This window comes from Pipistrellus kuhlii, unplaced genomic scaffold (assembly GCF_014108245.1).
Source record: "Pipistrellus kuhlii isolate mPipKuh1 unplaced genomic scaffold, mPipKuh1.p scaffold_m20_p_17, whole genome shotgun sequence".
NCBI lineage: Eukaryota > Metazoa > Chordata > Mammalia > Chiroptera > Vespertilionidae > Pipistrellus > Pipistrellus kuhlii.
The window spans coordinates 30,084,194-30,151,633 of NW_023425482.1; the positions used below are offsets into that span (position 1 = coordinate 30,084,194).

General features: G+C 65.9%; 3 protein-coding genes across 5 annotated transcripts in view; 2 read left to right on the top strand and 1 right to left on the bottom strand.

Moving 5' to 3' along the window:
* Nucleotides 1-3,040, top strand: part of ZNF423 (zinc finger protein 423) — a 174,596-nt gene extending 171,556 nt beyond the window's left edge. For all 3 annotated transcript variants that reach the window (XM_036440749.2, XM_045582886.1, XM_036440750.2), the window contains one exon: nucleotides 2,450-3,040. In XM_036440749.2, the coding sequence (XP_036296642.1) occupies nucleotides 2,450-2,479 (30 nt within the window). In that variant the 3' untranslated portion in view covers nucleotides 2,480-3,040. The remainder of the gene's footprint in view (nucleotides 1-2,449) is intronic.
* Nucleotides 3,041-35,108: 32,068 nt separating this feature from the next.
* CUNH16orf78 (chromosome unknown C16orf78 homolog) lies at nucleotides 35,109-40,743 on the bottom strand. The gene is made up of 5 exons (XM_036440997.1): nucleotides 40,511-40,743; nucleotides 39,965-40,100; nucleotides 39,424-39,544; nucleotides 35,837-36,095; nucleotides 35,109-35,277 (listed from the first exon to the last, which is right to left on the bottom strand). The coding sequence occupies exons 1-5, from the start codon at nucleotides 40,741-40,743 to the stop codon at nucleotides 35,130-35,132; spliced, it is 897 nt and encodes a 298-aa protein (XP_036296890.1). The 3' UTR covers nucleotides 35,109-35,129.
* Nucleotides 40,744-62,074: 21,331 nt separating this feature from the next.
* Nucleotides 62,075-64,624, top strand: CBLN1 (cerebellin 1 precursor). Its single transcript, XM_036441013.2, has 3 exons — nucleotides 62,075-62,677; nucleotides 62,820-62,939; nucleotides 64,192-64,624. The coding sequence occupies exons 1-3, from the start codon at nucleotides 62,408-62,410 to the stop codon at nucleotides 64,387-64,389; spliced, it is 588 nt and encodes a 195-aa protein (XP_036296906.1). The 5' UTR covers nucleotides 62,075-62,407; the 3' UTR covers nucleotides 64,390-64,624.
* The last annotated feature ends 2,816 nt before the right edge of the window (nucleotides 64,625-67,440 follow it).

The following is a 67,440-nucleotide window of genomic DNA, read 5'->3' on the forward strand; positions in this document are numbered from 1 at the left end:
CTCTGTGCCGCCAGCCACCAGGGTGGCTTGTGGGGGCAGTGGGAGCACGGGGTCAGCCACAGTGTCTCCCCCAACCCAGCGCCCGCAGGAGGCGACGTGGGTCCCCGTGCAGCCGGGGGCTCCGGGGGGGACCGGGCGTGGGAGGCTCTGGGTGTGGGGGCTGCGTCCCTGTCCGGCCGCCTTACTCTGCCAGGGGGCCTGGGGCCAGGGCCAGGGGCCAGGGCACCCCTCACCATGGAAACATGGAGTTCTCGGGGGAGGGGGCCCTGGCTGGCAGTCATTTTGCTGCCGAATGCCCAGCAGTGAGCAGGTGGCTGTGACCTGGCAGGTGTGTGCAGTGAATGAATGAGTGAATGAATGAGTGAGCCCCTCCCAGCCCCCGCAAACAGAGAAGAGCCCGGCCACTTGGCCCTGGGAGTGGACGGCCGTTGGCAGTGGTTCCTGGGCCGTGGTGCCGGGCGTAGCGTGCCAGGCACTGGACCGAGGGTGGTGGGGCCGGAAAGGAAGCGAGGTCCCTGCCCACTGCCGGGCGGAGGCCTCCCGCTTGCCGCGATGGGTGCTGGGTGTGTGGGGGGTGGGCCCCCAGTGCCTGACCTCCGGGGCTGGGGGTGGGGCCTGCCCTGTGGTAAGGCAGTGACCTCCACAGCGGCTGACCCGGAGGGAGGAGAGAGGAGGTGGAACAGGCTGGGCGAATGCTGGAAGCTCAGAGGGGGGTTGGGTGGAGGGTGGCTGGGTGAAGGGTGGGTAGGCTTCTGAGGGACCTGCTGGGTGTCCCTGCTCAGGTGGGAGGAGAGGTGCCGGTTTTGGGGGAGAGGGGGGCGTTCCCATGGAGACCGCTGCAGCCCATCTGTGGTCTCAGACACCCCGCTGGAGCCCCGGGGTTCCCACCGCCCCCGCCGAGGCGCCCGGCCACGCTGGCAGAGTGTGTGCGTGCGTGGGGCGGGGTGCCCGGGGGCGTGGGAAGTCCGCCTGCCTGTCCCAGCCCCTCGCGCTCCGGGGTCCCGTTGCCAGGGTGACCTTGAAGCCGGTGTCGGAGCCTCTTTGTTCTCCTCGCACCTCGTCCCACCGTGTGAGGCTGCAGGAGGATGGGAGGGACGTACCTGTGACAGCGCTGGGCATGGGCGCCTGTGCTGTCATGTGGCCTGTGCCAGGAGCCCGCGGAAGGAGGCCAGCAGAGGCTGGCACCTGAGCCCTGCGCCAGCCGCATCTCCTGCCTGAGCGCGGACGCTGCCCCTGCCTGGCTGGGAGCTCGCCGAGGCGGTGGTGACAGCACCACGGAGGCCGAGGCCAGGGGCAGCGGTGCCTGCAGTGGGGGGCGGCTGCTCCAGGGCCCGGGCCCATGTAGGGGTGTCCTCAGGCCTCCCAGCAAAGCCTCAGGCACCGGGCATTGTCCTGGGGCCCTCCCTGCCCAGACCCAGAGCCCTCCCTGCCCAGACCCGGAGCCCAGGAGCGACGCAGGGTCACGTCTGCCCCCTGGTGATCGTCGGCAGAACCGCAGGCCGGGAGCTCCTGGGTCTGGGGAGGCAGGAGCATCCCTGCCTGAGACGTGGCCTGGATTGGGGTGTCTGTGCTGCCCCCACACAGGCCCCTCAGCCGCAGGGAGATTTGCTTCCTTTCTCTGGGCGTCACGAGGCTCTGGTGCAATGGGTCTAGATTTGGAGCATAGACCCCGGGGAAGGAACAAACAAAAAAAAAACCTGTAGGCCCTTAGAGGCCAAACCCCAGCGCCTGCCCCGACCACTGGCTCCTGTGAAGACCGGCCGCACTGCTGGCCGGCTCAGCTGGGCTGCGGGCTGGGCTGTGGCAAGAGGGTCACCTGGGCCCCGGGTGCCAGCAGATTTGGCCACGCTACACACTGTTCTTCAGACCGGAGTCAGCACATGTGACCGAGCGGCAGGCACCCTCCCTCCTCGCCCTCTCTGCTGGGCGACTCTCGCTGCCGGGGCTGCAGGCACCGGGCGGCCGGAGAGCTGCTTGGCACATGTGCCTGTCCCTGCGCTGGGCTCAGAGCCGCTCCTGGGCTGGACGGAGAGAGAGAGGACCTGGGGGCAGCTTGCCGGGATCAGACAGGACTTCCTCCTCCTCCTCCTCCTCGTTAGAGCCGACGGGACGCCGGTCCTTCCTGCTCCCTCCCCGGCACGCCCCGTTCCCCTCCTAGAGCCATCCCCACGGTGAGACCGAACGGCAAAAACAAAATCCATTCATCGGAGCCCAGGGTGGCAGCGCCGGGCACCGATCCCCAGGCCGCCCCACGTCCCCACGATGGCGTCCTGGCAGCTGCGTCCCCGGTGCCCTCTCCCCCCCCCCCCCCCCCCCCCCCGCTGCATTCTGTTCCGGAGTCATCGCTCGGCCTGCGCGCGGAGTGGGGAGGCGGGGGCGGGGGCGGGGGCGGCGGAGGCCGGCGGCTCCTTCCTCTGCCCTCATGCGTGTCTCCTCTCTCTGCCCCCAGAACCACACGATGAGCCAGCACGCGCAGTGAGGGCGCGCCGCGGGACGCCGCCCGGCGGAGGGCCCGCCGCGGACGCCTGGCGGAGGGCCGCCGGAACATTACATCCAATCAAAGTGTCATTTGCAACCCAGATGTAAAACTCTAATGATTTGGCCACGAGGCGCTGCTATTATAAGCAGCTGGAAATGAATATTAATGGCGGAGATTAAAAGTATTCCATGCTCAGTATTTTTTACTGCCCGGCTCCAGCTAGCGCGCTTTTTAGACTCCGTGTCTAGAGTTAGGGGACCCCGCTTTTTTGAGCCCATTGTCCTTTGTTCCCCCATGTATTATACGGATAGTTTTTAAAGAGGAAGAATTAGTGCGGTCCTTTTTTTTTTTTTTTTTCCCCCCCCTCCTCTCTCTCTCTCTCTCTCCTCGGCTTCTTTTTCTTTCTTTCTGTTTTTCTACACCTTCCCTCTCCCCTCCCCCCTTCGGTTAACGCCTTTTAATTGCAGTTCTAGATAATTGTGCATTGTGACGTGATTGCTTGGCGATTGTCGGAATACCTCCCTTCCCTTTTTTTAATTAAAGACGAATGCCTTGATTGGATCTGCCAGTTTGCCGGACAGTGATTGCGGCTGTGTGACCGGCGGCGCCGGGCCCCAGAGGGCCTGCTCCGGAACGGGCCGCCCGGCGGTTTAATAAAAGGGAAACCCGCTGCCTGGTTCTCGCCTCCCAGCCTGGGGCCCTTGCTGGGGGAGGAGGGGGTCGCCCGTGGGGCGCGTCCTCCAGTTCCTGTGGGACCCCACGTGCCAGGAGCAGCACACAAGAGGCCCAGCTTCCCCCGGACGAGGAGGGCCATCGCCTGGTGCCCACTCACAGGAACTCGAGGACCAGCACACAAGAGGCCCAGCTTCCCTCGGACGAGGAGGGCCATCGCCTGGTGCCCACTCACAGTCGGAAGAGCTGGCGGGAGCTGCAGAGTGGGAAGCCCCCCCAAAATGAGCTCTGCTCCCCGCTTTGAGGGCTGGGGAGACGGAGGCCCCGGGGGGGACTGGGCGGTTCTCCACAGCAGCCGCCTGGTGCCACGTGGTTCCCGGTGGGATGGCTGTCCCGGGGGCGGGTGCAGTCATCCACGTGGTTAACCCTTCCCTGGCCAGGCAGGGGCGGTGGCAGGAGCCGGGTTCCAGGTCGGGGCCGCAGGCTCCCTCCCTCACAGAGACCCACCGGTGGGATGTGCTGGTGCAGAGACGCGTGGCGGGTCCAGGACGCCAGTGGGGCAGGTGGGGGCGCTGAGGGTAACAGGCTCAGGGGTCCCTGCTCCCCGGGGGCCACCCGCCTTTGCCAGCCCCCAGAATGGGTGTCTCCTGCCACTCTGCACGCTCCCCGCCGGGCCTGCCTCCCCTTGCCCTGGCCGTGCCTGCGCCCCGGGACCCGCCCGGCACCTGGGCCTCTCCCCGGCCCCCCCCACACCTGCCCGTCATGCGGGGCTCGGCGGAGCCGCCGATCAGGGCCGGGGTTCGGAGCCAGCCCGGGGGGGGGGGGAAGCCCTTCCTCGTTAACTTCGCACAGGAGGCAGGAAGGCTGGTTATTGCCCTCCGCAGAGCCCGAACGGAGCAGGCAGGCAGATTGCGCCTAATTATAATGCAATCCGGAGCCACGGGCGTGGAATCGGGAGCAGTCACCCCGGATCCGGGGCTGCCGGGAGGGGGGAGAGAGGGCCCCTCTGCCTCCTGGGGCCTTGCCTTGGCTCAGGTGGGGCACCCCGCTCCCCCAGAGGCATCCACACCTGCCAGTCACAGGGCAGACTCCTCAACCGAGCTGCTGCCCTTGCAACTCAGAGCTCCCGCCTCCTGGAAGCCCGAGGCCGTGAAACCCCCCTTTTAGACCCCGGAGACGTGGCCGGGTTAGGGAAGGGCCTCAGGACGGGCATCGGTGTCCCCCCACATGTGGCCGGGGGCTGGGCCAGCTGTCCTGCATCCACAGCCAGGCCTGGCGGCCCCCGGAGCCCCCAGAGCCGAGACGGGGGGCAGGGCCTGGGCATCCCAGGCTCCCCATCCCCGGCTCTGGGCCCCCCACCGCCCGGATCTCATCCCCAGCCCCACGGAGCCCAGGTGAGACCCAGCCAGCGCCCACGGGAAGATGCGATTTGCCGGTCGGCGGCGGAGGGCTAAATTAGTCACTGCCCCCATTAAAAGTGCAGCGGGGGGCCTAAGAGCTTTTCTCGCCATGTGGGAGCCGGCAGCCGAGCGGCGGAGGCCGTGGGTGAGGAGGGAGGCAGCCTGGGGGACCGCGAGGTAATGAGGTTTATGGTGATGGCGAGGCAGCCCGGAACCCCACCGGCTCCCCTCGCCCGGCCCATTGTTCTCCGGCTGGCTCTGCCCCGCACCCCCTCCACTGGCTCTGCCCCGCACCCCCTCTGCGGAGAGCCTGCTTGCAGGGAGGGGCCTGGGAGGGGGACCCCGAGGCCCTTCCCGGGCTGGACCTGCCCCCGTGGGGCGGGGCGGGTGCAGGAGAACGATAGACCTGTGATAAACCTGTGCTCTGGGGCCGGCCCACCTCCAGCCGGACGGTTTGGAGCTGGGAGGAGGCAGCTCCCCGCTCAGTCCCGGGGCCTGGGACAGGCATGGGGGGCTCACAGGTCTGAGGGCCTGGTAGCACGTTGGCCGTTAAAGGGACAGCACGCACCCAGGCCCCCACCCTCCTTCCAGCCGGGGGAGGGGGCGGTGATGGAGCCAGGCCCTCGTGTCTGGATGCAGGAGCAGGATGCAGCCGTGGAGGGTGGGCGAGGTGACGGGCAGCCAAGGGTTCAAGGTCACTGGCTTTGGCGTGTGTGAATTGTCAGCATCCAGGGGCTCTGCGAGGGGAGTTGCTGCCCAGGCTGACCCCGAGGCCTCAGGCCCCTGCCACTGGGCACCTGCCTAGGGCTCCAGAAGCAGGTGGCTAAGGGTTTTCTAAAAATAACTGGCCAAAACCGGTGTGACTCAGTGGATAGAGCGTCGGCCTGCGGACTGAGGGGTCCCAGGTTCGATTCCGGTCAAGGGTATGTACCTTGGTTGCAGGCACATCCCTGGTGGGAGGTGTGCAGGAGGCAGCTGATCCATGTTTCACTCTCATTGATGTTTCTACCTCTCTATCCCTCTCCCTTCCTCTCTGTAAAAAAAAATCAATAAAATATATCTTAAAAAAATAACTTTGTATTGATTTCAGAGAGGCAGGGAGAGGGAGGGAGAGAGAGAAACATCAAGGAGGAGAGAGACTCGTAGACCGCTGCCTCCTGCACGCCCCACCCTGGGGATGGAGCCCGCATTGCAACCCCGGGCCTGGGCCCTGACCGGGAATTGACCTTGACCTCCTGGCTCATAGGTCAAAGCTCCAGCCCTGAGCCGCGCAGGCAAGCCGGGCAGGCCGGGCCGGGTGGGAGTTCTGGCCGCCATGGAGAGCCACCCTCTTCCCTGGGGTTGGCTCGAGGTGTGAGCCCCCCGGGGTGTGCCTCTGCCTGGGGAGACCTCCTGGCCACGCTGAGCTGGGCCCAGCAGGTCCATCTGGGACCCCAGTTTGCAGAGGCCACCATCTAACCCTCCCCCGTGCTCTGATTGGCCCGGCTCTGCACCGGCCCCGCCCAGGCGCCCCGCCCCCCGGTGCCAGCTGTGCCGAGCGGCCGGGATAACATATTTGTGGTTATTAATTACTGGAAGGGCCCTCGCAAACCGTGCTTCCTGTGCATAAAAATATGTTTGAGCAGTTTCTACTTAAACTTTAAGGAGAACGTTAATCAATTTTATTTCAACAAAATGACCTTAAGCAGGAAGAAAAAAAAGGAAAGTGTGGGGGGGTGTTATTTGCCCAAACAGGCAAATTAATTTCTCTCTCTGGAGAAATCTGAGAAGTTTCCGGAAATAGCTTTTGCATAATTTACACCTGCCCCGGCCGCTCCGGTTTAGCGCCAAGCCCCCGCACCTACCGGCCCTGGCCCTGCCCGCCCCCAACTCAGGAAGAACTGGAAACAGGTCCCTGCAAAGGCCCTGCCTGACAGCCACGCCCGCCCGCCCTCCCTCTGACCTTGGGAGAGGGTGCTGAGGGAGGCCAGCCCAGCCTGGGTCAAGGTCACAGGGAGGAGAGGGCTGGCTCCCAGGACGAGGGCCTGGGACTTCTGGGGAGCCCCAGAGAGGGGTCTCCAGCAGGTAGCCCCCCCCTGCCCTGGGGCGCCCTTCAGAGGCACGGGACCTGTGGGTGCCTGCCTGTCACTCCACTCCTACCTCCCCACCCTGCGGGTTCCCGGGAGGCGGGCTCCAGGTCCCAGAACATCCTGCTCCCCGCCCAGAGACCTGGGGCTCTTCCCCTTTGGGTGGGCGGGTGGATTGGGGTGGGGTGGGGTGGGGTTGGTAGGCCCATGTGGTCCGCCTGGAGTGGGGGGCTCAGAGGCAGAGCATGGGGGCTGCCGGACTGTGGTAAGTCTCCCGTCCAGCCGCCCAGCCCTGGGTGGAGTCCTGGCCTGCTCCGGGGATGGCGTGGGAGCCCTGGAGAGGGCTGCTGCCAGCGGGCAAAGCTTCCTCTCCGCCATCTCCCCAGCACCCAGGGCAGTGCCAGGGCATGGCAGAGGCCCCGGAGGTGTTTGTGGACTGAGTGGGTGAAAGCGCTGAGCACACAGCTGTTCCGTTATTATTACGACTAGTTCTGCAGTTGGGTTATTTTATTTTTCAAACATAAGCTTAGGCCCTAACCGGGGTGGCTCAGTGGATGGAGCGTCAGCCTGCAGACTGAAGGGTCCCAGGTTCGATTTCGGTCAAGGGCATGGACCTTGGTTGCGGGCACATCCCCAATGGGGGGGTGTGCAGGAGGCAACTGATTGGTGTTTCTCTCTCATCAATGTTTCTGACTCTCTATCCCTCTCCCTTCCTCTCTGTAAAAAAGTCAATAAATATTAAAAACAAAAACCAAAAAATACATAAACTCAGGCCATCATACAGACAACAGAGCTATACATGTACACACAGACAGACAGACAGACAATTGAGCTATACATGGCCGAAACCGGTGTGGCTCAGTGGATAGAGCGTCGGCCTGCAGACTGAAGGGTCCCAGGTTCTATTCCTGTCAAGGGCATGTACCTTGGTTGAAGGCACATCCCCAGTAGGAGGTGCAGGAGACAGCTGGTCAATGATTCTCTCTCATCGATGTGTCTAACTCTCTATCCCTCTCTCTTCTTCTCTGTAAAAAAAAGTCAATAATATATATATTTTTTTCTAAAATAGAGCTATACGTGTACACACACAGACAACAGAGCTATACATGCGCACACACACACACAGCATGCACCAGGCAGCTGCACACAGACGGCCCCTCAGACACGCGCACACGGAGACAGGCCCAGACCCCGCACATGCACACGCACCGCACCCGGCAGCGGCATATGGAGCCGCCCGCCTCCCGTGGCTTCCAGGAGGCTCGGCGGGGTGCGGCGCACATCTGACGTTCCTGGTGTTCGCCGCGCGGGCTGTAATTAAACGTTACATTGAATAAGCCAGGCTCCGTGCCGAGCGGCTGTGCGGCCGGGCGGGGGCTGCAGGCCCGGCCCGGCCCCCTCCCCCCGCCCACGGCTCCCCCGGCCGCCACCCGGGGCTCTGGGCCGGAGGGACCTTGGCCACAGGGTCACCGGTCCGGCCTGGAGGCGGGATGGGGTGGACGGTGGTCTGGGGGCCCCCTGGGCGGTCCTAGGGCTGGAGGGTTCCCGTCTCCTGTTCCTGTTGGGGCGAAGTTCCCCCGGGGCCTCCCGAGCGGCGGAGGGACAGCTGGGTGCTGGGGCGCCCACACCCAGAGGGCCCTGCTTCCCTCCGCCGGGCAGAGCTGGTGCTCCCTCCCCCCTCGGCACTTTGGGGTGCTCTGGTCTCCCTGGGAGGCAGCTGGGGGTGGCGGCCACAGGCCACCCCACGGGGGCCACTCACTAACCATGTGACCTGGAACAAATGACCCGAGGTCTGTGCTCAGCGTCCTCGTGGGTGAGATGGGGTCCCAGGGGCACACCCCCCTGGGGCTGCTGGGGGACTGAGCCAGCCCCGAAAGCAGGGCCTCAGACCCACAGCAGTCACCTGGCTGGGCTGTGAGCCCACCCTGCCCACGGCTCTCCCAGGAGCCCCTGGGCCCTGCCTGCCCGCCTGCCGAGGGGAGGCCACCGCGCAGCCTCCATCCCTTCGTTGGCAGATGGGCTGACGGTCCCTCCGGCCGGGCGGGCGGGCAGGCCGGGCAGGCGGGCAGGCCGGGCTGGCAGGTGGGCAGGCTGGGCGGGCAGGTGGGCAGGCTGGGCGGGCGGGTGGGCAGGCTGGGCGGGTGGGTAGGCAGGCTGGGCGGGTGGGCAGGCGGGCGGGCGGGAAGGCTGGGCCGGGCAGTGGCACTGGGAAACAGGCTGAACTGTGGGTGCTGGGCCCAGGGCAGCCGGCCCCTCTTCATTCTTCCCAGACCAAACGTGGGCTCCTGAGCCATCGCCCCTCCCCTCGGCAGCATGCTCCCCGAGCACAGAGCTGGGACGCCCCTCACTCGGAGCCCTGCCGGGCCCCGTCCGGTGAGGGCCTGGAGCAGAGACGGAGCCCGGCCTAGGCCCGGGGGCTGTTGGGGTGCAGAGGGATTTCAGCACCAGGGCCAGCCGCCCGCGGGACCCTGGGTGATGAGCTGGGCTGAGCCACCAGGGGGTGCGGCGGCCTCCACCAGCCCCAGCACGCCGCCCGGAGCGAGGGCGCCTGGACAGGTGTCTCGGGGCGTCCTCCCTGGGCCGTCCGCCATCATCACCTGTCCGAGCCGGTGAGCCCGGGGGGGCCGCTCCCTGCGCACACACTGCCCGCTCGGACCTCCGAACGGACCCCCGGGCACACAGGTGGGCAGGAGCCGAGTCCCGCCCAGAGCCCCCTGTGCACACCCGGTGGCCCTCCTGGAGGCGGTGGCCTGTGTGCCAGCCACAGACAGACCCACGCTCACCCGAGAGCACCCAGGGGCCACCGCTGCCGGAGGAGTCCTGGCTCCCCTCTCTCCTCTCCTCTCCGACCGGCACAGCCACCCGCACCTGCTTCACGGGGTCTCAGAGCCAAAGTGGTGCGGCTCAGTGGACAGAGCGTCGGCCTGCAGGCAGAAGGGTCCCGGGCTGGATTCCGGTCAAGGGCACACGTCTGGGTTGTGGGCTCGATTGCCAGTGTGGGGCGTGCAGGAGGCAGCCGGTCCGTGACTCTCTCTCATCCTGGATGTTTCTCTCTCCCTCTCCCTTCTCTGAAAGGTTCCAGGTTCGATTCCGGTCATTGGTTGCGGGCACATCCCCAGTAGGGGGTGTGCAAGAGGCGGCTGGTCGATGTTTCTCTCGTCGATGTTTCTAGCTTTCTATCCCTCTCCTTTCCTCTCTGTGAAAAATAAATAATATATGTATTAAAAATTCAATAAAAATATTTTTTTAAATAAATAAAAATATATTTTAAAAAGGGGGTGGTCTCAGCACGGCTCGGCGAGTGGCCTCAGGGGACGCCGGAGCGGGGGTGCGCCCACGAGGAAGGATGTTTCCAAGATGGAGGCCCTCCTCGCCTCCCGGCCGGACTAGGCGCCCCACCGCCTGCACCGCGGCTCGTGAATATTCAGGACCCACCGCTCCCAGCTCCCCCGCTCCTCTTCCTCCTCTTCGGTGCTGAGCCTTAAGTGGAATTGATCTTTTTTTTTTTAAAGGGAAGAGAAATCTGTCTTTTGTTCTCCGGCTCCCCCAGGGGCGCCTCCGAAGAGGAGGCCCCCCGCCCGGCTTCGGGGGCGCTCCTCGGAGCCAATCGCCGCCTGGCACGCTTCCCCGGGCTCCGGGCTCGGCCCGGTGCCATGCGAGCAGATGGCCGTGATTGCTGGCAACCCGGAGACCCTGCAGGAGAGGCGAGGATGGGTGTTTACAGCATCCCGGTCCTGCCGAGAGCATCAGAACGGCAGACCGAGTGGCGCCTGCCCCCCCCCACCAGCCCCCCAGGCTCCCCGGGGCGGGGGAGGGGCGGCCCACATTCCTGAAAGAGGAGAAGGGGCCCCCTTCTCCCCGCAAGGGGAGCCCCGCCCGGAACCCAGCCCCCAGAATCATGTCCCACGTAGGCAGCAGCAAACCCTTGATGCCAGGGTCCCTCCCGCCCTGCCCCTCCACCTCTCTCCTCCGCCTCCTTCAGGCACCCTTCCGGAGGGCCCTGAGCCTCCTGCCATCACTCAGAAAACAAACAGGAGCACCTACTGCGTGCTCATATCCGAGGGACGAGAGAGGCCCTCGGCGCCTCCTTCCTCTCCCAGGAAGCCCCGGCCTCCACTGCGGGACTGAGCTCCTGCGGGCAGGGTCCTGGCACACAGTGGGCCCTCAGTAAAGTCTCTGTGGACTGAGTTAGGGGACCCTGCCCACGTGGAGATTCCAGTCCACCTGGCATGTCTCCCCTTCTGCCCCTCATTCTGCTTCCCAGTGACACTGCAGCCCCCGAGGATGGGGCATGTATGCCACCCAGCTTGTGGCTCCTGCTGTGCAGATCGTGTGGCCAACATGGGGCTGTCCCGGCCAGGGCAGTGCCTGGAGAGGCACTCCAAGCGTGCCAGCCTGAGCCGAAACCAGTGTGGCTCAGTGGATAGAGCGTCGGCCTGCGGACTGAAAGGTCCCGGGTTCGATTCCGGTCAAGGGCATGTGCCTTGGTGGCGGGCACATCCCCAGCAGGGGGTGTGCAGGAGGCAGCTGATGGATGATTCTCTCTCATCGATGTTTCTAGCTCTCTATCGCTCTCTCTTCCTCTCTGTGAAAAAAATCAATAAAATATATATTTTTAAAAAAGAGTGCCAGCCCAAGCCTGCTGGGCTGCCTGCAGCCCGCGGAGGCCCCCACGCCCACGCCTCACATGCACTCACGGCTCTTCGCGGTTCGCCGCACCATGGCTTCCCTTTCCGTGCCCGTGTGCCTCCGGAGCACCTGCACAGGGCAGCGCCGTCCGGGGCGGGGGAGACGGAGTGAGCGCAGCCGCTGTCCTGGGGCTGGCCCCGCGGTGGGGCTGGGACAGGTGAGCGGGGACACGTGTGCACGGCCGGGAGAGGGCTCCGGTGAAGGACAAAGCAGGGGCAGCGGGGCCGTGAGGGGAGGGGCGGTGGCAGAGGGGCCACGGGAGCGGGCGGGGGTCTCTGACGCTGCAGCAGGGATCTGAGTGCAGTGAGAGCGTGGCCGGGGGCCATCCCGGCGCCGGTGCCCCGTACGCCGTGGCTCCCGGTGTCCCCGGCTCCAGGCCGTGGTCACGAGCGCGCTGAGCCAGGTGAGGAGGCGCCCCGTGCGGCGAGCGGTGGGGGCGGAGGGGACTGCGGCGGCCGTGGCGGGCCTGGCGGTGCGGGGAGGCGGCTGGGAGCAGCCGGCGCGGCTCCTGTGTCAGGCAGAGCCGGCACCTTCCCCCGGACACACGTGCAGTCTTCCGATGGGGCCGTGTGGGAAGCACGCGATCCACCCACGCGGACGGCTCTGAGTGATGGAGGCCAGGCCCACGGGTGGCCAGACGGCCCTCGGCGGCCAGGGCCAGGGTCGGGGTCGGGGTCGGGGTCGGGGCCGGGGCCGGGCCAGCTCAGCCCCTGGGCTCCACTGTGGCCCGCGGACGGGGGCCCGTGAGGTCCCAAAGGTTGGCGACCGCTGCTCTGGGGGACCGTCTCCTGGGACCTTCTCCCGCAGGCCTGCCCTCCCGGGGTCCTGCCGCCTTCCCCTCCAGCTTCCCCGGGGACCCCACGGCTGACTGTGGCCCCGTGAGCCCGCCCCACAGCCCCCCCTGCTCCCTGCGGCCCGGCTCCCCCGCGGCCTCGTCAGGAATGGTTTCTGCATCGACACACGGGCTGGCACCTCCAGCTCCCGCCCTCCGCCCGCCGCCCGCCGCCCCCATCGAGCTAATGGAAGGCCCGAGGCGGCCGGCGCCCGCTGCAGAGAGGCCTCGGGACGCCCTCCCGCGAGCGTGACCTTTACCGGGAAGAGAGGAGATTCACGATCAATCCGGCCAGCAGGCCTGCCCCCCGCCCCTCCCCGCCACCCGCACACACAGGCCCCGGGCCCGGCCCCGGGGCGGGCGGGGAACCTCAGGCAGCCGCTGTCTCCCCGGCCCCCTCCGAGGGTCTCTCCCCACGGCCACGGCGGGCCACGGCCTCACTCCACGTCCTCGCTCGGCCCCACTCTGCCGCCGGGACCAGCTCAGCCCGTGGGCAACCGCTGGGACAGGGAGCCCCTTGCTGGCCGCACAGGGGCACCTGCGGGACGGCCCCGTTTCATACGCAGGAGGCGGGGAGGCTGGGGTCGGAGGCTGGGGTCGGAGGCTGCGGCCCTCACTGTGGCCACTCGGCGGGCGGAGGAGGTACAGGCGCTGGCCGGGGCCGTGCGTGTACCGGCGACGGTCACAGGCGGGCGTCCCGCCAGGCCAGGCCGGGCACCTGGGCGGCCGAGCTTCCTGCCGCCTGCACGGGAGGGGCGGGGCCTGCGCCTGGGAGCGGGGAGCCCCATGGCCCCGCCATTCTGTCTTGAATGCCCAACCCACTGAACCACACCGGCCAGGCAGCTGTCATTTTTTTTTAATTCGACAGCCTAAGGGGGAAGAGATTGTCGAATAAAATAAACTCCATGTTTCCTCTGTTCAAAGGGAAAGGGGTGGGCTGCGCATCGGGAAGGGGGTGGGTGTCCGGGGCCTGGCCCGGCGGTCGGCCCCGCCCGGTGGGGAGTGAAAGGGCCTCCACGGGGAGCCCCGCGGTGCTGGTGCCCGGGTAAGCCCCGCTCCCGCCTGTCCCCCAGGCCCCCGGTTTGAAGTGTGGCTGTGTTTTGATCCTCACGTTCCTTTCTTTTCCGCGCCCGAGTCCTCTCTGCCGGGCCTGACGCCGCCGCTGCCTTTTATCCCAAAACGGCGGCTTTCAAGCCGCCTCTCATCCCGGCTGCTTCATGTTTGCGGGTTTCCGGGAGGTTCGGAGCGGGTCCCGGGCGGGCGCTTTCCAGGCTGCTCCTCGCTCTGCTCGCCGCCCGGGAGGGGCTGGGCCTGGGAGCGGCATGAGCTCCTCCCGGCCCTCTGAGGGCAGCGTGGACGGAGGGAGGGGCAGCGTGGACGGAGGGAGGGGTGGGTGGGCGGAGGGAGGGGGTGGGTGGACGGAGGGAGGGGCAGCGTGGACGGAGGGAGGGGCAGGGTGGACGGAGGGAGGGGCAGGGTGGACGGAGGGAGGGGGTGGGTGGACGGAGGGAGGGGCAGCGTGGACGGAGGGAGGGGCAGCGTGGACGGAGGGAGGGGCACCGTGGACGGAGGGAGGGGCAGGGTGGACGGAGGGAGGGGCAGTGTGGACGGAGGGAGGGGCAGGGTGTACGGAGGGAGGGGGTGGGTGGACGGAGGGAGGGGGTGGGCGGACGGAGGGAGGGGCAGGGCGGACGGAGGGAGGGGCAGCGTGGATGGAGGGAGGGGCAGCGTGGACGGAGGGAGGGGGTGGGTGGACGGTGGACGGAGGGAGGGGCAGCGTGGACGGAGGGAGGGGGTGGGTGGACGGAGGGAGGGCAGCGTGGACGGAGGGAGGGGCAGGGTGGACGGAGGGAGGGGCAGGGTGGACGGAGGGAGGGGCAGGGCCCGGCTTTCCGCCTCGCCTGCACTCCTCCTCCTCTCCTTCCAGGAAGTGGGAAGCCTGGGGTGGCAGGCAGGCGGCAGAGGTCCAGCCTGGGACGGGTCCTCCGCCCTCGGGGCCTCAGCTGCCCCTCTGGCCAGCGGGAGCGGTCATTGTCCGCTCAGGAACAGTAACCAGGACGGAGTCACCCTGTACGTCTCGGGCGGCTGAGGCGGAGTTTCCAACAGGCCTGCCTCGGCCGGCCTGACTGTTTAATCGAGGGCACGGGCCTCCTTCCCCTTAGATTGTCCAAAATAAAAAATAAAAATGACAACTGCCCGGCCGGCGTGGCGCAGTGGGTTCACCCAGGAGCCAGGAGGTCAGGGTTCGATTCTGGGTCAGGGCACAGGCCCAGGTTGCAGGCTCTCTCTCCAGGAGGGGGCTTGCAGGAGGCAGCCGATCCATGATTCTCTCTCATCATGGATGTTTCTCTCTCTCTCCCTCTCTGAAATCATTAAAACCGCTAAAAAAAAATAGCCATCTGGTGCGAAGGAAGCAAAATTATATTTCTTTTTTAATCAGATTCCCCCAAAATATATTTCTTGGTGTGCCACAGAATTTCAGTAATTTATGTGTATCATATGAAAAAGATTGAAAACTGCTGCTGTACGGTAATTGTAACAAGTACTTACTAACAGTATAGACAATGATATTCTAGGTCCGTGGTTGGCAAACCACTGCTCGAGAGCCACCTGCGGCTCTTTGGCCCCTTGAGGGTGGCTTTTCCACAAAACACCACGGCCTGGGCGAGTCTATGTTGAAGCGGCGTTAGAAGAAGTTTAAGTTTAAAAAATGTGGCTCTCCAGAGAAGTTTTAATTATTGTCCTGCTGACGTTTGGCTCTGTGGACGAATGAGTTTGCCGACCACGGCTCTAGTATAGCAGTGAGTACTCATTACTACTGGGAGTACAGGCAGCAATACACTCGGGTACCAGCCATGACTGCTCAATAAGTACATTTCCCCCTTAAGCCCCTTAGAACTGGTTTTCATCCCGTTTGCCACGGGAGCAGCTGTTGGCTGGGGCTTCCCGTGGATTCGAACCCGCAGCCCCGGAAGCAGGAGGACCGGACGGCGGCCCCCAGGTCCACCTGCTGAGCAGCACTGGCCTCTTTCCGACCCAGGGGCCTGGCCTGGCCAGGAGGGGCCTGCCTGGGCCTCCGGGTGGGAAGCCACCCGCTCCTCTGCTGGGGGTGGGGTGGGGAGGGGGGGGACGAGCCCTCTCCTCAGGTCTTCATGTTGCTTTGCCTTTTTTATTTTTATTTTTTGTTTTTCAGATTTACCTTCCTAATTAGGTTTCACTCTGGCAAACATATTAGGATTAGCATGTAATCCTTGAGCTCACAGACAGCGAGGGTGGGCCGAGGCCCAGGTGGCGGGAGGAGGGGCTTCTGGGAACCCACAGGGGGGGACGTGTGGCGCCCGTGGCCGCGCCGGAAGTGGGTTTCAGGTGCCGGTACCCCCTGTCCAATCTCCATCCATTAGTTACCAGGTACGGCCTGGCTGACGAGGCTCCCGGTTCGATTCCTGGTCAGGGCACAGGCCCGGGTGGCGGGCTCCATCCCCAGGGCGGGGCGTGCAGGAGGCAGCTGGTCCGGGATTCTCTCTCATCATGGGTGTTCCTCTCCCTCCCCCTCCCCCTTCCTCTCTGAAATAAAAAACAGACAAACAAACCCCCCACAAGTTGTCGGTCACGTGCTGGGTCCTATGAGCAGGACAAGGGGATCTCCCGGGCCCCAGGGCAGGGGGAGGCACTGTGCGGGACAATAGGGTGAGGGGTGGCCCGCACTCCGGCCACGGGTGCTGGGGAGACTGGGGTCCCGCCTGCGGGGATGGATGCCCTGCTGCTGAGGCCCCGCCGGCCGGAAGGCTCTTCCAGAAAGATGCTCACACCCCCTTTGCTGCGTTTGGCTCCGGGTTCCAGCCTGGGAGGTCACAGCCCCCTCTACCCCCTCTCCCACCCCACCACCGTGCTCCCAAAGCACCCCCCTCCAGCCAGGCAGCTGGGCCAGGGGCACCCCTCCCGGGCTGTGTGGGAGCCGACCCCCTCTGCTCCCGCCCTCCAGGCTTCCCCTCGGGGTCCTGGGGGTCCCTTCCAGCCGGAGGCTGTGGCCAGGCACTACCCAGCCACAGAGGTCCCTGCTTAGGAAGGAGGAGGCCAGTCTGGTCCAAACGTGTCCCGCTGAGGGCGGGGGCGGGGGCTGTGGACGGGCCGCCGTGGCCAGCTCCCCAGCGGCGTGGACACAGGCTCCCCTCGCCATGGTGCCCACCCGAGGGGGCCTGGTGGGATGTGCCGCGCCGGCACCGCCAGGGGTGGCCCTGCGAGGGGGCGGTGGAGGAGGGAGAAAAGACAGACGAGAGAACGAAGCGGGTCCCGGTGGGATGCTGTCCTCTCTGATGGAGAGACAGAGACAGCGCCCACAAGCCGTGTCTTTATTTATTTATTTATTTTAAAATATATATATATTTTATTGATTTTTTTTTACAGAGAGGAGAGAGAGGGACGGAGAGCTAGAAACATTGATCAGCTGCCTCCTGCACACCCCCTATTGGGGATGTGCCCGCAACCAAGGTCCATGCCCTTGACCGGAATCGAACCTGGGAGCCTGCAGTCCTCAGGCGGACGCTCTATCCACTGAGCCACACTGGTTTTGGCCCATGTCTTTATTTTACAGCCGATGCCACGAGGCAAGTAAGGGCGCAGCCAAGATGTTTACAACCTTCTCTTGGGTTTCGATCCTACTCAACTACACGCACCTGAACTCCATCAAGCCCACGTCACTCAGGCACAGGGGCCATGTGTTGGGACCACAGAGCCACGCTGACAACCACAGCTGTTGGCTATCCCGTTGCTGGGAGGCCTGCCCTCCAGGCTGGGACTTGCCCGTGGCCATGAGGACGGCGCCCTCTCCTAGTCCGAGGCTTGGACCTGTCCACAGGCTGTGTAAGGCCCCGTGGGCAGAGGACCTGCCCCAGACAGCCCGGGCTTCCGTCTGCCAACAGCTCCTCCTCCCAGCTCTGCCAGCCAGCGGGCCTGGGGCTGCCTCCCGGGGGAGCAGGCCTGTCGGGGGCTCAGTGACGGCCCCCCCCCCCCGAACCCCACTCCGCCCATCGGGGGGCGTGGTTCTCTCCGGAGGGCCTGGGGCTCCCCAGAAGGTGGTCCGCCCTGAAATGAAAGCCCTGCCTCCTGGGAGGGCGGAGAAAGGGCGCCCTGGCCCACCTGTCTGGTGGAGGGGTTCGCATCCTGGTCGTTTACAGGAGCTCCGTGGGGCTCGGTGGCCCCCCCGAAGGTGGGTTCTCTGCCTGGTGACTGGGAGCAGGCCTGCTCCAGGGACTGCTGCCCCCGGGGGGCGGCCCTGCGAAGGCTCAGCGGGGGAGGGGGGGAGACATGGGGCGGACCGTGACGGAGGCTGGGGTGGGGCTCGCAGTCCCGGCCTCCCGGCCTCCCGGCCTCCCCGCCTCCCCTAGCCTCTCCTCTCGCCGGCAGAGGCGCCGCAGGCCCTGGCTCAGCCCGGGTCCCTGGTCCTGGCCGAGAGCCCCCGTCTCTCCGGCCCCCAGACCGGCGGCGATGACCCCGGAGGTCACGGGAGGGAGAGGCGTGGCCTGCGTCCATGCCACGCTGGAGGGCGTGGCCGCGTGTGCCAGGCCACGGGCCACAGAGGGCCTTGCTCGGTGACCCAGCGCCACCCGGTTCCTGCTCTCGCCAGACACGGCAGGGCTCGGCGACCCCGCCGACGGCCGGGCGCCGTTTCGGGGCCTCCACTGGCTTATCCCCTGGGCTCGTACCCACGCCCGCGCTGGTGACTGACCTGGGCTGCGCTTTCCGAGAGGCGGGCAGTGACCCCTCGCCCCCGTTCTCCGCGCCCCAATGCAGGGGAGGGGTCCCACCCGAGACCCAGCGGCCTCCAGGGACCCCGCTGCTGGCCCCCAGCCGCCTCCGAGCTCAGGCCTCCCGGCCGACGGGCTGACGCCCTGAGCTGCCCACCGCTCCCCACATTCTGGCGTCCTCCTTGCCCTGAACGGCCGCGGGAGAACCCTCTGCCCCATCGCTGCTGCCCGGTCATCGGTCCCAGGTCTGAGTTCATGCAAGCCAGTCCACCTTCACGGACCCCTCTCTCCGGGGGGCGGGGGCGGGAATCTCGGGGTGTGTTCTCTGTCCGGGGGCGAGGTGCGGGAGTCCTCGGGTGTGTTCTGCTCTCCGGGGGGCGGGGGGGGTGTGGGGGCGGGAATCTTCGGGGTGTGTTCTCTCTCGGCGGGGGGTCGGTGGCGGGAATCTCGTGGTGGTGTTCTCTGTCCGGGGGGCGGGGGGCGGGAATCTCGGGGTGTGTTCTCTCTCCGGAGGGCGGGGGCGGGAATCTCGGGGTGTGTTCTCTCTCCGGAGGGCGGGGGGCGGAATCTCGGGGTGTGGTTCTCTCTCCGGAGGGCGGGGGGCGGGAAATCTCGGGGTGTGGTTCTCTCTCGCGTAGGGCGGTGTGCTGGATCTCGGGGTGTGTTCTCTGCCAGTGGGCGGGGGGCGGGAATCTCGGGGTGTGTTCTCTCTTGCGGGGGGCGGGCATCTCGGGGTGTGTTCTCGGAGGGCGGGGGGGAGGGAACAGGAATCTCGGGGTGATGGTTCTCTCTCGCGGGGGCGGGGGCGGGAATCTCGGGGTGGTGTCTCTCTCCGCGGGGGGCGGGAATCTCGGTGTGGTTCTCTCCCAGCCGGGGGGGGCGGGAATCTTCGGTGGTGTTCTCTCCCCGGAGGGCGGGGGCGGGAATCTCGGGGTGTGTTCTCTCTCCGGGGGGCGGGGGCGGGAATCTCGGGGTGTGTTCTCTCTCCGGGGGGGCGGGGGGCGGGAATCTCGGGGTGTGGGCCTGTCCGGAGGGCGGGGGGCGGGAATCTCGGGGTGTGGGCCTCGTTCTCTCTCGAGGGCCGGGGCGGGAATCTCGGTGTGTAGCTCTCTGCCCGGAGGGCGGGGGGCGGGAATCTCGGGGTGTGGGCCTGTCCGGAGGGCGGGGGGCGGGAATCTCGGGGTGTGGGCCTGTCCGGAGGGCGGGGGCGGGAATCTCGGGGTGTGTGGCTGTCACGGAGGGCGGGGGGCGGGGAAGCCTCGGGGTGTTTCTCTCTCCGGAAGGGCGGGGGGCGGGAATGCCGGGGTGTTGGCCTCTCCTGTCCAGGGGGCGGGGGGCGGGACTCGCGGGGTGGGGGTCTCTCTCCGGGGGGGCGGGGGCGGAATCTCTCGGGGTGTGTCTCTCTCCGGGGGCGGGGGGCGGGAATCTCGGGGTGTGTTCTCTCGAGGGGGGCGGGAATCTCGGGGTGTGTTCTCTCTCCGGGGGGCGGGGGGGTGGGAATCTCGGGGTGTGTTCTCTCTCCGGGGGGCGGGGGCGGAATCTCGGGGTGTGTTCTCTCTCCGGGGGGCGGGGGAGCGGGAATCTCGGGGTGTGTTCTCTCTCCGGAGGGCGGGGGCGGGAATCTCGGGGTGTGGTCCGCAGAGACCCCGACAGGCCGAACGCGGAGCCCTGGCCCCTCGGTGCCTCAGCCGCGGAGCCCCGCTGAGAGGCCCAGCTCTACCCCAGGCGGCTCCTCCAGTCACCCAGCAGGTGGACCTCGGGTCTACCCAGAGTGCAGCGACGCCCTGTCTCCACCAGGAGGCGCCATTTACCCTCAAGCTGTCCCTTCAGGATCCCTCTCCAGCTGCCTTAAAAGGGGTTCGAATTGGCCAGGGGCAGAGGGTAGGGGGTTGAGGGTTAAGGGGCGGTTTGAGGTTTGGGTTTGAGGTACCGGCCTCCCTGCCTCCCCTCCCCTCTCCCCCTCCCTCCGGCCCCCCGGCCCCCCATGCTGCCATCCTGCCAGCGGCGGGGGCTCCCAGGTGGGGGTGATCCCACCGCACACTCTCCTCCCAGCATGCCTCCTGCTCCCATCTCCCTGGCCAGCCTGCGGTCACACGCCCACCCTGGGGTCACGGCAGAGGGTCTTAGGGCAATCAGGGTTCGCTGCGGGGTCCCAACCTCCAGAGCTCGGGAGGGTCAGCGTCCGGCACCAGACCCTGGTGGGGAGGGTGGATGCCCACGAAGTGCCGGCGTGGCTCCGCGGCTCCGTGGCTGAGCGTCGGCCTCTGTTCCCGGCCAGGGCACAGGCCCGCATGGTGGGCTCCGTCCCACCGCCGCTCGCCTGGGTTGGCATTGAAGCTGCAGCAAGAGATGGCTGCACTGGAGGCTCTGAACCACAGACAGCTCTTCCCGCGCAGCCTGGGGCCAGTGGCCAGGGCCAGGCGTCAGCAAGGCCTGCTCCCTCCTCCCCTGCTCCCCGTGGCCCCCCTCCGCCTCCGGGGTCACGGGCTCCCCCCCCGGGTGCCTCTCTGAGTTACCACCTGGCTGGCCTTCTCTCTTCTGCAGCGAAGGCCGCAGAGTCCTCCCTCCGCGCGAGGCCGCCGCAGAGCGCAGGGAGGGACGCGGGCGTGTCTCTATTTGACGGTCCCTTTTAGCTGATGCCTCGACCCCCACTCTTTCTTTAAAGGTGGGCAAGCAATCGGGTGTTTTAAATATGTTTCCTGAATTGGTTTCAGAGAGGAAGGGAGAGGCAGAGACAGAGCATCCATGATGAGAGAGAACCACGGTCCGGCTGCCTCCGGCACGCCCCCTCCTGGGGACGGAGCCCGCAGCCCGGCCTGCGCCCTGGCCGGGAATAGAGGTGGATGCTCAGCCACGGAGCCGCGCCAGCCGGCCAGACTGTCTTGTTGGGGCCACTCTGCTCCCACCTTCGTGGAGGGTAACGGGGGGGGGGGGGGGGGGCGCGGTGCTCTGTGCCCCGGAGGCTGTGGTGAGGCTGCAGCCGGGCGGGGGGGGGGGGGGGCCACAAGGCCTTCTGGGAAGAGGAAGCGGGAGACAAGCTGGGTGGCTGCAGGGTTTGCGTGGTAACCTCTCTCTGGTTCGCGCCCTCCACCCCCTCACCCCCGTCCCATTTGGTCCTGGTGACCTGACATTCCCCAGACGGCAGAGCATCCCCATCGCGCCCTGCCCAGCCTCCTGGCCCCTGTACCAGCGCCTGCCGGCCCGGCATTGGAAAGGAGAGTTTCGGGGGGACCATGGGGCTGGGCGCCTGGCAGTGCTGTGTGTGGGCCTGAGGCTGGCGCGGGAAAGGCCCGAGCTGAGGGAGGGGCTAGGCTGGCCATGGCCGCATGCTCTGTGCGGTCAGCACTGAGCAGACTCGCTCTGGGACAACCCCACCTCCTGGCAGAGCCGCCCCAGGTGATGGGGAGCAGCCGGGGGGGACGCGGAGCTGCTGGGCGTGTGGGCGAGAGGACTAGTGTGTCTGCTCCTCTGTGCTTGGTTTCCCCACACGGCTCTCCATCGTGTACTCCCGTGCGCTTCTAACACGTCAGGCCTCTGCGGAGGCAGGGATCTACCCGCACCCTCGGGCAGGCGGGCCAAGAACGCAGGCCGCCCCTCCAGGCGGCAGGCTGGACTGGAGCCCGCTCGCTGGCAGTGCGCGGTGCCAGCCCACCTGGGCGCAGGCAGGTGTGACAGCCGGACCACGGGGGCTGCTGGCTGGTGCTCACGCCGCCCGCCTCCCCCGCCGGCTCAGGTGTGGCGCACCTGCGGCCGTGGCAGCCCGGGTGCGGGGCGGGCTGTCAGGTTAAAAGCTGGCGCGCGCGATGGGCCCCGCACGTGAGCTTTTATGCCCGCTCCGGCTCCGCGGCCTCCGTGTGCCTCCATGAATATTTCACCAGCCCGCGATCGCCCGTTTCATCTCGCTCTTAAATGTATGAAATATAAATGCGGCGACAACCCCGCCTGCCGCACGCCTCACTCTGCCGTCCCCTCCCCGCCCTGAGGAGGCAGACAGAATGTGCTCTGTGCGGCGCGGGTAACGGGGGCCTCTCTGCCGTGCAGACACCCGCCCCCGCATCCCCGTGCTCCCCACTCCTTCCTCCTTCCGTTCTCGGGATCCGCCCTCCCCTGAGCGGGCACTGGCCAGGGTCCTTCTCTGAGGGCGGGACTGAGGGCCTGAAGGGCTGTTCGCAGGCTCCCAGCCAGCTCCCCTCGGTGGGCGTCCTCCTGATGGGACCCTGAGGGGGGGTGGCGACCTGCCAGGAAGGACTCTGAGGGCTGGGGGTGGGAGGGGCGTGGACAGCCCTCCCCCCTTCCCTCCCCCGCCCTGTGCCTGCTCCCACCATTCTTTTTAAAGAAACTCTCAGAAAATAAAATAAAATAAAATAAATAAAATATAAACCCACAGAGCCTGGCCAGTGTGGCTCAGTGGTTGGGCGTCAACCTGGGAACCAGGAGGTCAGGGTTCGATTCCCGGTCAGGGCACAGGCCCGGGTTGCAGGCTCCATCCCCAGTGGGGGCCGTGCAGGAGGCAGCTGATCCGTGATTCTCTCTCATCGTTGATGTCTCTCTCTTGTTCTCTCTCCCTCTCCCTCTCCCTTCCCCTCTGAATCAATAAAAACACATTAAAGAAGAAAAAGCAGGAGGAGACGTCTCTCTCTGCCCTGTCTGGCCGCCGGAGGCTGCGGACCCTGCGGTCCCGGCTCAAGGACGCGCCCCCCTCAGCGCGGGCGCTGCCGGCGGTTCCGGGCGCGTGTGCCGTCGCGGTAACGGCTGCATTCCGCGCGGGCGAGGAGTGACCCATATTTCCTGCATGATTTCCCTGCTGTACCTCAAATTGAGTTCACGTTATTCTAATGATATCACTTGACCTTGAGAATTAGACCAAGAAGCCTGGGGTGGTTCCTCCCGCTTCCGCTGCCGCCTCAACGCTGCGGAGGCGGGTGGAGGCGCGGCTCCCGCCGCCCGGAGCGGCTGGGGAGAGCAGGAACGCGGCAACCGCAGGGCGCGGCGTCCGGGGGAAGGCGCCGGGCGGGGCCCCACCCCGAGGCTCCGTCTGCCGCCGGGGTTCCGGGGTTCCGGGCTCCCCGGGCTGTGGGCTGGAGGCCACCCGGGGCCTCCCTCCCCAGCCAGGTCCCCTGGGGCCTCCCGCCCTGGCCTCTGCCTGCGGTCATTCCCCCCAAACCAGAGAGTCACCCCTCACCAGCTCCCACTGCCCTTTGGAAAAGCCCAAACCCTCTGCCTGGCACTCAGACCCTCATCCCAGCGCGCCTGCACCCCTCCCGCCCTGGCCCTGGCCCGGGGCCTGGCTGGCCTCGGAGCCGCTGTGTCTGCACCAGCCTGCCTCTGCGCCCCGTCCTCCATCTCGAACCCGCTGATCACCCCCCTCGGGCTCTGGACAAGCCCAGGTCTCACTCTCCTGGCATTTCCCGGCAGCTCCTGCCTCCAGCCGGCGGCTGTCTCAGTCCCTGGCAGCTGCGTGGCCCTGTCATGTGCTCTCGTCACTGGGGTCGGAGCAGACATGAACCTGAGAGAGGCTGGCCCTCTCTCCCTGCTCTCGGACCCGGGACAGCCGAGCAGGAGCCTGGGCCAGCCGGCTGGGTCCTGCCGTCCCCGCCACCCCAGCCGCCAGGCGGCCCACCCCCAGGACGGAGCCACCGGCCTGCCCGCCCCGAGCACAGCGCACCAGGAGCCCGCCCGTTAGGAAGTCCTGCCCGGCGGGGTCCGGCCCGGTGCCCACTGCTGGCCGATAGGGGAGGATCACAGCCCTGCGCTGTGGGTGCTTTTCCTTGTCGCACTCCCCGAGACCGGCGTTTCTGGCCAGGAGAGCGGTGGGTGCAGGTTTGTGCTGGAGGCCGAAGGCCGTGAGCTTTTCCTCTCGGGGCGTCTGGGATTGTGAAGACGGCAGGACCGGGAGGGCTTGCTGTTTGCGTCTGTTTTCTTAGCCCCGGAATGGGGCTTAGTGAGTGTTTGTGAGTGAGTGCCATTTACAAATACCACGTGACCGGCGTTGGGTGGCAACAATGTATCCACGTACTGATGACAATGTCTCCAGGTGGTTGTAACAATGTATCCATGTAGGTTGGTTACTGTAACGACGTCCCAGTCTGGGGGGATGTGCCCGGTGGGCTGTGAATGGGGATGGGAGGGGGGCAGAGGGCATGAATGGGAACTCTCTGTAGTTTCTGCTCAGCCTTGTCAGGAACCTAACAATGCTCTAAAAAAGAACGTTCCCTAATTACCCACAGGAGCGCACCCCCCACATGCACCCGCCCGCCCACACGCACACACACGCGTGTACCACCGGAGATTCCCCGTGGGGACACCTGTCCACCTCCCTGTCCACCCCCACCCGTAACTCCTCAAGGGGACCCAGCGGCATGTGGAGGAGACGCTGGACACAATATCCTCTCTCCCTCCTCCCCCAACCCACCCTGTCAATCTCCTTCGGGGACGGTGTTTGGGGTGCAGCAGGCCTCTCGCTGGCGGGCCGAGGAGGGGCCCCACCTGCCTCCTGAACAGCCGAGCAGGAAGGACCCACGGAGCCAGGAGGTTCTGCTGGCACAGGGGGTGGGGGGATAGGGGGTAGGAGTGGGGGCGGTGGCTTCCGCACTCGGCTGACGGCAATCAACTCATCAGCGCCTTTCCTCCCCGTTAACATACTGGTTTCAGCTGGGCGGCCGGGGCTGCGTGTGGCCACTCCATCGCCCTCACCTTCTTCATCTCTTTCTCCATCGCCCTCACCTTCTTCATCACTCTTTCTCCAGCGCCCTCACCTGGGGCCCTGCGCTTGGAGCCGGGCCCAGGCGTGGCCAGCGCCGCGCGCGCTGGGGGCCGCAGGAGCTGCGGGGCTGCCTCTGGCCCCGGCTGGAGAGCCGGCCGGCGTTGCGGGAAGGCCTGGGGGAGCTGCACGCTCATTAAATGCACCAAACACGGCGTCTCCCCCACACGGGATCCTCTGGGTATCAGGCGTCTGTCCTCCGCGAGGCCTCCGAGAGGGGGACTGTGGAAGCTCCGGGGAGGCCCATCGCGACCCAGGCCACGGCGCGGCCACCGCACGCCCGCTCCAGAGCCGCAGCCACTCCCCGCCAGGCGCCCCGGTGACCGTCAGCATCGGCCGCGGGAAATGGCTCGGAAACGGGCGCTGCCGCCCTGCCGGTGTGGCTCAGCGGCTGAGCATCGACCTGTGACCCAGGAGGCCACGGTTCGATTCCCGGTCAGGACACACGCCCGGGTGGCGGGCGTGCAGGAGGCAGCCGGTCGGTGATTCTCTCTCATCACTGATGTTTCTATCGCTCTCCCTCTCCCTTCCTCTCTGACGTCAATAAAAACATGTTTTTAAAGAAATGAAACAGGCACTTCCTCCTCCAGGCGGCAGCTGTGGCGTCCGGGGCGGCAGGAGGGCTCATCTGGTGGTGGGAACGGGGCCGGGGCCGTGGTCGGCTCTTCCCGCCGCGACTGCCCGTGTGTGGAACCCGACCAGAGTGAGAATGTGGGCCCGGAGCCGGAGCTGGAGCCGGGGGCCGGCCACAGCCCGCGGGGCGCGCCTGCCGGGGGCCGGCGGGAGAGCACGGGGTCCCCTTCCCCACAGGCCGGCAGGCGGAGCGGTCCCTCCTCGGGGTGACATCGCTGCCAAGTCCCTTCGACATCCCGGCGGTCCGTTTCCTTCCGAGGCAAATTAGGTTAAAAACGCCCTTTCTTCCTGACGGGCTGGCTCAGGAAAAAATAAAGATTCCACCGCTCTCCTGAAAGGATGTGGGTCAGCGAACAGCACGGGCGGGAAGTCGCAGATAATTTTAACGGGATTGCAGGGAAGCCCGAGTGTGAGTGTGAGTGTGAGTGTGTGTGTGTGTGTGTGTGTGTGAGGGAGGGGGAGAGGGGAGGGGCCTGCCTCCGAGCCAGCCTCCCCCCATCCCGCTCCCTCTGCCCAAGCCCAGGCCCCTGTCCTCCCCACCCACCCAGCTCGTCCCCACCACAGCCCTCGCCCGGGAGCGTGGCCGGCTCCCCTTCTCGCCCCTTCCCACCGCCCTGACCACGTTCCTTCCCACCACCCTGACCACCGCCCAGACCACTGCCCTGACCACGTCCCTTCCCACCGCCCAGACCACGGCCCTGACCTCAGCCCTTCCCACTGCCCAGACCACTGCCCTGACCACCGCCCTGACCATGTCCCTTCCCACCACCCTGACCACCGCCCAGACCACTGCCCTGACCACTGCCCTGACCACGTCCCTTCCCACCACCCTGACCACCGCCCTGACCACGTTCCTTCCCACCACCCTGACCTCAGCCCTTCCCACTGCCCTGACCACCGCCCGGACCACCGCCCTGACCACGTTCCTTCCCACCACCCTGACCACTGCCCTGACCACCGCCCTGACCACCGCCCTGACCACGTTCCTTCCCACCACCCTGACCACTGCCCTGACCACCGCCCTGACCACGTCCCTTCCCACCGCCCAGACCACGGCCCTGACCTCAGCCCTTCCCACTGCCCGGACCACTGCCCTGACCACCGCCCTGACCATGTCCCTTCCCACCACCCTGACCACCGCCCAGACCACTGCCCTGACCACCGCCCTGACCACGTCTCTTCCCACCGCCCTGACCACGTTCCTTCCCACCACCCTGACCACTGCCCTGACCACCGCCCTGACCACGTCTCTTCCCACCGCCCTGACCACGTTCCTTCCCACCACCCTGACCACCGCCCTGACCTCAGCCCTTCCCACTGCCCGGACCACTGCCCTGACCACCGCCCGGACCACGGCACGTTCCCCCTTCCGCAGGCTCGCTCCTCCCAGGACCCTCGTGGGCTCCCACGTCCCCTCACCCATGTGCTTAGCGGGTGTCCATGCCCCTCGAGGGCCCCGAGCTCTGTGCACGTCCCCTGCCCGCTCACCGCGGCACCGGGGGCCCCACGCCGGGCCTGGCCCCTCAGTACCCAGGATACAACAGAACGGCCTCTCCTTCTGCCCCCCACCTCCCCCGCCAGCCCCCCAAACTCTCCGGCCCCGTGGGCAGCCCGGCCCGGCCTCGGGGGGGCGTCCCTCCTCGGACCCGGCCCTCGCCTCGTCTCTCGCCGGCCGGGCGGATAACGAAGGGGCTCGCACACCTCGTTTGCGCGGGGCAGGGCGAGGACGGAGTATTTTTAGAAGGCGGCCCTCCCGGGGGAAGCAGGCGGCTGGCGGGGACGGGCTGTCTTCAAAGTGGCCTTCAAGAGCCTCTCGCGGGCCGGGCGGCACTGCCCAGCCGCTCATTATCCCGGCGCCTCCCCCTCGCACACGCTCGCTCTCTCCGCCGCCCGCCGTCCGGCGCGCCGGCCCCGGGCGCCACGCGGCCTGCCCAGCGGCGGCCGGCTGATTGGCCGCCTCCCGCCGCCCGGCCCGGAGGAGCCCGCGCTTCAAGGCGGCGGCTGCGGCGGGAGCACGCTGGGCCCGCGCCTTCAAGGCCCGCCGCACGCTCCCTTGAAATGTTTTCTTCTCCTTTTGAAAAAAAAAATAATAAAAACGAGTGATTCCGGTTCCCCAGGCCCCGGCTCCCGCGGGCCGGCCGTTGAAGGCGGCGGCGGCCGGCGGGCGGATCAAGGCGCCTCGGCCCCCGACCGCCTGGCCGGGATGAAAGGGCCGCGGAGACGGCCGCGGAGACGGCGGCGAGGACGGAGGCGGCGGCGTGGCCACGGGGACCAGGCGTCTCGGACGACGGGCTTTGTCTGCGGAGAATGGAGGCGGCGGCGGAGGGGGCGGGGGACCGGGACGCCCGGACACAGAACGCGCTCCGTGGCCATTGTCCACGGCGTCCGGACGGGGCCGCATGCTGCTCCGGGGGAGGCGCGCTGACCGCCCGGCGAGGACGCCTCCCTGGCCCGGCCCCTCCCTCTCCCCGCTCTGGCCTCCGGGACGTCCAGATATCCACCCGCCCGTCACCTCGAACCCCAGACCACCAGCCCCGGGCCTGCGTGGTCCACTGTCCTGCCCTGCCCGCTGCCCCCCCACCTCAGTCCTCACCCCCACGCCCGTCCCTCCCTCATCCCACATTCTTCCTGCCCCACGGACTCTCCTCTCCTCTTCCCTCCGTTCCTGGCCGCTCGTCCAGCAGGCCTGACCCCCAGCAGCCTCTGAGACGCCTGTCCTCCTGGGTCCCATCCCAGGATGGCCCGTCCGTCTGCTCTGCCCAGAGGCTGTGGCTTCCCGGGGCCCGGCTCCTGCCATGAGCACCGCACAGAGCCCGCACAGAACCGGCACCAGAGGCCCGCGTCGGAGGGGCGTGGCCGGGCCCAGGGCGGGAGAGAGCAGTGTGGGTGCCCGTCCGCTAATCCAGGGGCCACGGCAGACGTTACCCGTCACCGGCCGGTCCGAGCCTCCTTCTGGGTGCCCGGGCGGGGTTTACCAGCACCCCCTCTGAGGGTCCCTGCCCCCGATTGCCTTCTACAACTGAGACCCCGTTCCTGCCCGGCCGGCCTGGCTCCGGGGCTGAGCGTCCACCCAGGAACCAGGAGGTGAGGGTTCGATCCCCGGTCAGGGCACAGGCCCGGGTGGTGGGCTCCATCCCCAGGGTGGGACATGCAGGAGGCAGCCGGTCCATGATTCCCTCTCATCACTGATGTTCCCGCCTCTCCGCCATCCATGAAAAACAGCCTGTTCTTGCTCCCAGCGCTCATGGTCCTCAGCGATTATGTCCTTTTCGGGGGAAGCCTGCCCACCAGCGCCACGCGGTGGGGCCGTGGGGGCCTCACAGAACCCGGGGCGGGCGGCCTGGGTCCGAGGAAACGGCACCGTAACGCCGGCTGCCGGGGCCTGGAGCCGAGGCCACGGAGGCGGAGCGCCCGCCGCCCCGTCCCTGCGCTGGCTCCGCCGGCCGACTCCCTTCCCGCCCAGCCTGAGGGCGGGGCCTCTGCCGGTGTCAGCGGGTCTGGGAGGAGGCCCGTCCCCTGAGCTCCACGGCCACAGGGAATGTTAATGTGTTTGTATTGGTGTCCGAGAGGAAGGGAGGGGGAGAGGCAGAAACACCCATGATGAGAGGGAATCACGGACCGGCTGCCCCATGCCCGCCCCCCACTGGGGATGGAGCCCGCCACCCGGGCCTGTGCCCCCACCGGGAATCGAACCCTGACCTCCTGGCTCCTAGGTCGAGGCTCAGGCACGGAGCCAGGCCGGCCGGACGTGAGCCTGGGGCCCGGGAGACAGAGGCAGGCAGGGCTGGCCGGTTCCGTGGGCATCAGCAGGCCTGGAGGCCGGATCCAGCAGGGGCATCGCCCGCCGCCGTCTCCGCATCCTCCCCTCCTCCCGCTCCTCCCCACGGGGCGCGGCGGGGGGGCGCTGCGGGCCCCTTTGTTCTCCCGCAGCTGGGGCGCAGGCCTCTCCTCTGGGGAGGGAGGCCCCCAGAGCCTGCTTTCCCGCAGCCGCCCCGCGGCTCTGCCCGGCGGAGCCTGCCTAAGGCGCCCTGGGGAGCGGCCGCCGCCGGCGGCACAGGGGGGCACAGGGGCTCGGTGGCGGGACCCGTGGGAATTGGGGGGGGTTGGGGGGTGGAGGAGGAGCGTGGGGGCTTCGGGATGGCCCAGTGGGTTGTGAGGGCCCTTCCTGAGGGGGTGGCAGCGTCTCGGGGGCCCCGGCAGGAAGCCGGTGCCCCTGGCGCAGCCCCGGGGCCACGGCCCGTCTCCGGGGCCTTTGGGCTCCTGTGGCCCTGACTCCGCAGTGACCGGGGGGGACCCCCACACCCCCCGCCGGCTGCTCTGGGGGCGCCCCGGGCCGAGCGGGGAGGGGTTCACACACCCCCCCCCCGGCTGCTCTGGGGGCGCCCCGGGACGAGCAGGGAGGGGTTCCCACCCCCGGCTGCTCTGGGGGCGCCCCGGGACGAGCAGGGAGGGGTTCCCACACACCCCCCCCCGGCTGCTCTGGGGGCGCCCCGGGACGAGCAGGGAGGGGTTCACATACACACACCCCCCGGCTGCTCTGGGGGCGCCCCGGGACGAGCAGGGAGGGGTTCACATACACACACCCCCCCGGCTGCTCTGGGGGCGCCCCGGGACGAGCGGGGAGGGGTTCGCTGTCCTTCGGCTGCAGGAAGACGGGCGGTTTCTCCCACACCCTCGGCCGTGGGCCCGGACCCAGCCCCGAGGGCGGCAGGCCGGGCGGCAGGGAGGCCCCGTGGTCTTTGTGTTCGTCAGGGGCGGCCGTGCCCGGTGCCCAGAAAGCGCTCGGCCACGCACTCGGCCACGCTAACACCCCAAGGCCCACGCCGGTGTGACAGGCCGGGGCCGCCGAGCTAGAACGGCAGGCATTTCCCTGACGACTACTCCCAGGAGCCCCAGAAAACCGGTTCTCATCCACATTCCCCTCCCTCCCCCCTCCTTCCCTCCCTCCCTCCCTCCGTCCCTCCGTCCACCTCCCTCCCTCCGTCCCTCCCTGTCCCCCTCCATCCCTCCCTCCATCCACCTCCCTCCCTCTGTCCTCCTCCCTCCCTCCCTCCGTCCCTCCTTCTGTCCCCCTCCGTCCCTCCCTGTCCCCCTCCATCCCTCCCTCCATCCACCTCCCTCCCTCCGTCCTCCTCCCTCCCTCCGTCCGTCCCTCCTTCTGTCCCCCTCCGTCCCTCCCTGTCCCCCTCCTTCCCCCTCCTTCCCTCCCTCCCTCCCTCCGTCCACCTCCTCCCGTCCACCTCCCTCCGTCCACCTCCCTCCCCTCCGTCCACCTCCCTCCCTCCCTCCGTCCACCTCCCTCCCTCCGTCCACCTCCCTCCTTCTGTCCCCTCCCTCCCTCCCTCCGTCCTCCTCCCTCCATCCTCCCTCCCTCCGTCCCTCCTTCTGTCCCCCTCCGTCCCTCCCTGTCCCCCTCCCTCCCTCCCTGTCCCCCTCCAGCCGACCTAATGAACCTGCCCAGTTCTCAGCAGCCCCACATTGCCCACATGTATGTGGTCTGCGTGTCGTAGACATGGCTGTCATGCTCTCCGCTTTTCCACAACGGTGGCTGCCATCGCCTTCCCGGGGTGGACCGCACCCCCGCCCCCACCCCGGCCCCGGCCCCGGCCCGGCCCCTCCCCACGGCCCCTCCACCAGCACAGCACGCCGCGCGGGCCTCGCTGGGGAGGCACAGGGACCCTGCTTCCACCGGCGGCCCCTCACGCCCTCCCCAGCTCCCTGCCGTTTCCAGCCTCGTCAGCTGTGCATCGGGCCCCGTGTTCCATGCCTGTGTTTGCAGGAAGAATGGAAGCTGGGGGAAGTGGCCCGAGGCCCGGGGCTGGTGTGTGGGTAGCTGGGCTCTGCCGCCCGCTCCGGGCCGAGCTGGAGGCGACGGGCCTGGGGCCCTCACCTGGCAGAAGGCTCCGGCTCCCACCTGCGTGGGCGCCTCTTCCGCTGTGACCGCGCGCCACCTGGTGGCCCTTAGCGGGAACTGCAGCCGCGGAGGGGCCGGGAGGAAACCCGAATGGCCTCCCTTTTGAGGCTCCCGTGGCTGTTTTCTACATTTAAATTTTAATTATTTCTGAGATGCACCTGACATACGTAATGACATTCGCTCCAGGTGCACAGCGTGATGCTTTTCCCGCGAGGAGAGTTTCCCGTCCACTCTCCCCGCACCCCCAAATGCACGGCCCCCCAGTTTCCGCTGCAGCGGCCGGGAGGCGGCCTCTTCTGGAAGCTCTCGCGGTCTCCGTCCACCGGGGTGGACTTGGCATGCGGTGGGAGTGCAGGGCCCATGCTTCTTCCCTGTGGGCATTTCACCACCGGTTTATTCTTTATTTTAGTTTAGTTTTGGTTAGTCCTCCCCTGAGGGTGTTTCCCCATTGGTTTTTAGAGCGGAAGGGAGGGGGAGAGACAGAGAGAAGCATCCAGTGGTTGCCTCCTGCCACGCCCCAACCAAGGCTGCGGATCGAGCCTGCCATTGAGGTACGTCCATTGACTGGATCGAACCCAGGACCCTTCAGTCCACGGTCTGACACTCTATCCACTGAGCCAAACCAGCGGAGGCTGACTGATGAAGTATTGAGAAGGTCTTTTCCTCACGAGCCCCGGGCCCCGGGCCTTGGGCCACGGGCCACGGCCTTCACCGGTACATGAGAGTCTACCTCTGATTCTGGCGGCCACCGTCTTAGAAGATGCAGTCTGACCACACCACGCACAAGGTCGCTGCCGAGCGTGGGAAACACTGCAGCGTGCTGCCTGCCCAGGCCCCGGGAACGTTCCTTTCTCACCCTTCTCCGTGGATCGTGGGGCTCACCGTGGACTCCCGTGGCCGGAGCCTCGGGAAGCTGAGTGGGAGGCTCCCTAGGCCATGGGGGCACCTGAAAACCCTCTGCACCCCGCAGAGCACTGTGGCCTAGCGGCTGGGGGGAGGGGGCCTCTCGTCCAACATCCTCTCCTCGGACATCCTCTCCCTTCTCCCCAGTCCGCTGTGGGCCCGGGAGGCCTGCCACCTGCTGGGCCGCAGAGCCCAGGCCTGAGGGGTGTGCTTCCCACGGCCATACCCAACCCCCGCCCCGAGGGAAGCTGTGGCATTGAACTCAGCAGGGGCTGGGCGGACGCTGGCTACAGTGACTCCGCCTTGTGGACAGGGGGCGCCTGTGGGTGGGTGAGTGTGTGGAACCGGGGACGTGGCTCCTGGAGAGTCTCCCGGAGCCCCGGCTGAGGCCGGAGCGGCGTGCCAGGCGGGCCTGCCTCCGGGGCCACCTGCCTGGGCCCACATTCCAGCCGTCTCCGTGGGCGGAGGTGGCAGTGTGGGCAGTGGAGGCGGCCGGACCAGGTCAGGGAGGTGCTGGGGGGAGGGGCCCCGTGCCAACTGTCCTGAGCTCAGGGTCTGGGGCCTCTCTGCCTCCCTCGGAGCCCCCGCCTCCTCACGCCTGGCCTCCGCCGTGAGCCGAACTGCGCCCCCCCAGAGTTTTGGCCGGAGTCCTGGCCCCGGTGCTTCCGTGTCCTTGGCAAACAGGGTCTTTGCAGAGTGACCAGGTTACCGTGCGGTCATGTGGGCGGGGACCGACTCCTCGGATTGGCGTCCTCACAAGGAGAACAGAGACCAGGAGACGCCGTGCAGAGCCGGAGCGGAGGTGGGAGAGGGGCTGCCAGGAGCCACGGACACCGGGCAGCCGGGGGCCCAGGACCTTCTCTGGAGGCTTCAGAGGCACAGCCCCGGGGCGCCTGCCGTGGGACGTCCGGCCCCAGACCCGTTTCCAGCCGCCCCCTCCGGGGTCCCTCTGACAGCACCCGCCTCCGAGCTCGCCCTCCCCGCCCCTCCCCTGCTTCCGCCGGCCGTGGCCCTGACCACGGAACCGCTGTGGTCGCTGACGGCTTCTCCCCCACCGGCCCATCTGCACCCCGGCTCCTGCCTTCCTCTCTCTTGCCCTCCCCCCACCCCCGTTTTGTTTCAGGGACCCCGACAGTCACCCGGGCCAGGCTGCCTCTCCCTGGGCCCACACCCAGCGCCCTCAGTGACAGAGTGGCAGCCGTCCCTCCCAGGGCATTCTCAATGGGTGGCTCCAGCGCCACCCAGTGTACACGCCTCTAACTTCTCTTAAAAAAAAGAAATCTATCCCATCTAACAAGAGTAATATGCAGATTGACCATCACTCCAAGACACACGATGACTGCCCTCATGTGGCCAAAGATGGCTGCCCCCTTGTGGACACAAGATGGCCACCGCAAGATGGCTGGCAGGGGAGGGCAGTTGTGGGCAGTTAGGGGTGACCAGGCCAGCAGGGAAGGGCAGTTGGGGGAACCCTGGCCTGCAGGAGAGGGCAGTTGGGGGCCATCAGTACAGCAGGGGAAGGCAGTATGAGGGGACACAGTCCTGCAGGGGAGGGCGGTTGGGGGCATCCAGTCCTGCAGGGGAGGGCGGTTGGGGGCATCCAGTCCTGCAGGGGAGGGCGGTTAGGGGCATCCAGTCCTGCAGGGGAGGGCAGTTGGGGGCGATCAGTCCAGCAGGGGAGGGCAGTTGGGGGCGATCAGTCCAGCAGGGGAGGGCAGTTGGGGGCGATCAGTCCAGCAGGGGAGGGCAGTTGGGGGCATCCAGTCCTGCAGGGGAGATCAGTTGGGGGAACCCTGGCCTGCAGGGGAGGGCGGTTGGGGGCATCCAGTCCTGCAGGGGAAGGCAGTTGGGGGCGATCAGTCCAGTAGGGGAGGGCAGTTGGGGGGCGATCAGTCTAGCAGGGAGGGCAGTATGAGGGGACACAGGCCTGCAGGGGAGGGTGGTTGGGGGAACCCTGGCCTGCAGGGGAGGGCGGTTGGGGGCATCCAGTCCTGCAGGGGAGGGCAGTTGGGGGCGATCAGTCTAGCAGGGGAGGGCAGTATGAGGGAACACAGGCCTGCAGGGGAGGGCAGTTGGGGGCGATCAGTCTAGCAGGGAGGGCAGTATGAGGGAACACAGGCCTGCAGGGGAGGGCGGTTGGGGGCATCCAGTCCAGCAGGGGAGGGCAGTTGGGGGCGATCAGTCCAGCAGGGGAGGGCAGTTGGGGGCGATCAGTCCAGCAGGGGAGGGCAGTTGGGGGCGATCAGTCCAGCAGGGGAGGGCAGTTGGGGGCGATCAGTCCAGCAGGGGAGGGCAGTTGGGGGCGATCAGTCCAGCAGGGGAGGGCAGTTGGGGGCGATCAGTCCAGCAGGGGAGGGCAGTATGAGGGAACACAGGCCTGCAGGGGAGGGCAGTTGGAAGAGCCAGACCAGCAGGGAGGGCAGTACGGGGTGACCCAGCGCCGTCCCCTCGGGCATGGCCACCGCCTCACAGCGGAGGGAACAGGGCGCGGGGCTGAGGGCAGTGACCAGAGGGCCCGGCTCCTGACCTCCGAGGCAGCGGCTTGGGGCAGCGGGGCCTGCAGCTCTGCCCGGCCTCCGGCCTCCGGGACGCGGACGCAGAGCAAGCGAGGGGAGGACACTCCCACTGCTGCTGCCTCTCGACCGGGGACAGCGGGCTGCTCCCTCCGGGCTTCTTCTCACCCCAGAAATCCTTGTCTCTGAGCCCTGACGGTCTCCTCCCAACCCACAGAGCCGGCGCCCACAGGCCTCGCCACGCGGCGTGCAGACCTGGGTGGGTGCGTGTGTCCCCCACCAGCCCCCACCGCGTCCCCCTGCAGCGGGGGGCCCCGGGCCTGCAGCCTGGGGGGAGGGCTGGGGGCGCGCCCCGCGGAGGGAGGACAAAGGCCCGGGCACCACCGTCCATGCAGCTGGGCCTTGTTTGCAGGTCAGCACCGTCCCAGGAGGCCCGGGGAGGCCCGGGGAGGCCCGGGGGAGGGCTTGGGGAGGGCCCGGGGAGGGCCCAGGGGTGCGGGGAGGGGGGAGCCTGGGGGTGCGGCTCAGAGGGACACGCTGGGGTACGGGGCGAACACCTTCTTGGCGTCGATCTCCGACTCCACCATGTGGGGGTGGATGTCCACGGCCATGCCCGCGTCCGTACACAGCTTGAGCAGCGTGCGGATGTTGTTCTTGGACAGACGCAGGTACCTGTGCGGGCCGGGGTCAGGGGTCAGGGGTCAGGGGGCACGGGGAGCGAGGCCAGACCCCCGCCCCAGGCGTGTGAGGCCTCCCTGGAGCTGACAGGGAGCCTCCGAGCTGCTGGGAGGTTTTGTCTTTTCCTGTATTTTTATTGATGTCAGAGGGGAAGGGAGAGGGAGGGAGAAGCATCCATGATGAGAGTCACTCATCGGCTGCCTCCTGCACGCCCCGCACAGGGGATGGAGCCACACCCGGGCCTGTGCCCCGAGCGGGAATCGAACCCTGACCTCCTGGCTCACAGGTCGACGCTCAGCCCCGGAACCACGCCGGCCGGCTGAGTGGGTAACGAAGTCGTTTGGAAATCAATGTGGCGGCATGTGCACAAGCACCGCCCCTGCCGTCCCCTCCCCACAAAGGCCATGTCCACCCGGACCGGGCGGGCGGGCGGGGGTCTGGGCGGGGACGGAGGGGCACATGGGGGGTCCGGACGGGGACAGAGGGGGGCGCAGGGACGGCGGGGCGGCGGAGGGGCAGGTGGGGCCGCGCAGGGACGGCGGGGCAGCCTCACCGGCAGCTCAGCACCTCCTCGGGCTTGAGCGCCCGCACCATCTCCACCTTGGGCTCCACGCCCTTCTCCATGAGGCTCTTGATGCGGCGCTCGTAGGCCGTGTCGGGCAGCTTGCCCATCCACTCGCGCAGGAGCGTGGACTTGCGGGCGCCGAAGAGGGTGTCCTGCAGCATGGGGTCCGTCATGCTCTGGTGGTGGAAGGACATCAGCCGCGGGGCGGGCTCCGTGGACAGCGAGTCCTTCATCTCCAGCTCTGAAACTGGGTCAGCACCGCGGCCGGTCAGCTGGGCGAGGCACCGGCCGGAGGGGGAGGGGGCACAGGGGCCGAGGGGGAGGGGGAGGGGGCACGGGAGCTGGAGGGGGAAGGGGAGGGGGCACGGGGGCCGAGGGGGAGGGGGAGGGGGGCACGGGGGCTGGAGGGGGAGGGGGAGGGGGCCGGAGGGGGAGGGGGAGGGGGGCACGGGGGCTGAAGGGGGAGGGGGCAAGGCCCAGGACTTCCCCTGACCCTTCCCCAGGCCTCGCATGGCCTCCTCCTCAGCACAGGTCCAACCTTCCCCTTCCCCTCGCTCCTCCCGCCCCTCCTCCCCCTCCTCCTCTCCCCTCTGTCCGTACTCTCTCTCTCCACCTTCTGCCCCCCACACACAGGCCGCCTGAAAGCACCATCAGCCTCTCAGGGTTCAAGGGAGGGACCAGAGGAGAGCAACTGGGAACCACTGATCAGCAGAGCTGGGCTTTGAAAGGACAGACAGACGGAAAGGGGAGGAGAGAGTGTTGTGAATGGGAGGAGGGGCGGGTGCAGAGGGAGGAGAGGGTATGGGGGAGGAGGGGTGGGTGCAGAAGGTCAAAAAGCAGAAATACATGAACTGGCGTCTGATGTCGCCCAAGAGTGGGATTTGTACTGAATGAAATACTTTTGGGGTTAGAGCTTGTAGACCTGATTGATTGATTGATTATTAAATTTACTCTTAAATATTTTACAGATTTTTTTTAACTTGGTGTATAATTTCTTCCCGTTTCCATTTCTAACTGGTGTGACTAATAGAGAAAAAAAAAAAAGACTTATTTTTTGTTTTTAAATGTTTTTTCTGGTTCACCAACCAGCATGGGTATCTGACTAGACTTCCTTGAGGTTTGCCGCGATGCGAATATATTAGGGAAAATGGAAGTACAATATCTTCCTTCCACTACTTATTTATTTATTTTAAAAATATAGTTGATTTTTTTACAGAGAGGAAGGGAGAGGGATAGAGAGCTAGAAACATCGATCAGCTGCCTCCTGCACACCCCCCTCCTGGGGATGTGCCCACAACCAAGGTACATGCCCTTGACCGGAATCGAACCCGGGGACCCTTCAGTCCGCAGACCGATGCTCTCTAGCCACATGGGTAGGGCTCTTCCTTCCTCTATTTTCAGAAGTGAGACTGCCTCCCAACGCAGCGCCGGCCAGCAGTGCCCGGCCGGCCTGGCTCCGCGGCTGAGCATTGACCTCTGAACCAGGAGCTCAGTCAGATTCCCGGTCAGGGCACAGGCCGGGCTGCAGGCTCCATCCCCAGCAGGGGGCGTGCAGGAGGCAGCCGGCCCATGATTCTCTCTCATCACTGGTGCATCTCTCTCCCTCTCCCTTCCTGTCTGAAATCAATAAAAAGATATTTAAAAAAAAAAAAATACTGACCATGCAGTCACGCCTGGTTCTGTGCCCGATTTTCCTGAAAAGGGCGTAGCCCTCCATCCCGGAGAGACACCCAGCCGCTCTTTGGGGAATCCATCTCCTCCTCTGGTCCCCTCCTCCCAGCTTCTCCCACCAGCTCCGTCCGCTCCACACGGCGGCGGGCGGCTCAGGCCCCGTCGCTTCTGCTCATTGATTTTCTATCGTCCGCGATCGGACGCTTTTCCGGGTCACGTGCCGATGCCATCCACGGTGCTATCAGATAGGTGGCCATGGATGCCCTCGCCCCGTGGCCGGCAAACCGCGGCTCGCGAGCCACCTGCGGCTCTTTGGCCCCTGGAGGGTGGCTCTTCCACAAAACACAACGGCCTGGCCGAGTCTGTGTTGAAGACGTGGCGTTAGGAGACGTTTACGTTTAAAAACTGTGGCTCTCCGAAGACGTGGCCATCGTGGTGCCGTTGATAACTGGCTCTGTGGACGGAGGAGTTTGCCGACCGCGGCCCTGGCCCGTCCCAACCTGCCGGACTGCCCCCGGCGGGCGGTGGGCATTCACCGCGAACACGGAGGCCGGTGGGCGGTGTCCCGCACTGAGGCTGTGCCGGGAGCTTTTACCCTCCCGGCTCTGGGCTCCCGCGGGGCCGGCTCCGTTTGCGTCCTGTCTGACGGTGAGGACCCGGGCGCTTGTAGGATGAAGGCCGCACACCTCGCGCCCGGGGCCCGCGGTCTGTGGGGGACGCTGGGTGACCGCTCTGTGACGGCTCCAGAGACCGGGGTGGAACCGGCCCTGTTGCTCCTCGTCAGCGAGAACGGGGGCACCGGGAGCCGGTGAGCTTTCCTCCCCAGGGTCACCCCGAAGCGCCCACCACCGCGGTGTGTGTGTCTGACCGATCCTCCTCGCATTCCCGCACGTCTGTGTCCGTGGCCCCGGGTCTGCGTGTGAGCTGGGCGGAGGGCGGTGTTTCTCCTCGTCCCCGAGTGGGCGCTGGCCCTCCCGCCCCGCATCCCTGCCGCTCGCTCTCCCTTCTTCGCTGGTCCTTCCCGGTTTCTACTTCTCCCACAGCCCTGGGCTGCAGGTTTTTATTTTAAACCAGTGATGCCCCCGTTTGGCACCTCCGCTTACTTCTATTTTTATATGGTTCCGTCGTGTGTTTTTAATCCTCACCCGAAGGTATGTTTTCCATGGATTTTTAGAGAGTGAAAGGGAGGGAGGGAAGAGGGAGGTGGGGGTGAGGGATGGGGGGGGGAGAGAGAGAGAGAGAGAGAGAGAGAGAGAGAGAGAGAGAGAGAGGAACACCGATGCGATAGAGACACAACTGACTGCCTCCTGCACACGAGGAGCGAACCCACAAGGCCTGGACCCACCCTCGAACCCGAGACCCTTGGGCCCGAGGGCCGGGGCCGTAACCACTGAGCCGCACCGCCCGGGCTCCGCTCCCCCCACGGAGTTCCCTGCGGAGAGCGCCCCCACTCGCTGGGGATGCGGCCGGGGCGCTCTCTGGGGGGCCAGGGCGAGGCCCCGGGGGGCAGGGCGAGGCCCCGGGTGGCAGGGCAAGGCCCGGGGGGCAGGGCGAGGCCCCGGGGGGCAGTGCGAGGCCCGGGGGTCAGGGCAAGGCCCCGGGGGGCCGGGGCAGGGCGAGGCCCCGGGGGTCAGGGCGAGGCCCCGGTGGGCAGGGCGAGGCCCCGGGGGGCCAGGGCGAGGCCCCGGGGGGCAGGGCGAGGCCCCGGGGGCCGGGGCGAGGCCCAGGGGGGCCGGGGAGAGCCCCGGGGGGGCCGGGGCGAGGCCCGGGGGGCAGGGCGAGGCCCCAGGGGGCCAGGGTGAGGCCCGGGGGGCCAGGGCGTGGCCCCGGGGGCAAGGCGAGGCCCGGGGGGCAGGGCGAGGCCCTGGGCAGGCGGCCGGGGGCTTGGGCTGGGTGCCGCTCACCGGTTTTGCCCAGGCTCTCCTTGGTGTAGCTCCCGGGCACGATGCTCAGGCGCTTCCCCTTCTGCTCCGCGCTGAACAGCCGGCGGTAGGAGGCGGCGTCCTCCGGCCGGCTCAGCTTGGGCTGTTGGGAGGGACCCTGGAGGGAGGCACCCTGGAGGGAGGGGCGCTGCAGGGAGGGGCGCTGGAGGGAAGAAGGGCTGGGCTGGGGCTCAGTCCGGTCCCCGCCCCCCTGAGGGCGGCGGGGGTCACGGAGAGGTCGGCGTGGGGGAGGGCGTGGGGGTGGGGGTGGGGCAGGGCGTGGGGGACAGGGGTAGCTGTGAGGTCCCTGGAAACGCAGCCCAGGGCGGGGCTCTGGGGCTTTATCTTGGGGGGCGGGGTGAGGGCTGGGGCGGCTCTGTCTGTCCCCACCCCCCTGAGCGGCCTCGGGGGTCACGGGGAGGTCGGGTGGGGGTTGGGGGTGGGGGTGGGGGACAGGGGTAGCTGTGAGGTCCCTGGAAATGCAGCCGGGGGCGGGGGCTCTGGGGCTCCATCGAGGCCCCACTACCTGCTCGAAGGTCACTTGGCGGGCTTTCTCCTTCGCCTTCTTCGCGATGGCCTTGGCTTTCTTGGCCTCCTTCCCCAGGGTCTTCACGGGCATCCAGGGCGTCTTGTTGACTTTCTGGGGGGCAGAGAGACAGCTGTGCCCGCCCGCCCCCCACCCCTCCGTGGTGCTGGCACGCCCGCCCCCTCCCTCCCCCCAGACCGCCTCAGACACCCACCGAGGGGCCTTCAGTGCCCGCCCTCGTCAAGCCTTTGAGAAGTTCACCCAGACAGACAGCGCCCCTGCCTCGCCTCCATGCCTGCGTCATCGCCCAGCTACCGGGCACCCATCAGGGCCACAGCGGCCTGCTCTCCGACCGGCTCTGATGTCCGCCAGGACTTTCCCCCTGGTCTCCCCCCCCCCCGACACCCCCCTCCCCTGATAGCCCTCCATCTCCCCCCCCCCCCCCGGGCTGAAAGCTCCTCCCGCCCTCCCCCCGAGCCCGTCCCGTCCACCCGCTCGGGGACAGGCGGGCGTCAGCCTCCCTGGCAGGTCCCTCCGGGGCACACCTTGCGCGGCGGGGGCGGCGGGGGCTGGGGCTGGGGCTGCGCCTGCGCCTGCGCCTGTTTCTGCGCCAGTGACACCTTCCTCCCCCGCCGCCGCTCCAGCCACTCCATCACCCGCGTGAGGTCCGACATGCGCCGCTCATCGGCCGTCCGCCACATGGACTTGCGCTCCTCGGGCATGAGGTCCTTCAGGCCCTCGGCGTTCTCCTGCATGATGGTGCTGAGGCCCTGCATCCGGCCGCTCCGGAGCCCCTGTCCCTCGCTGCTCGCCTGGGTGACCCCGGGGTCCGGCCTGGCTTCCGGGCGAGGGCAGGGAGGGCAGAGTCAGGGCCGGGCCGCCGGGAGGTGCCCTCAGGGTGGGCGGGCCGGAGGGGATTGTGAGGTCACGCTGGGCTGTCAGTCAGAGCGCTCTCTGAGCCACAGTGGCCTGCGGAGGGGGCGGGGGGCACGGGGAGGGTCTGTGGTCTCTGAAGCCGGCGACGGGAGGGCCGGACGGGCGGGGCTGGGCGCAGAAGAGCGAGCTGGCCCCACAGCCTCCGGCCCTGACGGAGGAGCAGGTGCAAAGGGCCTGTGGCAGGATGGACGCAGGCACACGGGAGGGACGCGGGCGGCCGGGCGGCCAGTGAGGGACGGCGCCGGGGAGCGGGCAGCGGCCGGTCGGGCGGGACCTTGGAACCCACGTGTCGTCTCACACAGAAAGGAGAGGGGGGCCAAAGGGAAGCAACAACAGAATTCACACAGGGAGGGGGCGTGACAGGAGCGGGGCTGCTTTCTGAGGGACCCGGGCGTGTGCTCTGACGGGGAATCCACGGGGTTTTCCACGAGGGCCAGGCCCTGGACTCAAGGCGGGAGGCCTGGGCGGCCCCTGGCTCTGCGTCCTTGGCTGTGACCCCAGGACCTTGGCCTTGCCCTGCCTGTCAGTCTTGCGTTTTAGCTCCTCAGGGGCTGGGACCCCCTCGGGGGCTGGGACCTGGGGCGGGTGGTGTTCGGTCCGCGGGCGCTGTTTGCTGCAGCCTGCAAAGTGTTCTGGAAATAAGGGCACATCGTCTTTTAAAACATCCAGGGTTCAGCCTGGCCAGCGTGGCTCTGTGGTTGAATAGTGACCTATGAACCAAGAGGTCACAGTTCGATTCCGGGTCAGGGCACAGGCCCGGGTTTCGGGCTGGGGGAGTGCAGGAGGCAGCCAATAGATGGTGCTCTCTCATCATTGATGTTTCTCTCTCTCCCTCCCTCTCTCTGAAACCATTATGTGTGTGTGTGTGTGTGTGTGTGTCGGTGGGTGTGGGTGTGAGTGTGGATGTGTGGGTGTGTGGAGGTGTGTGTGGGTGTGGTGTGGTTGTGGGTGTGTGTCTGTGGGTGGGGTGTGGGGGTGTAGGTGTATGTGTAGGTGTGTGTGGATGTGTCTGTGGGTGGGTGTGGGGTAGAGGTGTATGTGTAGGTGTATGTGTATGTGGAGGTGTGTGTGGAGGTGTGTGTGTAGGTGTGTGTGGAGGTGTGTGGATGTGGGTGGGTGTGGGGTGGAGGTTTAGGTGTAGGTGTGGGTGTGGGGGTGTGTGTGTGAGTGGATGTGGGGGTGGGGGTGGGTGGGGGTGGCAATGCTGGCGGGATGGGGGGGCCTCTGAGGCCTGGGTCTTGCCTGCTATCCTGAGACTGACCAGCAGATGGCGGCAGTGCTCCGGGAAAGCCAGGGAGGGCTGGGGGGGAGGGAGGGAGAGGTGGAGAGTGGCAGACAGGGACACAGCGAGGGCACTGGCCGCCTTCGGAAAACCATAGGCCGGGTGGCCAGGACGCCCAACGTGCTTCTCACTGTGCTGGAGGTCAAGGTCAAGGTGTGACCAGGAAGGTTGCACTCTGAGGCCCCTTCCCTTGGCCTGGGGGCGGCCAGCATCCCGCGGGGCCTTGTGGCCTTTCTCGGGGGTGCATTTGGGGCAGAGGAAGCTCTTCCTCCGCCTATGGGGTCAGGGCCCCACCTGTGACCTCATTCAGCCCTCAGGACCCCCGAGGACCTGGCCGAACACCCCGGGGCTAGGATTTCAGCACAGGAACCGGGGGCGGGCACAGTCCAACCCACCTGTTTAGGGGAGGCGGGGGGGGGGGGCAGCCTTGCCTCTCAGTGGATGGAAACCCTCAGTCACCGGTCTCTCTGGGCAGCCACGTCCTCACCCAGAGGGCAGGGGGACCCCACAGCCTGCCCCCCAGAGGCAGGGCCGGAGCTGGGGCTCCTCACCCCGAGGACGCGCACCCGTGGGGCTGGCGCTCACGTCGCTGCCACCTTCCCCGGGACGGACAGAGCCCCCACGGACCCCGAGAGGGCGGGTGTGGGGGAGGCCCTGGTGGGACACACGGCCCAGTGGACGGCCTGGCCCAGGGTCGTGGGGCCCTGGGGAACCTCCTGGACGCCAGGCCCCACAGTCAGCGGCCGACGGCGGCCTGTGTCCGCCTGGCGTGCTGGGCCGGGAGCCCGCCCCACTGGCCTCCTGATGGGACGCACAGGAGGAGAGCACGGGAGGACCGGGAGGAGGAGGAGGAAGAGGACGGGGAGGAGGACAGGAAGGAGGGTAGGGAGGAGGAGGATGGGGAGGAGGAGGACGGGGAGGAGGATGGGGAGGAGGAGGATGGGGAGGAGGAGGACGGGGAGGAGGATGGGGAGGAGGAAGATGGGGAGGAGGATGGGGAGGAGGACGGGGAGGAGGAGGATGAGGATGGGGAAGAGGGAGGAGGACAAGAAGGAGGGCAGGGAGGAGGAGGACAGGGAGGAGGACGGGGAGGAGGATGGGGAGGAGGAGGACGGGGAGGAGGATGGGAGGAGGACGGGGAGGGGGACGGGGAGGAGGAGGACGGGGAGGAGGAGGATGGGGAGGACGGGGAGGGGGATGGGGAGGAGGAGGACGGGGAGGAGGATGGGGAGGAGGACGGGGAGGAGGAGGAAGAAGAGGCGGACGGGGAGGGGGACGGGGAGGAGGAAGGGGAGGCGGATAGGGAAGAGGGCAGGGAGAAGGGCGGGAAGGAAGCCAGAGAGGAGGACAGAGAAGAGGACGCCCTAGCCCCAGGAGACGCTGCAGGGAAGCCTGAATCCAGTAAGCTAATCTAGACTCCTGGAAACAAGATTAAGTTTCCAAATAAAGGCCTCGCGGACAGCCGGGGCATCCATCTTTGATTTAGAATAGCGACGGAGCCCATTCCAATGCCATCAGCGGTGACGGATGCGGCGACGAAGGCGCTGAGAGCGTCCTCAGCCGGACGCTCCCCCAGGGTGACCTCACGGACAGTCTGGGGGTCAGAGAGCACGGGGCCTCCACACCCGTCTCCTCTCTGAGCCCCGAGGCCGAGGCAGACGCCGAGGCAGGTGGGAGGAGCCAGCTCAGAGGCAGGGCCAGTGGCCACAGGAGGGCGGGGAGCAGCCACAGAGGAGAGGGTGGTGGGTGGTGGTGGGGGGGGGGGGCTGTGGAGAGCGGGGGGGGGGGTGTGAAGCCAGAGGAGAGGTGGGGGAGGAGATACCCCACAGTCTGCTACGGGGGGCACTTCCGATGCCAGAGGCCGTGCGTCCCCTGCTCCGCCTCCCTCAGGCTCCACGCCAAGCCCTCCCCCGGGCCCGCCGTGCCTCACCGGCCCACGGGGGCAGGAGAGTGCTCGCGGCTCCCAGACTCCGCGGACACAGACCCCGGGCGGCGTCCGCCGTCCTCGCCTCCGGCCCTGACGCAGGCAGCTCGGACCGCGGAGGCCGGCGGAGGGTGGCAGAGCCACAGGGGGTCCCGGGGCCCCTCGGGAGGCGCCTCCTGAGCCAGGACCCCGTGGGGGCTGTGCACAGGGAGGGTCCGTGTCCCCGAGCCCCGGGACCGGCCGCTCTGCCGCTGCCCCCGCAGCACTGATCTGTGTGAGCCTCCGAGAGCGGCTCCACCTGAGACCGGTCTGCGCCTCCGGCACGCTGGGCGCCGCCCGGGAGGGACTCACAGACACAGCGCGGGCCCCTCCCCGGACCAGGCAGACCGGCTCCAGCAGTGCGCTTCCATCGGATCCGGACCGGCTACGCTGATGCGTTCTTCCCTGGCCCTGGCCCTGGCCCCTTCCTATTGGCCCTGACCCCCTCCCTGGCCCTCTTCCCCAGGTCTGACCCCCCTCCCTGGCCCTAACCCCCTCCCCTGCCCTAAACCCCTTTCCAGGCCCTGACCCCTACCTGGCCCTGACCCCTCCCTGGCCCTGGCCCCTTCCTATTGGCCCTGAGCCCCCTCTCCCTGGCCCTAGCCCCCTTCCCATTGGTCCAGGACCCCCTCCCTGGCCCTAGCCCCCTTCCCATTGGTCCAGGACCCCCTCCCTGGCCCTAGCCCCCTTCCCATTGGTCCAGGACCCCCTCCCTGGCCCTGGCCCCGTTCCTATTGGCCCCGGACACCCTCTCAGGCTCTGACCCCCTTTCTATTGGTCCAGGACCTGGCCCCAGCCTCTTCCTATTGGTCTAGGACCTCCTTCCTGGGCCCTGGCCTCCTTCCTATTGGCCCAGGCTTCCCTGTAGTTCTGGATTTCCCCCTGGGACCCAGCACCCTCTTGCCAGCCTCTGCCCCATCCCGGGCCCCCGGAGCTCTGTCCGTGGTGCTGAACCCGGTGCTGGGGCGGGAGCCTGGGCTTGAACAGCAGATGGCGCTGGCGGCTCCTGTGCACACGCGTGCTCCTGTGCACACACGTGCTCCTGGAAAGCCTGCAGAGCGGGAGACGGTGCTCTCCCCGGGGATGCTGTGAGGAGAGGCGTGTGTTTCTGTGTCTCTCTCTCTCTCCCACTTAAAAAAAAAAAAAAAAAAAAAAAGCCCGGCCGGTGTGGCTCAGTGGTTGAGCATCGACCTGGGAACCAGGAGGTCAGGGTTCCATTCCCGGTCAGGGCACAGGCCCGGGGTGTGGGCTCCATCCCCAGGAGGGGGCGTGCGGGAGGCTGATCCAGGATTCTCTCTCATCCTGGATGCTTTCCTATCCCTCTCTCTCTCCCTCTCCTTGCTCTCTGAAACCAATAAAAATACACGTGTTTAAAGAGTGAAGCTCCTCCCTGTCCCCCTCTGAAGAGCTGCGATGAGCGGTGACAACTTCATCCTTAGACGTGACGCTGACTTCACGGGCCAGACCGGCCGGGCACGGAGCCGTGCCTGAACGGAGAGAATAAAAAGCAAACGGCCTCCAGAGAAACCCTCCCATGACCCCAGCTGCTGCAGGCGGCGGGGGTTCCGGAATGTTCCGCCCGCGGAGGTGGGCGGCGTGAGGAGCAGTGTGCCTTCTGGTCCCTGGTTTCTGCACGTGCGCGTGGGGTGGCGTGGCGGCTCCGCCAAGGACCCCTCTCGCCGCCTCGGGCTCCCTGGCCCCGACTCCGTAAAGATCTTGTCGAGGAAACACACGGCACTTACTGGGGACGGCAAATTAATTCCCCGTTTTATTAATAAGGGACATTAGGAAGCGATGGTGCCATAAAAACAGAATGGAGCCTCCCGGTTTAATGAGTTGGCGGCTGCTTCTGGGCCTCGGCTCGGGAGCCACAGGGCCGGGCTCTCCGAGCGCCCAGCTCCTCGGTGCTGACTCCGCGGCTCGGGGCGGGCAGAGTGGGCGTGGGGAGGAGAGAGGGGGGCGGCACGGGGGGGGGGAGGGTGACACAGTCACCTCGGGGCCTCACCTTGGGGACCGGCACCCCAGAGGCCCCTGGGGTTTGTGCCACCCACCCTGGGAGGTGGAATGCAGGGTCCCCAGCGTGCCCTGCACACCGCATGTAGCAAGAGGCATTGCATGTGCACGCATACGTGTGTGCATGTGTGTACATGAGTGTGTATGTGCATTTAGTCACCGGAAAGCTGGCTTATTAAGGAAGCACATGCCTGCCAGGGGACACGGTCAGGCGCCCCCCTGCAAACACGCTCTCGGCTGCTGCCCGGGACACGGGACCTCGTCTGGAACCCGAAGGCGCCGGGCGGTCGGACAGACACATCCTCAGGCCCCGTGGCCGTGGTCCTGGTGGCTTCCCCCGGCCCCGTCAGGCACGGGGACCCCGCGCTGCCCAGGTCACGCTGCGGGGCCACGGACACCGCCCTCTGGCCGCTGCCCCGGCCTGTTTCCGCTGGCGGGGGCCCTGGGTACGGGCTGTGGCACTTCCTGCCTGCCTGGGGTTTGGTGAGCGTTGGGCCTGCCCTCTGAGGGGGGTGGGCACCGAGGCGGGCATTGAGGCTGGCACCAAGGTGGGCACCGAGTCTGGCTTGAGTGTGGCCACGGGGAGGCCAGCCCGCCCTCCTGCCGCCTTGTCACTCCGTGGTTCGGCCTCACGGTGCCCCTCAGTGGGGCTGGTGGTGGTCTGGCTGGGAGTGGACATCACTGTGAGCCCAGCGCCCCCTCTCGGACTGAGCCCTGCAGGCTGAGGCCGCCCCGAGCTCCAGGCCCAGCCCCCGCGCCCGCCCTGCTCAGGCAGCGCCCCGGGGCCCGGGGCCAGAGCTCAGGGGCGGGAGGCCCCGTTCTCCTCCCGGAGCCCCGGGGCTCCCCTCCCCAGGAGCCAGCGGGTGCTCTCCCTGCTCGTCCCCCGGCTGCGGCAGAGGAACCGCTCCCCTGAGCTCCGGGCGCCTGCTGCCCCCGGAGCGGGGCCTCGGGAGGGGTGCGCCCGCAGCTTCGGCGGCTGAACAGGGGGGCCGCCCGGACCCTGGCAGGCGGCTTGCCGGGAGGCGGACGCCCGGCCCTCATTCTCACTGCGGCCCGGGGGGGTCACAAGGGCGCGGGGCCGCACCTCACGCCGCAGACAGACGTGTTGATGGGAAACGGGAGCCGCCTGAGACGCCGGAGTCAGACAGACGCGCACAGCCCACTGACAGCTGAGAATTGCAAACCCGGCGGTTCCTTTGCACCTGTCAGCGGCCCAGCTCCCCTGCCCCCGGGCTCTGAGCCTTGCCCTGCCCGGCTGGGCCCCCCGCAGCCCCGGGGCGGGCGAGCTGGTGCCCTGGCCCCCCTGGGCCCCCCGTGGGCACAGCCTCTCGGCTGTCCCGGGCGCTCAAGCTCCCCCGTTCACCAGGAGACGTGTTGGCTGAGCTTGCTTAGCAGCCCAGGGGATAACCCCCGGGCCCTCCCAGAGGGGAGCCAGGAGCCCGAGAGTGGCCCCTGCTGGCCGCTGGAGGAAAAGGCACCCCAGAGGGGCTGGACGGGGGGTGGGGGAGCAATACCCACCGTTCAGCTGAGTGAACAGCCCTGGGTGTGTCCACTGATGCTGAACAGCTGAGCTGTGGCAGCACCCAGCCCGCCCCCCGCCCCCAGCGTGGGGGATCCCTTCCCCCTGCCCGCACAGGACAGGACGGCAGCGGGCACCCCCAGCTCCTACGAAAATGCAAAGAAGGCCCAATGGCCTGGCTCAGGGGTTCAGCATCGACCTAGGAACCAGGAAGTCACGGTTCCATTCCCGGTCAGGGCACAGGCCCGGATCATGGGCTCCATGCCCAGTAGGGGGCGTGCAGGAGGCAGCCGATCCATGATTCTTTCATCATTGACGTTTCTCTCTCCCTCTCCCTCTCCCTTCCTCTCTGACATCAATAAAAATGTACTTTCAAACACGCAGAGGGATCTTTGTGTCTGTTTCCATCATCGCTCTTCGTTTTTCTTCTCGGGCCTCTTGGCGGAACTCTGAGAGCCAATCGTAATTCGATGATGAAGTATCGATTCCACATCTGTGTCCGCACACGAAGGCCTGTACTCCGGGGCCCGGACACTGTCCTGTGATATCGTCTGTTCTACGTCGATATGAAGATGGATGCCCCCCCCCCCCAGGCCAGTCTTGATAAAATACTCGTGTCCACACAAGAGGACGTCAATGTCAATGCAACTCACACCCACTACGGGCGTGGGCGGCTGCTCCTCCAGCCGCCGGCCCCAGGGGCGGCCGGACCGCGCGGCACCCACACCCCGTCGGTCGTGGGCCTGTTTCTTCATGTATATCTCGCGGTGGGAAGTGCCCGGGCAGCAGGCTGGCAGGGGCTGCCTGCCCCCGCTCCCGAAGCCAGCAGGCAGTGCCCACGGACAGACCGGAGGGAGCCGGCTGCTGCCTGTCGCTGTGCGCGTGTCCTCTCTCTGTGGCAGAGAGAGTGACACTCAGCCCGGCCGGCGGGGCCCAGGGGCTGAGCATCAACCTAGGAACCAGGAGGCCAGGGTTCGACTCCCAGTCAGGGCCCAGGCCCGGGTCACGGGCTCCGTCCCCAGTAGGGGACGAGCAGGAGGCAGTGGATCCATGATTCTCTCTCATCACAGATGTTTCTCTCTCTCCCTCTCCCTTCCTCTCTGAAGTCAAGGAGAACATATTTTTTTTTTTTAAAAAAAAAGAAAGTAACATCGAAACAGTCAAAAGCAGGAAGGAGCTTCTGTCCTTGTTGGGTCTCAGCGAGGGATGGAGACAGGTCCCATCTCGCCTGGCATCCCCTGTGAGAGAGAGAGAGAGAGAGAGAGAGAGACAGAGAGAGAGAGAGGGAGAGAGAAACATTGATGTGCGATAGACACATTGACTGGTTGCCTCCCGTATGCACCCCAACGGGATGGGGAGTGAACTCACAACCCAGGTATGTGCCCTTGACCGGGAATCAAATCCGAGGATTCAGTCGATCGTGACTGTGTACCAGTGCCCTGGCCAGCGGCTCAGTGGTTAGAGTGCCCTGGCCCGGAGTCTCCTCCCGCCCTCCCCCCTCCAGGCCTCGTCCCCAGGCCCTGCTTCCGAGGCCCACCCGCTTGCGGCACTTGCTGTGCGGTGTCCTCTCTGCTCCCTGGGACATCTGCCCAACTGTCACTGCCCGAGGGCCCGCCTTGCCCCCAGGTCACCCGGACGCCCGGCCTCATCCCGCCGGGCTCCCCGGCCCTCACGCCCCAGGCGGGTCCGTCCGCCGAGGCTGGGGCGCCGCCGCCTCCCGCCAGGAGGAAGGCCCCGGGGGAGACCGCGTGCGTGTTCTCTGCTGTCATCTGCCCCACGCTCGGCACCAGCCCGCACACAGTCGGCGCTCAGGCAGTGCTGGCTGAGGGGTCTGCTGGGACCCGCGGCCCCGGGTCCCGGCTGCCATGTCCCAGGCACGGACGTGCCCCTTCCCTCTGTCCGCCCCGATCGCTTCCAGGTCCTGACAAGCACAGGTGCCCGGTTAGGAGCACTCAGCATCCGTCTCGTCATTTGTCACCGCGATGCTCCTTCCGTTCACAAAGCCTTTCCGTGTTCCAGGGACCGGAGCGGAGGGCGTGGCCCGCTGCAGGCCGGGTTCGAGCCCAGGGGGAGGGACAGAAACCCAGCCAATTCCCACGGAGACCCCAGCGACTCGCAGCCTCGGCCGGCAGACGAGGGAGCAGGAGGCGTCCTCGGTCCTCCTGATTCCTGGGGGACAGCAGACTCCCGTTCCTGATGGCAGCCTCTGTGCATGAGACACAGCGTGGCTGCTGTGCCCAGGCTCCCGCTGCTGGGCACAGAGCCCCTCACACACACCCTGTCCTCACCCTCCTCACCCGTCCTCACCCCTCCTCACCCTCCCTCACCCTGTCCTCACCCTCCCTCACCCTCCCTCACCCTCCCTCACCCTGTCCTCACCCTCCCTCACCCTGTCCTCACCCTCCCTCACCCTGTCCTCACCCTGTCCTCACCCTCCCTCCCCCTGTCCTCCCCCTCCCTCACCCTCCCTCACCCTGTCCTCATCCTGTCCTCACCCTCCCTCACCCTCCCTCACCCTCCCTCACCCTGTCCTCACCCTCCCTCACCCTCTCTCACCCTGTCCTCACCCGTCCTCACCCTGTCCTCACCCTGTCCTCACCCTCCCTCACCCTCCCTCACCCTGTCCTCACCCTCCCTCACCCTCTCTCACCCTGTCCTCACCCGTCCTCACCCTGTCCTCACCCTCCCTCACCCTCCCTCACCCTGTCCTCACCCTGTCCTCACCCTCCCTCACCCTGTCCTCACCCTCCCTCACCCTCCCTCACCCTGTCCTCACCCTCCCTCACCCTGTCCTCACCCTCCCTCACCCTGTCCTCACCCTGTCCTCACCCTCCCTCACCCTGTCCTCACCCTCCCTCACCCTCCCTCACCCTGTCCTCACCCTGTCCTCACCCTGTCCTCACCCTCCCTCACCCTCCCTCACCCTCCCTCACCCTGTCCTCACCCTCCCTCACCCTCTCTCACCCTGTCCTCACCCGTCCTCACCCTGTCCTCACCCTGTCCTCACCCTCCCTCACCCTCCCTCACCCTGTCCTCACCCTCCCTCACCCTCTCTCACCCTGTCCTCACCCGTCCTCACCCTGTCCTCACCCTGTCCTCACCCTCCCTCACCCTGTCCTCACCCTGTCCTCACCCTCCCTCACCCTGTCCTCACCCTCCCTCACCCTGTCCTCACCCTCCCTCACCCTCCCTCACCCTCCCTCACCCTTCCTCACCCTGTCCTCACCCTCCCTCACCCTGTCCTCACCCTGTCCTCACCCTCCCTCACCCTGTCCTCACCCTGTCCTCACCCTCCCTCACCCTGTCCTCACCCTGTCCTCACCCTGTCCTCACCCTCCCTCACCCTGTCCTCACCCACCGGCCCCGTCCTCACCCCTCCTCACCCGCCGGGCCCTGCGGGCTGCGTGTCCGGAGAGGAAGGCCTGCTGCAGAGACAGCCTCAGGAGCAGAGTACAGAGGACGGCCCATGTGCAGATAAGATTTACTGTCTGCTGGGGGACTGCGTGGTTTTGGGGGTGAGACGACCGGGCACAGGTCCCACACGGCTCCCACTGGCATGCTGAGCATGTGGCGTCACCAAGGTGATAACGCAGAGCGAGAATGAAGTCGCAGCCGGCCCGGGTGGCTCAGTGGTTGAGCTGAACCAGGAGGTCAGAGTTCGATTCCCGGTCAGGGCACATTGCAGGCTCCAACCCCAGTGTGGGGCGTGCAAGGGGCAGCCGATCCATGATTCTCTCTCATCATGGATGTTTCCATCTCTCTCTCCTGCTCCCTTCCTCTCTGAAACCAATAAAACATATTTTTAAAATGTCACCCCAAGAGTTAGGGCTCCCTCTGGTGTATACAAGACCCACCCTCACACCCACCCCCACCCCCACCCCCCGAAGTGGAGGGCTCCCCCATGACCGAGCCTCACTTCCATGTCTGAGAACATGTTTTCCTTTCTACATGTTGTTGTTATTCATCCTGATAGAAACATCAGTGATGAGAGGGAACCATGGACCAGCTGCCTCCTGCACGCCCCACCCTGGGGATGGAGCCTGCAGCCCGGGCCTGTGCCCTGAGCGGGGATCGAACCCTGACCTCCTGGGTCACAGGTCGATGCTCAGCCCCTGAGCCACACTGGCAGAGCTGTTCTAACGTTTCAAGGAGCTGATATTCCTGTATCACCTGAGTCATTTAGATAATATCCTCCCCTTTCCCCGTCCTCCCCCCCAAAAAAAATAAAGTAACAGTGCAGCCCTCAGGACAGGGGAGGGGGAGCAGCCAGCCCCGAGTGCGGGGCCTGCTCCACCCCGAAGGCCTCAGGTGCCCGGCTCCTGGGCCCCGTCTCCCCCTTCAGACGAAGGCGAAGACCCGCCAGCCAGACCCAGCGCCGCGGTCTCCGGTCCCCGTGGCCGGAGGAAACCCCCCATGGGACCCATGCACAGAGCAGACGCCTCCTCCGCTTCTTTATTAAACCGTTCTGTCCGCACACGGCACTGCAGCCGTAAACACCGGCCACATAACACTGCGTGTGGCACCCGGGGCGGAATCAGTGCGGCTGTCCTGGTTTATGTTCCTGCAGGGCCCACGCCAGCTGCCCTGCTCGGATGCGGATCCGTCCCCAAGAAGGCAGAGCATGGAGGCCGCTCTGGGGAGCAGGCGGATGGAGGGATGGAGGGGACACGGCCTCCGCCCGGTGCCAGGAGCCGCCCGCGGTGGAGGCACAGGGGAAATCCCCGGCTCCCTCCTCCGCGCAGCGAGCCGCGGTCAGGACCACCGCGAAGGCCCCGGGTGGGAGGGGGATGGCTGGGCAGGTGCTCCCGCCTTCCCCGGGGCTCGGGGTGGGTGGGGGGCGGCCCCTGCTGGCTCTCCGGAGCCTCTAAGCTCCATTCAGGGGCCTGGCTACTCACGTGGCTGCGCCTACGAACAGTAATGCCGGCCTCTCGCCCGCAGACAGGCCGCGTTCTGTCGGAGATTAACAAAGGGGCAGAGTGGGTCTCTCGGTGGGAGGTGCCTCTCACCGGCCCGTTTATAACTGGGTGTGGGGGGGTGTCACCCCGTTAGTTCAAGGCTGGCAAGTAATGGATGGGGCCACGCCGGGCAAGGACAACAGCCAACACAAAGGGACAGGGCACAGAAACAGCCTGTCCCCCCCGCGGGCTGACCCCCCCCCCCTGCCCTCTGACCCTTTTTCTTGGCAAACCGCGCTGGGAGCTGGCTCGCCAGCCGCGGTCGGCCAGGCAGGCGGGTTCTGGGGGGGAGAAGGGGGCGCAGGAGAGAGCGGGTACCCAGGTGCGATGGCGAGAACAACGCAGAGACGGCTTTTAGCGAGGAGGCAGCGATGCTTAGGAAGCTCTCGAGGGCCACGGCCGCGTCGCTCAGACGGAGGAGCCGGGTGTGGGGGGAGGGAGAGCCGGGCGGGCAGGCGGCTGGCTTCCAGCTGCTTCCCGGGGAGGAAGAGGGTGTGTGTTTGCAGAAATAAAGACAGTTAGTCCTCACCGGAGGATGTTTTCCCATGGACGAGAGAGAGGGAGAGGGAGGGGCAGAAACACGGATGTGAGGAAGACACATGGATGGGCTGCCTCCTGCATGGGCCCTGACCAGGCCTGGGCTGGGGAGGAGCCTGCAACGGAGGTACACACCCTTGACTGGAATCAAACCTGGGACCCTTCTGTCCCCAGGCCAACGCTCTATCCACTGAGCCAAACCAGCTAGGGCTGTGTACACTTTTTAAAAAATATATTTTTATCGATTTCAGAGCAAGGGAAGGAGAAGGAGAGAGAGAAACATCCATGATGAGAGAGAATCTTTGATGGGCTGCCTCCTGCGTGCCCCCTACTGGGCATCGAGCCCAGAAACCTGGGCCTGGGCCATGCCTGGGACTCGAACCGTGACCTCCTGGTTCGTGGGACGATGCCCAGCCGCTGAGCCACACTGGCTGGCTGGCGGGCACTTTCCGGAGAGGCTATGCGACCCCCACAGGCTGTGCTCTCCAGAGAGGGTCAGGGGTCGGGCTATAAACCAGGGTTCGATTCCTGGCCAAGGGCATGTGCCTTGGTTTCAGGCACATCCCCAGTGAGGGGTGTGCAGGAGGCAGCTGATCAATGTACCTTTCTCATCGATGTTTCTGACCCTCTCTCCCTCTCCCTTCCTCTCTGTAAAAAATCAATAAAATATGGTTGTTGTTTGTTTTGTTTTGTTTTGTTTTGAACAAGTAGCCAATTCCCAAGCTGTGGGGGGCATCTCTTTAAGGGCGTTTCAGCAGGAAGACACTCTGGCTGAGGTGACTGTGTGGACCAATGAGTTGGGACGATGGCTGCTGTGGGTGGACCGCCTACGTGTCAAAGTTTACCTTCTAGTCGCTCTGTCTCCTAACCAGCTTTTAACCCTGCGTTGGTAGGTGCAAAAGGGATAGTTAACCTGAGTGGATGGCTAAGAGGGTTCCATCCTAACTACCTACATATTGAAATATACTTTATTATTGCTTTCGATCTGTTATTTTAAAGTCTGAAACATAACCTTTTTTATAGAATAACAATGAAATCCTTATTTGTTGAGAACATGCACAGATGGAAGTCAGCAAGCTTAAAAAAAATTGAATAGCAGTAATTGTCCTGCTTTTCCAACCATAAAACCACATTTTGGTAAGGTTTTCATATTTAAAAAACACACACACACTCAAAATAGCTTTATGAGTTCACAAAATAACATTGTATTTTTCTTAAGGTATTAGCATGTCCTTGTACTGCCAGCAGAGAGGATGGAACTTATTGGAGATTTAACATTTGCTACTTAAAAAAAAAATGCTTCTTTATTACTTTCACTTCAATAGTCAGAAAACAGCATAATTACACTTCGGGGTACTTAATTTTTAAAGCTGATGAGGAGTGGTTCTCTCTGAAATACAGCACAGCTTCGGCAATGTCGCGCAGCTAATCTGAATTTGTGATAAGTGGGGGCTTAATGCACAGGGATTTTCCCCCTGTGGTACCACCAATGATTAAGCAACTTCGGTTCCACAGTGGATACATGTATCAAGTCCTCAGGTTCCGAAGGGGAAGCAGATTGGGAATGGATACAGTGTGTCCCTGAGGCTGTGAGATTGGGAATGGCTACAGTGTGTCACTGAGGCCCAGGGTTCCGAAGGGGAAGCAGATTGGGAATGGATACAGTGTGTCCCTGAGGCTGTGAGATTGGGAATGGCTACAGTGTGTCCCTGAGGCTGTGAGATTGGGAATGGATACAGTGTGTCCCTGAGGCTGTGAGATTGGGAATGGATACAGTGTATCACTCAGGCTGGTTCCAAAGGGGAAGCAGGTTGGAAATGGATACAGTGTGTCACTGAGGTCCAGGGTTCCGAAGGGGAAGCAGGTTGGGAATGGATACAGTGTGTCCCTGAGGCTGTGAGATTGGGAATGGATACAGTGTATCACTCAGGCTGGTTCCGAAGGGGAAGCAGGTTGGAAATGGATACAGTGTGTTGCCGAGGCCCGGGAGGAAGCGGAAGCAAACGCAGGGGCTGAGGACACAGAGGGAAGAAGGGCTGTCACTGGAGTGAGAGCCGGAGCCCAGGGAGGAGGCGGGAGCTTCGGTCCTGAAAGGGGGGGGGGGGTGTGCCAGCTTTGTCAGGGTCCCTGCTCCACGCCAGCTGCACCTAGAGCAGGAAGGTGTACCCCAACCCTTTCTCCCCCCTCTGCCCCCGCTCATGCTTTCCATTGGCCAAACCAGGAGCCGGGTGGAAGGGACCAGGCTCCAGGGGTAAGAATGTGGGTGCGGAAGGCAGAGAATGGCTCAGGGGCCCTCAGTCGCCTCCCCATCCCCGAGGCCTGAGGCCTGAGGCAGGGCGAGACCACGCATGCACCTCTCCCCGTCCTCCAAGACCTCTACCAGAAAACGTCATTTGGGGATTTGCCCGCTTCAGAAATTAAAAAAAAAAAAAAATCCCAAAACCCTTTCTCTTCTGTTTCCCCTGCTCATGTTCCACGTAAAGTCTCCTTTCCGAGAACTCCCCGGTTCCACAGCCCGCGGGCAGCTCAGCGCTGGGGGAGCTTCCGGCGGCAGCTCCAGGCCCCACCCCAGAATGCCCCTGGGGTCCCTCTCGAGGCTGCCCCGGCGCCCGCACTCGCCGTTTCTCTCTGATGAAAAGCAAACGCCCTTGAAGCTCAGGCTGCAGCATCTGCCGGGCTGTCCTGGCGCCTGTGTGGGGTGCGGCATGTGCGGTGTCTGCGTGTCGTCTGAGCAGAAGGCAGCGCAACACACTGGAGGGTGAGGAAGCCCCCGGGGGAGAGGAGGCGGGACCAGCGGTCCGCAGGGACGTCCTGGGGGCCCGCCGCCCCCCTGACCCTCCGCAGGGTCCTGTGTGCACGGTCGTCATGGCAGCAGCTCCAGGCCCAGGACAGCATCCTGCACAGGACAGGCCCTCCTTAGATGATGGCTGAATTGGCCAAGCCGGCTGGTCCACCCTCAGCCTGGGGGGAGGTTTGCCAACCGCTGGGTCCGAAGCCTCTGGTGTGCCCCCCACCCCCACCCTTCCCACAGCTCTGTCATTTGTCCCTTCATTAGATTCTCTCCATTGGAGCTTCCGTGTTTGCTTCCAATTCCTCATGGGCCTCAGTGATACATTGTATCCATTCCCCCTTTCCTATGGGCCTCCATGAAACATTGTATCCATTCCCAATCTGGGGGGGGGCAATGATACACTGTATCCATTCCCAATCTGCTTCCCCTTCGGAACCTGAGGACCTACTTGAGGACTAGATCCATATAACCGCCACCCCAAAGCACACACATCATGGCGTGCTGGGAAAATTCCAGCGAGTGTTTGGAGTTTATCTGTGTGGTTTTTTCTCTCGAGAGCAGTTCTGTAGGACTGTTATGTTTTGTTTTCTTCCTTTGACCTTCATGTCATCGTCTTGAATAACAGCTTCATCCGGCACGTCTGCCGTCACGCACACGGCAGGCTCAGGCGTGGAGTTAGCGGTGCCGGAGCCTCTCAGCGAAGGAGACATCGGGCTCTCCCGCCGAGCACAGGCTGAGGGAACACTCCAGATTGCTCACAGGAGAACAAGAGGCATTTTGAATACACAGAACAAGATTTCTTTTTGGAGAATTAAAATGTTTCCCAAAGCCAGGCCTTCACTCAGAAGCAACCCTGCATTTTCCTGTTTTTACAATAATAAAAGTGCCCCACCACCACGTTAATTTTAGAGCGTGCTTTGAACTCTTTAACGGCAAAAAAAAAAAAAAATGTTGTGGGGCCCTAACCCGTTTGGCTCAGTGGATAGAGCATCGGCCTGTGGACGAAAGGGTCCCCGGTCTGATTCCGGTCAAGGGCATGTACCTTGGTTGCGGGCACATCCCCAGTGGGAGGCGTGCAGGACTTAGCTGATGGATGTTTCTAACTCTCTATCCCCCTCCCTTCCACTCTGTAAAAAATCATTGAAATACATTTTTTAAAATGTTGTATGACAATGAAGCTGAGTGGAAAAAGCACACCTTTGGGAGCACTGAAGTGTGGGTGAGAGTTAAATTATTTCATACTTTGCACAACTTAGAATCTCTCTCAGATGTGACCAGCTAGACCCAGGCACTAATTTACAATGACCTTGGCCCTTGGAATCCCAAATTGAACTCTTCCGAACAGCCCGGCTCTCTCCCTGCCTCATGAGCAGATGAGGGAAAATCCAGGGAATGGCACTGTCTGGGGCTTTGAACGGAGACTAAAGGGATGAAATGCCGTTTGATGCGCACGGACATTAGAGAGTCCGTTTTGAGTTAATAAAAGAACGAGTTTGCTTCATCTGCTGGTACAAAATATTCCCCTTTTCCAGAACATGTTCCCTCATTCCCACGCTTGCTCCTTCCCGGGGGGGGGGGGGCCTGGAGGGGGGCTTCCGTGAACAGAAGCCACCCCCGCTTCTATCGGCAATGCATGAGGGGGGACCTTTGACCTCCCCAGACACAGGCTGCACTGAGACCGCAGGAGGGTGTGAGCGCGCCAGCAGAGACGCATTCTTTGCGATCTCGTCGCTCCCGAGGAGAGCCAGGCGGGTGGCTCTATCGCACCCCCACCCTCCGGAGCCGAAGCCTTCGCCGGGCAAACCCCGCCGTCTCCTTCGGTTTCCTCCACTTTTTCACCTTTTCATTTGTTTCCATTAATTGATGAATCATGAGAAATAAAATAACATTTTTGCCTTTCTAGGGACGAGAGAGAGAGAAAGAGAGAGAGAGAGAGAGAGAGAGAGAGAGAGAGAGAGAGAGAGAGAGAGAGAGAGAAAAATTCAAACAAAAAGGAAAAAAAAGCTCTCTCATTGTTTTTACAAAGTAAAGAACCCCTTTGGGATAGGACGCTACAATGTTGCAAGTCCTTAGTTACTGATATTTGACTGGTTCTACCACCGGACGTGCATTCAGACTTGGAAGCTAACCCTTAGGTGACAGCGACAGCGATGTGGCGAGTGTCTGACTCACGTGTGGCTGAGGTCTGGATGCTGCGAGCAGACCCAGACACACATGTGCGCGCACACACACACACACACACACATACACGCATGCCTGTAGCTCTGGATGCTACGGAAAGACACACACACACACACACACACACACACACACGCCTGTAGCTCTGGATGCTGTGGGAAGACCCAGACACACACACACACACACACACACACACACACACACACACACACGCCTGTAACTCTAGATGCTGTGGGAAGACCCGGACACACACACACACACACACACACACACATGCCTGTAGCTCTGGATGCTGTGGGAAGACCCGGGGACACACACACACACGCCTGTAGCTCTGGCGACTGCACGGGCCTTCAGGGGGGACCCCCGCAGTGGCCTGAGGGAGCAGGACTAGAGCAGACGTGTGCTCCCACCTGCCCGGCACCCCTTCTCTGCTGCCCCTCGGGGTGACTTCCCACGTCTGGATGGGGTGCGGCCAACACCAGACCCCTGTCCGGAGGAACAGCCTGGACCCACGCCCGGGGGCAGGGCCTGCTCGGAGAGGGACGGGAACCACCCTAAAAGCGTTTCACTTTCAACCCTCACCGAAGGACATTTCCCGCCGATCTTTAGAGAGAGTGGAAGGGAGGGAGAGACACACAGAGAGACACACTGGTTGGATGCCTCCTGCACACACCTAAATGGGGCCAAGGACTGAGCCTGCAAACCAGCCATGTCCCCTTGACTGAAATCGAACCCAGGACCCTTCCTTCCATCCAGGGGCTGACGCTCTATCCACTGAGCCACATCGGCTAGGGCCACCCTGAGACTTTTGCTGCAAACACTGGGGGGGGGGGGGAGCTCCTGTTTCCTCGCTAGGAGTCAGCTGGCAGTGGCTTCTGGGAGCCGTCCTACGGGAACAACGCTCCTGACAAGAAAGCCAGAGCGGGACTCGGAGCCTGTAACCTCGGCGGGGGCTCAGCCAGTGCGGTCCTCAGAGGCCTCCGAGCCGGGCCGGCCACCTGCAGCGGCAGGAACCCCGAGCCAACGTGTCACACTGAGACGAGCGCCTGCCTGCAGGGGTCTAAGCGCTCCTCCTGGCGCACCTCCCGTCGCCGGCACCCCAGAGCAGGAGCGCACACGGCCCTCACGTTCAGCCGGCGTCTGTCACTGTGGGAACACCTCCCAGCGGAGCAGCGATGAGGCGTGCCAAGGCCGTGGCGACCTGAAACGTGCTGGTGGCCGGAGCCGCCCCTCGGGAGGAAAGGGGAGACCAGGGACCTCAGGGCGCCCACCAGACACCCCCCGAATGAGAGCACGTGCGAGTCTGGGCGACCAGGAGGGAGCTTAGCCACGGCCCCGGAGGACACACGAGGAGGCTCTCCCAAGAGCCCAGGGCCAGGGGTGGTGGTGGGGGCACCTCCACCAGGAGGCGCTCTGCTCGTGGCTCAAACCCCAGGACAGAGATGCCAGTTAGGTGTGCGGGTCCCTAGGGGGCACAGCTGAGACCGGGGAAGAAGGACGAGGCAGAGGAGGCGGGGAGGAGACCGAGTCCAGCCAGTTCACCTTCCTGCAGGACGTGGAAGCAGAGCCCAGAGGGACGGACGGAAGGACGGGTCCGGCTGCAGCGAGGCCGAGACTGGAACGGGGGGTGAAGCACACTGGCACCCACATGGCAGTTCGGGCGTGGGCACTGCCCTCCGGAGCCCAGCGGGAAGGCCAGAGGAGTGCTGGCCATCGTCCCCTCCTCCCCCCCCCAGCCTCCGGCCTGCTGGGGCTCCGGGAAGCGGGCCGTCCCCAGCGGGGGCAGCGCTGTGACTGCCGCACAGACAGGCCGGGCAGGGCCGGAGAGCGTGTGCCCCGCCCCCAGTGTCTCTCCGGGAGCGAGGTGACAGGTGCACGCAGCTCATTATTGAGCCTTCACCTCTGAAATTAGCTCAGGCTCTCTCAGGAGGTGTCAGCCGGCAGCAGCTTGCTTTCAAAGAGTGGGAAAATGTTTTCCTGTCGTTTTAACTAAAATTCCTGCCGGCGCCCCGCCCCTTCCCTTTGTCCTGGCAGAGCCCAGTGACCGCTGCAGCCCCTGAAGGGGGTGGGGCCAGAAATACCCCCAGTACCTCCCCCCACCCACCTCCCCACCGTACCCCCAAGGAGCTCTTCAGAGACGGCAGTGGGGCCGAGTGACAAAAGAGCCAGAGAGCCGGAAGGCACTGCTGTTGGGGGGCGGGCCTCCGGGCTGGGGGGAGAGGGTTCCCCCGGGGGAGGCAGAGGCAGCGCCCACCTCTTCCCAGGTCCCCAGGCTCTCCTCTGGCCGCCGCCAGTTGCATGGCTGCTCTGGCTCCGCTGGGCACGCAGGTTCAAGGTCACCCAGCCGTGACCAGAGCGCCAGGTGCCCAGGTGGGCAGCATCCCAAGCCGCCTCTGGACCTACCTCTCTGGCCTCCGCCCACTAACTGCCTGCGTTCACCCTTCCAGGCCTCTTCCCGCACCCCAGCCTGCCTCTTCCCTCTCCGCAGCTCCCCTCCCCTTCCTCTCAGCAAAGCTGGATCTTTACATTCAGGTGTGTGGCTGTGTGTGTGTGTGTGTGTGTGTGAGAGAGAGAGAGTATGTGTGTGTGTGTGTGTGTGTGTGTGAGAGAGAGAGAGAGAGAGAGTATGTGTGTGCGTGTGTGTGAGAGAGAGAGAGGGAGAGAGAATGTGTGTGCGTGAGAGAGAGAGAGAGAGAGAGAGTATGTGTGTGTGTGTGTATGAGAGAGAGAGAGTGTATGTGTGTGTGTGTAAAGTTCCAAGTCAACGCCTGACGCAAAAATTCATTGAGGGTCAAAATGACTGTTGAAAAGGCGCCCATAAATCACAAGATCTTGGATCTGCACTAAGGGCAAGGATGCGCAGGCGCCGTGGGTGAGCCTCGCTCTGAAGGTGCACAGGAAATAAAAAGTGAGGGTGCCAAGGATGCACTTTTACCCCAAGAGAACACGGTATCCAGGAAAAGCCTGATGCCGGAGCGCTGGTTCCTGCCTGGAGCCCTGAACTGCAGGAGGCATAGGGCACGGCCTCTGCTCTGCTCACCGCCGCGCCCCCCGCGCCCCCCGCGCCCTCCGCGTCCTCCCCAGGCCCGGCCCTGCCCTGCCCAAGGCTCCAGCCTGAGCAGAAGCACTGCCGAAGGAAGGAACGCGCGCTGACCTCGGTGGCCCGGAGCAGGCTCTTCCGGTGGCGGACAAGGGCGGCGGCGGGTGCAGGGCCAGCCTCCGTGCCCACGGGCCAGGGAAGGTGAGCGGGGAGACCCGGGCCTCGAGTCCCGGCCCAGCCGGCTCCGGGCGGCGACACGTGCACCTCCCGAGGCCGCCGCGCGCGCCCGGCCCCACCCCGCCCGCCGCGCAGGCACGCGCCCTGCAGCCGGCAGCCCGACCAGCCCACAGCCTGCTGCCCCTCGCGCCCGCGCCCGCTGGGGGGCGCTCCCCGCTCACCCCTCGCGCCTGCACTGCGGGCGCCGCAGGTCCCCGGCGATTGCACTCCCTCCTCCGGACACGCGCCTCCTACCTGCGGCCGGACGGGAGCGGGAGGAGGGCGGACGGGCTGAGGGAGCTGGACGAGACCTCGGTGGCAGGAGGCGGCGGGCGAGGGAGCGGGCTGCCGCGGAGGACGGCTCGGGGGCGCGCGCGCGCTCCCGGCCCCGCTCCCTCCACCGTCCCGGAGCCAGAGCCCAGCCCGCCGCCGCGCCGCCCGCCCGGCCCAGCCTAATAACAACGGCGCCCGGGGTCAGGTGGCCGCGCGCGGACCGCGCCGCCATTGGCCCGGCAGAGAGCGCGGCGCGCCCGGATTGGCCGGGGGGCGGGGCCTCAGCCGGCCGGGGGCGGGGCCCCGGGCGGCGGGCGGGGCGGCGGAGGGGGCGGGGCCAGGCCGCGATCCGCGCCTTTGTGCCGGGCGCGCGCTCTCCGCCGCTCGGGCTGCAGCGCGGCCGCATCGGTAATTCAGAGCGGCGGCGGCGGCGGCGGGTGCGGGCAGGAGGCGGCGGCGGGAGCATTGGGGACCGGGCGGCAGCGGCTATGCATCCCAGTGCGGCCGGGCAGCCGCGGCTCCCCTGAGGCCCCGGCGGGGCTCCGGGAGGGAGCAGCGCGCGGGGGGCACGGCCGCTCGGGAGCGCCAGGGACAGCGGGAGCGTCCGGAGCGGCTCCGGCGGAGCTGCGCGCGGGGCTGAGGAAGGGGCTCCGGAGCGGGGCTGGGGCGGGGCGGGGGGGCGGCTGGCGCGGGCGGCCCCCGGGGCGGGGGGCGGGGTGGGCGCCGCCGCCGCGATGCCGGGTGTCGCGGAGCTGCTGCTGCTGCTGCTCGGGGCGGTGTGGCTGGCGGGCCCGGCCCGGGGGCAGAACGAGACGGAGCCCATCGTGCTGGAGGGCAAGTGCCTGGTGGTGTGCGACTCCAACCCCACGTCCGACCCCACGGGCACGGCGCTGGGCATCTCGGTGCGCTCGGGCAGCGCCAAGGTGGCCTTCTCCGCCATCCGAAGCACCAACCACGAGCCCTCCGAGATGAGCAACCGCACCATGATCATCTACTTCGACCAGGTGAGCGCCGCGCGCGGGCTGGGCTGGCGGGGGTTGGGGGGAGGCGGCGGGCAGGTGCCCACCGTCCCCAAGGTCTCTGCGGAAGCGCTGGCAGAGCTGGCACTGAACCCTGCCCGCTCCCCTCCGCCCCCATGTCTTATAGGTACTAGTGAACATCGGGAACAACTTCGATTCGGAACGCAGCACGTTCATCGCCCCGCGCAAGGGGATCTACAGTTTTAACTTCCACGTGGTCAAAGTCTACAACAGACAGACCATCCAGGTCAGCCGCCGCCTCTGGGCCCGGCCCGGCTCGGGGAGGGGGCCGCTGGACGCGGGAGTGAGCAGCGGGTGGGAGCGGGAGTCGGAGCAGCAGCCGCTGCACGGCCGGGCCCGGCCGGGGAGTAGCGGGGCCTCTTGCTTCGGTGGCTGGGCCGCCCCTAGCTTCCCCTGTCTTCAGCTCTTGGAACCCAATCCCCGCCCCAAAGACAGAGGTCCCTTCGCGCTTCCCTCGGAGACGGCGGGGGTTTCCCGCAGAGGTTGCTGTAGCCTCACACCCGCTTCCATCAGATTCCCCTAACCCCACCCTTCAGCACCACCGACAGCGCCCCGGCCCCTGGTCCCGGCCCAGAGCCTGCAGGACGCCCGTGACCGAGCCCCGCGCCCAGCGCTCAGGTGGGCTCCGGCGGTCCTGTGCCGACCGGCTCCGGGTCTGCGGACCGGCTCCGGGTCTGCGGACCAGCGGCGCAGCCCGAGCCGGTGAGGGGTGGAGAGGGAAGGGAAGGGGCTTCGTGCCGCTCCCTCCCGGCTCCAGTCTGGTCCCCGCCCGCTCTCGCTGCTCCCCTGGCTCGCGAAGGTGTCCAGGTTTCCTTTGGGGTGAGGCGGCGGCGGAGCGCGCGGCTGGAAGAGGGGGGCACGCGGGGCCCGTTCGCTGCCGAGGCCGCCGCAAGGGCAAAACCGGGCGGCAGGTGCGGGGAGCGGCCGGAGCGGAGCGGGACAGGAACGGAGCCTGGGTTTTGGGGATGGACCGCGGACCTCAGCTCTGCGCGAGGTTTCTCTTTAGTTCGAAGCCTCGCCCGGCACCTCTGTGTCCGGCCAGGCAGCTAGGAGCTGGACGAGCCAGGGTTTTTGTGCGTTTGTTTTCCCAGAAGCACCAAGCGCGGGGTGGTCCACGTTTCCATTTGAGCCTTGGGGTGGGGTTGAGGGGGGAGGGGACTAAGGTATCAGGTATCGCTTGAGCCACCTATGGATTTCTCAAATTGGATTTTTTTAAAAAAGCGCCCTCAGGATGCGATGGGCGGATGAAGGTGACTCCGGTGAGGGGCAGACCCATCCTCTCATCTAGGTGGGCGCCTTTTGTCCCCTCTGGACCCTGGGCAGTAACCGGCAAAGCCCCTTTCTTACCCCTCTTCCCCTCTTTCTCCCTCCCCCCCCCCCCCCCCTCCAGGCCTTCAAGGCCATTAGCTCAGCGCGCAGGTCCTGACTCCACTGCCGCTTCGGTACCATCTTGGCTTCTCTCTCTCTCTCCCCCGCAGGTGAGCCTTATGTTGAACGGGTGGCCGGTGATTTCGGCTTTTGCCGGCGACCAGGACGTGACCCGCGAGGCCGCCAGCAACGGGGTCCTGATCCAGATGGAGAAAGGCGACCGGGCCTACCTCAAGCTGGAGCGGGGCAACCTGATGGGCGGCTGGAAGTACTCGACCTTCTCCGGGTTCCTCGTGTTCCCCCTCTGACCGCCTCCTCGCCTCCGGAAAAGGAGGCCGGGAGCGGCCGAGGCAGGAGGAGGGGGGGTGGCGAGCAGGCGGCTGACAATGGGAAGGACTGGAATCGGCCCCCCGCGCCCCGCTTAATGCAACTGTTTCCTGTGCGAGGCGCGCGGGCGGCCCGCGGAGGCGGCGGCGGACGGCTGTGTCCGGTTACTCATTTGGGGAAGTAGATCCCAGTTAGCTCCGCGCACCCCCCTTTCCAGAAATAAGCTGCCCCCCACACACACACCCTCACTTCCCGCTGCAGTCGCGGAGGAAGAGAGACCGCCTCGACACCGGTCCTCACCCCCTGCCCCCGCTCCTCCGAGTCCCAGAAAAGAAACTATTTCCCTTAGAACTGGAAACGTCCCCTCCTGGGTCCCCCCCGCTGACATCCGATCCGCCCCTCCCCCGTGTTAGGCGACAGGGGGGGAGTCTGTCTTTTTCATTTGGTGATGGAGGAGGCGGGTTTTCACTCGGAGAGCTGCTCTGCCGAAAACACTCTCGAGAGTCCATTAGCGGCAGATACTTGTCCGCGGCTGCTGCTTAGCGGAGGAAGGACTCTCCTGGGTGGTGACTGGTTTAAAAATATATAAATATAAATATATATATCATTTGTACACGGAGGACTGCCCAGTGGACGCTGGCTGTAGTGTTTCCGTAATTTCTATGTCCCCCCCATTCGGAGTGATCGTGAACCCCAAGGCTGCTTGATATTCTGACGCTTTGTCGAACCCCGAACCCCGTGTTCTGTGGCTCCACTCACCTCCACCCGGAGGTTCCCCGGGGCCCCTCCTCGTCCGCCCCCTGTATCATACGTGTGAATAGCCAAGAGTTACATCTGCTTCCATCTATCCAATAAAGTTGAAGTGGGACTTTTATTTTTTCTGACACCGCTTCCTAGACGCTGCGTCTCCCCAAGCGGCGAGGGGTGAGGGTCGGGGTGCAGAAGGGCGAGGCTCCGAGCGCCGGGGAGACGGCCCAGCCTGCGGCCCTGGAACCAGGAGGGCGACAGCTCACAGCCGCCCCGCACCAGGCCCGGGTTTTGCCCCACACTCGCCTGTGTCTCCTGCTTTGGCGCAAACCTTAAAGGTTTGGCCGAAATCTTACCAGGCCAGGCGGAGCTGCCAGCCGGGAAACTAAGTTGGGATTTTCCGAAGTCCACGCGCGCCAGAAAGGATGCGAACCGCCGGAGCTGGGACTGGCTGCCCGGGGGCGCGCTGCCCACGCCTCTGCCCGGGCGCCCCCACCTGCGCTCCGGGCGCCCCCGCCGCCTCCCGCGCCGCCGTGCTCAGGCCAGGGCCTGCCCTCCGCACCGCCTGGCACCGGGACTGGCGCGCGCCACGGGGCTTTGGACGGAGAGCTTCCTGTAGGAGTGCTGATCGTGAGAACGTAATGTGAAAGCAAAACTGAAATAAATAAACGACGTCGTTTTAAAGCTGGAAGTCTGGCCCCGTGGCTTTGGCCGTGGGCGGGCGGGCGGCTCCGGGCCTCGGGGTGGAGGGAGCCCTGGTCCGGATGCCCCCCCCCTTACCCCCGCTCTGGTCCTTTTACTGGTTGTTTTATTTTTGTTTTTCCTCCGGCCCGAGATCGGGGAAGGATTTAGTTAGCTCCTGGAGGCTGGGAAGAAGGGGGGATTATAGTTAATAAGCGACGCATCTCAGGATTGAGAGATTGGCCTGGCGCAAGCGGCCTTCCCTGCGTCTCCTCCGCCGGCAGTCAGGGCGCATCCCCCGCGGCCGTTCAGCCGCCCCAGCGCCCCAGCCCCGGAGGCAGGTGGGGAGGGGGTGGGGAGGGACCCGGGAAGTGAGCCGGGTCTGGAATGCTCTTCTCTCCCGCCTCGCCGTTCCCTCCCCGCAGGCCAGCCCCGAGGGAAGCTGAGGTGAGGTGGAGGAGGAACCCGAGGACTTAATGTTTAAAAGGCACCACTGGATTCTTTTCAAACGGAGACGCTCACAAGTGTTCTCCCCGAATTCCTGGGTTGCGGGGAGAGGTCAGCAGCGGAACCAGTTGACCCAGACCCAACCACCCGCTTTACCCCGCCTCCCCCCCCCCCTCCGCCCCCGCCAAGCCAGGTTCCCTCAGGCTGCGCCCCAGGTTCTCCCTGGGGGGGAGGGCAGCTGCCACCGCCCAGGAAGCTGCGCCCAGATGCGCTTGGAGCTCAGTGGGTGCCTGTGGGTGGTCACCCCTCTTCCTGAGGAGGGAACCTCCAGGCAGGTGACTTTGGCAAGCCCCCTCTTGGGGCCCAGTTTGCCCATGGGTCTAAAGACAGAGAGGGCCTAAACTTCCTCAGAGTCCCCTCCTGTTCCGGGCCCGCTGGCCTGTTTCCGGCCCGGGGTTTTCGAGTACTGGCTCAGCCCGCGCTGACCTGGCTCCCAAGGGCCGGCTCCCGGAGGCCGGGCCTGGGCCGGGCCTGGGCGGAGACCTGAGGCTGGGGACAGGCCTGAGAGGTGGGGAGGACTGGCAGCCAGGCCCTCACGCCCACTGCAAGCCCTGCCTGCGGCCAGGGAGCTGCGCTGGGTGAGGCACTGGGACAGAGGGAGCGCCACCCTTGATGTGTCCTGGGTCTGGCTGCTTCCCCGGCCCCTGACCTTGGCAGGGAGACCCTTCTCAGTGTGTCCCAGTCACTGCTGCCTGCGAGCCCTTCCCTCTGTCATTCAGCGGAGCCCGCCCCCCCCCCCCCCATCCTGGTGCCGCTGCCTCCGCTGTCTCTCTGCTTCTCCCTGAAGTACCATCTCTCTCCTCTGCTTTGCAAAACCAAGTCTTTCTGGGAATGTAAGCAGCTCCCTCACAGGCTGCCTCCTGGGGAAGCGATCCTGTCCATCCCACAGGCCTGCTCGCTGGAGTCCACCGCCCAGCCCTCCCACCACCCTCACCGCCCAGCCCTCCCACCACCCTCACCGCCCAGCCCTCCCACCACCCTCACCGCCCAGCACTCCCACCAGGCCCTCACCGCCCAGCACTCCCACCAGGCCCTCACCGCCCAGCCCTCCCACCAGGCCCTCACTGCCCAGCCCTCCCACCACCCTCACCGCCCAG

Bases quoted from the DNA above. Each gene is read 5' to 3' on its own strand.
- CBLN1 (XM_036441013.2), top strand. From the start codon at position 62,408: ATGCCGGGTGTCGCGGAGCTGCTGCTGCTGCTGCTCGGGGCGGTGTGG. The intron at 62,678-62,819 runs GTGAGCGCCGCG...CATGTCTTATAG, and splicing joins TGATCATCTACTTCGACCAG to GTACTAGTGAACATCGGGAA. The intron at 62,940-64,191 runs GTCAGCCGCCGC...TCTCCCCCGCAG, and splicing joins ACAACAGACAGACCATCCAG to GTGAGCCTTATGTTGAACGG.
- CUNH16orf78 (XM_036440997.1), bottom strand. From the start codon at position 40,743: ATGCAGGGCCTCAGCACCATCATGCAGGAGAACGCCGAGGGCCTGAAG. The intron at 36,096-39,423 runs GTGAGCGGCACC...GTGCTGACCCAG, and splicing joins GGAGAGCCTGGGCAAAACCG to TTTCAGAGCTGGAGATGAAG. The intron at 35,278-35,836 runs GTGAGGCTGCCC...CGGCCCGCACAG, and splicing joins GAGGAGGTGCTGAGCTGCCG to GTACCTGCGTCTGTCCAAGA.